Genomic DNA, 60,948 nt, shown 5'->3' on the forward strand with positions numbered 1-60,948 from the left:
AGTGCAGAGCATTTAACATATACTTCATAAACTTTCCCTTATAAGTTCCCCAATACTTTGTCCTGTGACAGAACCAAATTCCAAAATATTTTTTCTGCTCAGTATAAAGAATTCATGTAATGGACCTAATAATGGGACACTGTTACTTTCTCGCTTGTTTTCTGAAGCTTGCTTGATGGTCAGTCTTCGGTGCATGCTCAGTAGGAGTAGATTCCCCTGTTTTCATGTCTGTAAATGGATTGCGGTAATTGCAGAAACAAGCTGGTATGGACGTTTGTTGGCGTGGGAGTTTTAGAACACATCTGGCTTGTAGACAAATTCTCAATAGGAGCTAAGCTACTCTGCAGGGGAAATTTTAAAAAGGCTTCTATTTGTGCAAATATCCTCTGAAAGTATACGTAACAGCTGGAGAAGATTATCTTGATTCTAGAAGAAAGTGAAGCAAAAAATTGTTCACTACTTCAAGCTAGAACATGGATTTTTTTTCTGTCCGCTCTGAACCAGACTCAGTTAAGCAGGTGCTGTATTTTTTTAATATTACCATCCCTTAACCCGACAGCCACTATAGGCTTACCCATTTACTGTTTATTTGCATATTCTAAAATTAATGTTACCACTATTATTATTTTATCAGGACTATCTATAAATACGTCGGTTTATTTTACGTGACTACGTTCAACCTACGTGACTGAGCCCCAGAATTGTCAATACAAATTTTTAAAGTTGTCAGATTTGGTTAAAGTAGATTTAGTTCCGATAAGTAACATTTCTGTTTTATCTTTGTTTAATTTGAGAAAGTTGCATGTCAGCCAGGATTTTATATCAAGGAGGCAGTCAGCGAGAGAGGAGATAGAATGAATGAAATTAGGTTTGGTGGAGATGTAGAGCTGGGTGTAATCCACGTAACAGTGAAAGTGAATATAATATGTACGAAAAATGTGACCAAGAGGGAGCATGTAAATGATAAAAAATAGGGGACCCAGGACAAAACGTTGGGGCACACCTGTGGTGAATGGGAGTGGGTGTGATGTGAATGATTTTAACTGATTGCGGGATTAGAGATATTTGAGTGATGCCAATAGCAAGAAGTCTCAGAAAATGGAATGTGAAATGATATCAAATGCTGCACTCAGGTCAAGCAGAATGAGGATGGACAAAAGACAAGACCAGAATCAGCGGCCAGAAGGAGATAATTAGTAATTTTAAGTAAAGCTGTTTCAGTAGAATTCAGAGGGCGGAAACCAAACTGGAATTGTTCATTAAGAATATTACGTGTTAAATGGGCATGGAGCTGAGAAGCAATGTTTTTTTTTTTTTTTTTTACAAATTCTTAGAAAGAAAAGGAAGATTGTAGATACTGACATTATTGAGGTCATTGGGATCTGCACCAGGCTTTTTGAATATGGGAGAAATGGCAGCTGTTTTGAGAGGAGAGGGAACAATTCCACTGATGAGAGAGGAGTGAATTATGTGTGTCATGAGAGGGGCAAAGAAGGAAACAGTTGCTTTAACAAGAACAGTTGGAAGGGGGTCTAATTGGCAAGTTGACGATTTGGATTTTTTGTTTAACTTAGAATTTCAGCAACGGAAGCATAGCGTGAATAAAGAGAGGAAGTGAGAAGGGACAAGTGCGGGAACAGAGAAAGATGAATTTTGATGATTAGGACTAAGCTCTTGATGGATATTCTTGATTTTATCAGAAAAAACGTATAGGAGTGTATGACAGAAATCATTGGAATACATGTGTGAAGGAGTTAAATCAGGTGGTTTTGTGATATTTCTGAACAGAGAGAACAAAGCCTTTGAATGATCTTTCTACATTCTAATTAATGAATCCAGTATAGTATGCACAGTGAGAGCTGTCTTTCTGTAGAGTCGATTAAGTTGGTGGCCTTTAGCTTTAAGCACTCTTAGAGTGGGGGTAACCCAAGGCAAACCATCAGAAAGTGTCTCCATATTCATTTCCTTGATGTTATGGTACAATATAGTACGTGGTGAATTGCTTTTAAAGAATTACAGGTTAACATTGAAAGCTATCATCATATGGTCCAAAAAAGGAACAATATCAGCCCTGCAATCAGCAGGAGCAGTATCTGATTAAATTAAATTAAAGTGTGTCCTTTTGAATGAATTGGAAAGTTGACATATTGCTGTAGTCCCAAACTGTCCAGGCAGGATATTAAATCCTTGGTAAGGATGTTGCTGGCATTGTCAATATGAACAAAAAAATAGAAGTGGAGCCAAAGGAGCTCAGCAGCTGAGTACTTGATGATTCCAGCCACAGCTTAATGGTGAGTTGGAATGATAGCCCAGAAGAGCACAGACCATGGCTAGGTCTTACTAGACAACATGATTAGGCTAAGCCCTTGCTTCAGTAACATTAAAGTTCTGCTATATTCTTTTACCTTGTGCCTAAATAGAAGTGGTCTCCTTGCATCCTGTTCCTGAGGTCAGTCTTCACCTGCTGGAAGTGAAGACTTGTCTTTTTTAGTAAATTCTTTAAAACATTGTTTGAAACCCATGAGGGTAACAATTTGGAACTTAGGCTACCATGGGCAGTGTGATACAACCGCAGGCTAAATGTAAGGTTCTTTAACAAGTCTGGCTCACGCTCAGATTGTCTGTATCTGCTCCTGTCTGGTTCACCTGCAGCTGGCGTTTTACCTATAGCCTGTATACATGTGACACTGATGCTTACCATAACTTGGAAAAGCCTGGGTGAAGAATCAGTGACAATAACGCGGTCTTTCCATAAACTGCGGGTTATGTTTGAATTAAAAGCGGTATTCTCAGGTCAATCTCATTATTTTTTTCACATATTCCTGTTTGTGTATTTGTTTTAGCAGAGCTGTCAGAAGCAATTTTAGGTTTAAGTAGAACAGACATAGGAAGAGGCACCTTACAGACTCCCAAAAACTACACTTTGAATACAAACCTTTTGACTGACATAAAGTAAAAGGTTTAGTTTGACTTCAGTTTAAACATAATAACAGTTTATTTGTTACAATGTTACAGCATTTAGTGGATTTTTGATCACTTGTACTCACAATAACCGTATGTTTATCAGATGTAGCACTAAGGTAGAGCAGATAAGCAGTTTTGTGGTTTTTCTGCTATAAGAGAAATAACTCCCTTATAACTGTAACCTGTTTTTGTACCTTGGCTTGTAGAGCTGAAGCTATAGTAAAGAAGATAGTGCATAATAACAACCTTAATGTTTATACGACCTAGCTGGAAATGATTAAAGAGCTGGCTATTGCATGATAATAGTGTTTCTGTTATTTCATTCTTTATCAGTGAGCATAGACTAAATAACAGAATCTGCTGTCTATATAAACTAGGACAAACTACAGCTTCCAAAACGAAATCAAAACCACTTTGAACAATAACCGAACATTACAGTATTATCCTGATGAAGGATTTACTGCAGGACTGCTGGCTTTGACTGACCTAGGCTCAACTTGGTGTAATTAATAAACTGAGATGTATCATCATTCATTCCTGTCAGTAACAGTGAATCTGCTTTATAGACTCAATAATATCTCAATTTGGTTAAATTTAAAACCACAACAATATGATTCTACTGGCATTAATCCCTGATTTGAATTTTGAAAAGCATGAACATGAAATGAGTCACTATCACTCACTGCTACCTGTATTCCTCTCTTTGCTGCTAATTGGGAATTAAACTGCCAGGCACAGCAGGGTCCTCCCTCATTTGTGGTGGCAGCAGCTGCTATGTAGTCTCAGTGAAATCATCAGAACTTTCTTAGTCCCCTAGTTTTAAGATCTCTGGCACATTAGGTTGCATGTTGCATAAAGTGCTGCACATACAGCTTTGCATAACTTACAACTTTAGCTTTAAGTATGTGAATATGTTCAAATTCTAGCAATTTTGTTTGATTAATACATAGTTGTGGATTGGAGACTATGGGTAGAAATCATTTTTTTTTCTAATCAAATGTAACTAACACTAACAAGCACTATGATTGTTCACTCAAGTGCTGCTAAGTTTGAATGTACCGCAGCTCTTGGCTCCCTCTTCCTCTGCCAACATAAAGCCTCTTTTACACACACACTAAAATCCTGATCTTCTCCAGTGTATGTGAGAACGAAAATACCTGAACGAGATGGTCCAGAGATTGCTTAGTCTTTTTTCTGCAAGCCCCCTAGTACAAAGTCTGGCTGTGCATGAGTAGAGAATGCTGCTCTGTCCCAAATTGTCAGGAGGGTTTAAAGTGAGTGAATGGGCGTGCTGATTATTTTTCTATCAGGTGGCTGCCACAGCATCTTTCTTTTTATTTTTGATGATGCAACAGATGCTGTTTGTGTGTGTGATCAAAAGGTGCCAGCATTCCTACACACATACATATGCAGATAAACCACAACATTAGATAAATCTATACAATCAGAAAGCTGACAGTTTGCCATGTGTTTATTGAGGTCATAATGAGTGGTGGAGTCAAGTGGTCTAATGTTTTGTCCCCCTGATCCCCTTTAAATAGGGTGACCAAAACATTACAACACAACCTTATTATAATGCACTCCAGTATATAAAAAATAAAATACCTTGTCAATGAGTGTTTTTCTAACCACCTATTTGTGTTGAATACATAACATAAAAAAATCTGGAGATATCCGAACATTTTTCCCTTCTATCTTAAATAAAGCCCAGAATTGAATCTATTTCCCAGACATAAATAGAAGGGTGCAGTTAAGGAATTGTCTCTTATTTCCATAGATTGCAGGCCAGAAAAGACAACAAAAAGCAGACTAATTTTAGATCAGCTTGTCTGTGTGGGTGTCTTCTGTGTCTCTCATGAAGGTTGATGAAGGTGTAATTTATTATCATCCAGCTGTCTGTGGTCTGAGAGCTCTTAACTCTCTCAGCTAGTCTAATTTATGTCTGCTAATACAGTTGGTCTCATTTAGTCTCTAAATGGATGCAAAGCCTAATATAATTATATTCAGATTTGGGCAGTTCGTGTTTCATTGCGTTCATATTTTAATAAGAATATTGAGGTTCAATTAGGAGATTTTGTTTTTGCTTTTTTAGTTGCGGTAAATGGAGCAAATACTGACGAACTATAGGCCTATTGATAGATATACTCGGAAATGTTGGAATGTTTTAAAATTAGCAAGCAATCCTGGTCCAATCTCTCAGCTGTGTGTTTTCTGTTTTGGACTGTTTGTCAAACTAAACAAGGTATCTTAGATTACTTTGAGACAGTAGTATTATTCTAATGTATTTTATGCTTTATGTTGTTGTGACTTATGTCCTTCAGATAAGGACATAAGCAGAACATAAGATGTTGCCAGAGTTTAAAAAACAGTTCCAATTCTATCATATCAACTCTCCATTTCTATCTCTTCCTCTCTTCTTCCCACTGTCCCTCTTTCCTTCACAAAAGCAGGTGTATTAAAAAACTGAAAATGCCAATGAAGAACAATATGCAGATGTGTCTCCAAGGTTCCAGCTGGCTAGTGTAGCCCCTCTCTCATTCTGACAGCAGACTAATGTTCTGCAAAACATAGTTAGCTTTGACAATAAACTGCATTAAAATATGTCAGTATTTTTGATCTAACTTCATTTGAAGAGATGCTCTCACACACTTCAGCCACTGATTTGAGCATTTATAGCATTACCTTGTATGTGTCTTCCGCACAACACCTGTTCATGCTTTGCATCATGTGACCAATGTGATTTTACTGCTTTGCTTTGACACTAGTGTGATGTGTTGCTCGTTGACATCTGGGTTTGCCTCTGCCAAAGCAATTTATACTAAGTTTAGCAGTACTCCAGCTAAACGTGTGTCTTTTTTCATCCACTCTCACTCACTTCCTCTGCAGGTGGGGGGTGCTGATCTTTCTATATAAAGGCTGCAGGAAGGCTTCTATAATTGTAGTGTTTAAAAAACATTTTGATTGAAGCTTTGGTGATTTGAATGCTGCGTTCTATTAAATTACGATATTTATTTGAAGACGGTTGATAGTTCTACCCTAAGTCAAACTATTACTCTACTGCAGAAAAGAAAAGAAAAGAAAAGAAGAATTTCGATTAGTGGATGAATGGATCAACAGGAAATTATTTTAAACTATTTTCATACTCAGTCAACAACATCTCTTCTAGTATAAACTGCTGATACCAAACCTTGTTTCAGCTGCTGAATTGGGATGATTAGCTGCATTTGTTGCGTTCCTGAAAATGCATCTTTGGGTTTTAAGGCTGTTTGTCACACATTGGAAGTTTTCATCTTGACTTTGCGATATAATACAGGTTTTTTTATTATATCATAGCAAAGTTTTAATTGAGAGAATCTTTGTGATACATCAGGTGGAGCCATCCTTATTGTGTGCACATCTATGCACTTGTTTAACACACCGTATAAGTTTTAAATACATATTTAATCAAGTTGTTACCATAAACAACCTATTTTAGGAAAAAAGAAAAAGTAAATAAATTAGTAAATAAAAAGTAAATAAAGAATCACATCCACATATCTTTCTGGAATTTTTTTGTCCACAGCATGACACAGTGGTGTGGGGTTTTGCATGAAAGACCACGTAGCTCTCCAGTGCTGTTCATCTTTAAAACATCTGACACAACTCGCCTCTTGGGCACAACTTTTTCTGGTCCATATCTGATGTTAATTAAAAGACTTTATCAGTGTAACAAATTTTCACAAATTATTCTGTGCCATGGTGCTGTAAAAGAGCCCTGTAACGAGGAAGCTGTGGGTCATATTTGCATTATAAACTTAGACCCATGAGTAAGAAGCATAGACCAGTCAACAGAATATGCTTCTTCACACTTGTTAAACAGCGCTCGATACACTTGTGTTAATGGATGGTGGTTGTGTAATAGCTGTATATAAAATGAAAATCAAATGAACTCTTGCACCTCCCAGCACTAGTTTACGTCAATCAACACATGCACAGAACAGAACAAGACAAGTTAGAAAATGACACGAAAGCTATTAAATTCAAATTTGTAGATAATAAAACTTCTAATAATGTAGATGTCTGAATCTAGTGGTTGACTAGGTATCAGTGACTCAGTTTTACCTCGTTTTCCCCCCTTCATTAATAAACATTAGGTACATGGTGATATTTATTGATTGAAATTCCACATTGTCCTCTGAAGGTTGTACTTTGAGTTTCAGCTTTATTTGTATAACTCCGATTCCCAACAAAGTAATCTCAAGGCACTTTACATAGTAAAGCCAGGATAATACAGATATTCAGAGAAAACCTAACAAATCCCCTTTGAGCAAGCCCTAGGTGACTGTGAGAGGAAAAACCTGACAGTCACTTGGCAGAAATTTCCAGCAGAACCAAACTCAGGGTAGGCTGCTCTCTCCCTTGAATGGTTGGGCTGAGTGGAAAGTGGAGACAGAAAATAAAAAGAGAAACAAGAAGCAACAACAAAACCAGCAACAGTATATTGGAAATACACAGAAAGGTACAAAGAAAGGGAGAAGCACAGCTACAGACGAAGAAAAGACGCAAAGTTAATATCACGCAGTTCTGGCATATAAATAGAGGGGGAGGAGAGAGAAGTGGAGGAGCTCAGTGCATCAGGAGGGTCCCACACCAGTCTTAGTCTATAGCAGCATAACTATAAGTTTTAAACCTACACCTAAAAGTAGAGAAGGTGTCGGCTAATGTGATACAGCACTATGAGACAAGTTGTTTTCACATCTTGTGGTATACTATCACAAATATTGCAAATTTCCATCTGAATGGTTTTCCCATCTCTGTTGAAGTACGGCACACATCCACTTCCATAAGTCTTTCTGTAGAATTCACCTGTGCTGGATATAGGAATGTTTTACACAGAAACATATGAGATCATGATGACTCAGCCTGGATCAACATTAATACATCCGAGATTTCCTCATTTCCATTTATAGAGAATGATGACAGAATAATGTCTGAACGAAGGTGTGAGATTGTGCACACGCATCAGTGAGTGTAGTATAACTGTGGTCACTAACAACATATAGGTGGGCTTTCCATGCTAATAAAAAAATGTACCGAAGTAAATAAACCTTTTCACTATCATTGTTGTGATTTGAAGCTGCTCCTGAGCTGGATACTGTCCCACCGGCAACACACTGGAATGCATCTCACACATGTGTGGCATTAATTTTTGATGACGTGCACAACCAATGCGGCGAATCATAGTTAAAATCCTGTATATCTGTGCCCTTAGCCTGCCTTTACTAGACTCTGTTTACTGTACTGATTCACTAGGATCTGACGCATAACACACTTATGTAAGATTTCTTAATGTCAGAAATTGGTAAAGAAAACTAATAAGGTAGCAGATAGAAGCTAAAAGATGGAGACATAGGAAGAAGTACACTTGATGATTGTAGCTTGATTTACATTCCATGTAAATAGAATGTAACATCACCTATGAAATGTAACTGAATGTTGTGGCATGTTGTATGTTGTGGCAATGCAGACCTCATCAACTGTGATGAGTCCATTTGGCGATTTTGTCTCAAGTGGTTCGGATGGTTTCTCTGCTTTGGAGAAATTTCAGCAAACGTAACTGCTGTTCATAAGCCATTAGGCTGAAACCTTTTGACCACTGTCTGCCCACTCAACCACTGTGAAGTAATAAAATTATAGCTAGTTGTTTTTTTTTTAAGCTGCTGGGCTAAGACTTGCTTTAGAGCTTCGCTTTCAAGAGTGTGTGAGGTAAATGGATGAGATGAGTGTTTGGAAGGGAATAGGGAAACACACGGCAGTGTTTCCCCGAGATCTATAAAGCAGGGGAGTACTGCTACTGAAACTTATTTCATGGTTCATCAATATTCACAATTAAATGTACAGTAACCAAAACTAATTTTCTACACAATTAATCATTTCACATAGCACTGTTACTGTTTAGTTTGTCACACTGGTGTTGCTGTATAATTTTAAGTTTGCTTCACAGTAAGCTCGCAGCTCCTAATCTGTACCCACATTGCACATTTGAGTGCTGTTTGATGCACTTGGATTTTGAAATCTGAGGCATTTTTATATTTCAGACAGTGACTCAAGGGAGGAGGAGACAGAAAAGGGGGACAAAGTCATGCTGCTACAACAGGGGTTTTCAACTAGTGGTCCGGAGTCCTCTGGTGGTCTGTGATGGCATTGCAGATGGGTCCAGGCCATGTTTTCAATAATGCAGTTTCACTGCAGGAAACACTTTTACCTGTATAGTGGCCAACAATGAAACTGTTTTACACCAGATTAACTTTTTTATTAAAATGATTTGAAAAATTGAAAAAATAAACAGTGCCTTCCCTGTTTGGGTGGTGAAATAGCCTAATTCTGTGTGAGAGATATGTGCTGTCACTTCTTCATCACTCACCAAGGTGCTTAAGTAGTCTAAATCTCAACTCAACACTAATATATAAAGATTCTTCCATTAGTCAACCAGCTCTGCCAAGTTCTTTTTATATCTTTGGGGCGACTGTGGTGCAGGAAGGTAGAGCGGTTGTCCACCAATCTCACAATTTTTGGTTCGATACCCGGCTCCTCCGGTCACATGTCGAAGTGTCCTTGAGCAAGACACTGAACCCCAACTTAGTTGCTCCCGGTGAGTGTTGGCCGGCTGCATAGCAGCTTCCCCATCGATGTGTGATTGTGTGTGTTAATGGGTAAATAAGAAGCAGTGTAAAGCGCTTTGACTGCCAATAGGTAGAAAAGCGCTATATAAGTGCAGAACATTTACATTTACCATATCTGCTCTTCTTACAAAAAAAAAAGCAAATTCTGTGTTTAGTTCAGTGGAAGTTTGGTAACTGCTTTCATTGCTAACTCTTAATTTTTTTACTTTAGGACATTTCAAGGTGTTAAAATACCATACCCCCCCCCGTCTCTCTCTCTCTCCCACAGACCAGCTGAAGTCAGTCATGGAGCAGGTTCTAGACTTTGCAGTGCGTGAGCTGACAAAGATTGTGGAGGCTTCGTTTGACGACCTCCTCCTGGAGATCACCAAGATGGAGCGAGAGCATCAGCTCCTGCAGGACAGACTGGGCAAGAGCTCTGAAAGAACAGGGGGAGTTGTAGAAGAAAAGGGCAGAGGAGGAGCTGGGGTTAGGCGGAGAGGATCAGAGAATGACTCTGTGTCTCCCAGTGGTTCTGAGGATGCCCGGGAGGACCACACTGAGGTCACAGTGCCCAAAACGAAAACCGAAGCAGATGGTGAGTGAAAGGGAACGGGTCATGTTTGTATCACTTGGTGTAGCTTACTGTGGACACCTTAAATACTTAAAAGTTTTTATGGAGTAATTGTTGGCACCTTGTTTGTTTTCAGAGGAGAAGCTAAATTGTTAGAAAAAGTTTATACATTGAGATTGCCTAAGCTAATATCTAACTGCTTTTTCAATACCTCCCTTCTTTTATTTCCAATCCCTTTTAACTTCCTGCCTGCCAACTACCTACCCAGAATCAGAGCGCCCCCCGGTCCTCTCAGTCTCTCAGGACTGGGTTCCGATCTTGGACAAAGTCTTTGGTCAGAAGTGGTGCAGTGATGTCTGGCAGATCAAAGAGCTTGCTGGGGGAGAAAAAGATGGAGGAGGAGGGAATAGGGGTGGGCGTCCTCTGGGTGTGGAAATGGTGGAGCCTTCTTCTGTGACCCTGGGGCCCTCCCCATCTTCCCTCCAACAAGATCCCCGCTGGACTCCTTTGGAAGACATGGAGGTGTTTTCACCTGATGATGAAAACGTAGCAGAGAGTCAGAGGAACACTGAGACAGGTACCAACACTCCTCCATATTGTACCCTAGCTCTATAGCGTAGGAACTACAAAGCTGTTGACCCTACACACTCCCCCATAGCCTGACATTCACCTCTCCAGAATGGTAACTACTAGTTGCAATCGTTTCAGTGTTCATACAGACCATCTCCTCTGATATATTCTCTCTTTTCTTCGATGGTGGCATAGAAAACCCACTGCCAACTAGAAGTTTGGTGGTGTAATTGCAGCAGGATGCAGACACACTAGTGCACAAGTATAAAAGAGCTTTCACCCAACATGAGGAATCAGTGCACTTTGCTTCATGGCACAGTGGTTTGTTTATGCTGACATAAACAATTATGAATAACCACTGGGCTAGTAGAGAAATGGGCAGCAAGGCACAGAGGTAAAAATTGAGGAACCCTGAAATGACCTTAAGTGACCTCAGCAGGAGAGCTGTATAATGGAAACAGATCCTACTCAAGCAATATGTGTCAACATCATATGTTTTCCCCCCTCAGTAGTTTTACAGACCTATGACTTTAATTAGCACAGCATGTTTTTTCCTTTGAGCCTGTAAGTTTAAATATAAACATCATCAGCTCGTCATTAAAACCTGCATTCGGTTTTACGGTGCTAAGACAGCATTGTCTTTATTTATTCAATAAACTGATATTTACATGTACTTAACTTTATTGGTATTTTATGATAATATTTATTTGTTGAAATGCATCAAATTGCAACCATATACTTATTCTCATAACTCGTGGATTATCGGTCTCATGGAAATTTTAGGGAACTGAAATAGATTGTTATAGTAGGACATAACAGTTCTTAAAGAAGAAAATGTTTCAGTAGGAATTAGCATGCACGTTCTGCACTGTTATGAAGGGAAAAGTAGAAGATTTGGAACCAAGTACAAACCTATTTCACACTGCACTTACTTACTGCAGTAGCCTTATAACTAACTTATTAATACCGTAGTCTCTTCTGTTGCGCCGACTCGTTAAGATAATTTGTCAATCTGAGTTGCCCCTTTCGCTGACGGACCAAGGCTGACTGACGCCGATTTATCTGAAGTGGGTGGAATGCTGCCAACAGGGGTAAAAAGTACCGATGACTGTGTGGGACTAGGCTGATGGAAGCTTACCGACTGCTCCATGTTGGCCAACAACATGGCTTGGATTGTTGGCCTATTGTGACATGGCACTTAAACTGTGCAGTTCACCTGGCCACAATGATTATGATAATAATTATTAATATTATTATTAATATCATTTTAAATTTTTTATTAAAGCTCATAGATGTCCATGCAGAGTCCCCCCCAACCCTCATGGATTCGGGAAGTAACAAAATTAACATTATAGACCGTTGGATGAGAGAGCAAACACATGGGCTCCATCCAGCGTTGTGACTCTTGTCTCCCCATTTTACTTCCTGTTCTCTCTCTCTATCTAGATAATTCAGGCCATCGTTCCTCAGCCTCAATGCTTCACCGTCTCCTGACTCTGCCATCTCAGCTGCTGGAAGAAGATGACGAGGATGCTGCCGCCAAGGAAACGCTGGCCGCTCTGGCAATCGACGGTATCAATAACTCCCAAGACAGCATTGAACAACCTGGACAGACCTGCCCATCGCCCCTGACAACAAGGGAGGAGGAGGAAGATGAGGAAGAAGAAGAGGAGGAAGAGGATAAAGGAAGGAAGGTGAGGAAGTACAAATGGTTTCATAAACAAATTATGTGAATGCACCATACAGCACATTTTCAGTACAAGATATAACAGTTAAGATGAAATCGTTCAACTTTGGTAAGTGGCAGGATTGGTCGGCTTTAGCTCAGATTTATTCTTAGCCTTTTACTTGTTTCTGCAGAAGAAAAGGCGAAGGGTTTGGTCTGAGTGTGAGGAGTGTGGCCGGAGGTTCAGTCGGATGTCTCTGTTGAAGGCACACCGTCAGACTCACATTGCTGAAAACATCATTACTGACACATCATCCCCCTCATCTCCATCTGGCAGCACTGGCTCAGCACTGCGCTGCTCAGAGTGTGGCAAGAGGTTCTCTTCGGCGACCCGTCTGCACAGCCACATCCGGACCCAGCACCATGGGAACTGGGACTTAACCCAGCGGGATACATAGAGAAAAAACTGGAAACAAAAATTGGATCATCACAGGACAACAACAGAATCAAAATACAAAACATACCAGGGTCATAGATAGCACCTCAGCAAGACCAGCATCCACACTCCAAATCAGAAACAGAAGGGTATTTCAAGAAGCAGGTTTAACATACTGAGGTTAAACTTTAACTTTAGGTTGGGTTGACAAACCCTGAGAGGGGAAAATCAGAGTTTTCAGTTCGTGAAAAGATGATCAGAGTCAGTTCATTCTCATCAGCACATGCTGTAAAGAGTAAAAAGCAGAGCCACTATTTTAATCCAGTATAACAAGACATATTAATAAAAAAAACATTATTGTGGATTTATCTTTTAAAAAGTAACAGTAGTACAAGGTTTCTCAATCCTTGTCTTAATTTATGACTGCCGTGCTTGTTTACAACTATCTGTGCACTACCCTCTGCTGATTGGCTAAGCACATCTGATTCAGGTAATCAGCAGTGGGTAGTGCAGGGCTAGTTGAAAAACAAGCAGGGCAAAGATCTTTGAGGACCAGTATTGAAGACCCCTGCAGTAATGAAAGCTAAGGAATTTACAAATTAACATCATTACATTTATTCAGTTTCATTGACTTTATAATAGGATTTATTCATTTGATAAACTGCTTAAATCAAAGGTGGTGGTTGCATACTGCCTGTAGCAGCAGACGATAAAATTAAGCATAAAACACAACTATATAGCCTGTGTGGTCTACACATTGTAGTTTCTGTCTAGCTCAATGAAGGTCATTGCAAAGCTGCAACCCTGGATGCATTTTTTATTTATTTTTTTTAATAAAACTGCATTTAGGTTAAAGGTAACTTTAAAATATAAATTTAAACATATTGCTCTAACAACATTTTATGACTATGCTTCAGTGTGTAGGCCCATTAAATTCAAACTGAAATGCTATCAAAATATTATTATTAATATTATAATTAATTAATTATCATTAATATTGTAATGATAATTAATATTAATTAGGTAAACAAGACATTTCCTTAACTTTTATGATCAATCAATCAAACACTGATCTTTCCTCACATAGAGGCTACAATATTACCCAGTGTGAATTCATCTTCAGCTCAGAATAAAAATCTTTCCACCTGCTAAATAGAACAAAATGTGAAGCTTTAGGAGCATGTCAGGAAACATACTGCTATTGAACAGGTTTGTTTCACAGCGCAATATACTGCAGTGACTTACTTAGAGCCTTGGTGATCTCCATTTTTGAAACTGAAAACCCAGAGTTTCCTTCAACTCAAGGTGAACAAACTGAGTTGTCACTAAACTTGCTTCCTGAAATACCACATAGAGGTGACAAACTAAAAATATGCAAATGAAATACCCCGACTCCTATTCTAATGTGACCTTCAACACTCAGATAAACAAACGGTACACAGAACATCAACTGTCTTTACGTGCAAGAAAATATTCTTGCTACTCATTGCTGAACTGCTTCTCTCTCTGAGTTTACTGAGGTATATTTCTCTTGCATAAATATCTATTATTATTATTATTATTATTATTATTATTATTGTTATTCACACAAGAGGTAGCTGAGACTTCTTCTCAGACTTGCTGTGTACAGGATGTACAAGGACGTCTTTATCTTGTAAATAATAATTAGTTAAGACAAATATCTCATGATTATGAAATTTTGTTTTTTAATTGTAACTTATATTGTAAATTTTTCTAAATTAGAATATTTCATAATGTACACAAGCTCAGTACAAGTCATTGTGGACAAGTCTCTCTCCCCCTCTCTCCTTATACCTTAACATTTATATTTGACAAAACCAAACATAGCTTCTCTGAAAGAAGGTCACATTGTGGATTATTAAATATGACCAGATGGAGTTGGGGTCTAATAGTTTCTGTTTTGGATTTGTTTCCAAGTCTGCACATGTGCAGATTCATTCATTCAATTTCAGACCCTGTCTCCTTTTAAACATTGAATTTACATTTTCTTCATAGTATCATAACATTCACGTAGCATCTTAGGTGTTATTTTCAGCAGCAATGTCCTACATGAACACCACAACATTCTGTAGAAGTTTCAACAGTTAATAATAAATTAAAACAAAATACTTGTTGACCCTGAAACAATTTGGAAGAGTAGATCTGGAGCATAACCAAAACAAATGTTGCGTTTGGGTGAAATATATGTCTCAATCTGATCCAGTATAACAAATGGGGTACAGACTGCGTCCAGAGACAAGAAGAATTTGACGGTTGCCTCAGATTAGAGGCAATGAATGGGGGGAAAAAAACACATAAAAAATTGACAGAATCTCTTCCTGCTGTACATCGTCCTGTAAAATATCCACAAACCTCCCTGTGGACAGAAAAGCTGCAGGTGAGTTTTGTTCCCAGCAGGTGGTGACCTTTTTGTTCTCTTGAAGAAACTTGTTGCCTCAGAAGTCAAGACAGTCGGGGCATTGTCCACTCCCTCATTGGTGGTGGTGACGATGATGATGGTGTTTTTTTTGTGTCATTTTGGATCTGTACAGCGTGGATGGTCACTCCCACAGGAAGAAATAACTCTTGATTTTTCTACCTGTTTGTTTTCAAAGTGCCCTTTATTGTTTCCCTCAGACTAAACTTTCTCTTTTTTAACAGTTTGGATGGCGCATTTTTGTCATAATGTTTTACATTTTTTTGAGGATATTTGAGAATTTACAGTGTCACTACTTGTACAGGGAGATACACTTCATATGTGCATCAGTGGCACCACTTGTTTGAACTTGAATGTGAATCTCAACAGTTTGTATTGTTTTTACATTAGTTGTACAGTTTTTACTTTTAAGACAGAACTGGTGATGAAACAAGAGAAGAAAGCATAAGGAAGTTTTTTTTAAATCTGTTTACTTCTCTCCTTCTTCCCTTTCTTCCTTCCTTTATGCCACCATTGTCCCTTAATCCACTTTGGTTTATTAACCTCTTATGAATACACAAATACCTCCTGACAAACACCACGACACAGGTTTTCATCTGGAAAATTTTATGGTAACGTTTTCTACAACAGTCTCACTGGCTTTAATTACTTCTTTTGTTTACTTCAACGAATGTGATCTGTATGGAAGCTAACTTCTGCCATAAAGGAAAAAAGGTCCAGAAAAAAAATGTTGTCTATCAAAATTATTAGTAATAGTAAATTCAAGAACGTGTTAGAAATAGATACGTATACATTTACTAAAGCAGGACTATAAATAAATTAAATGTTTAATATCATTATTTAATGATGCAAAAAAATCTCATTTTTATTTACTATCTGTAAATGACTAATTATTTGTATGATGATTATTAATAATACTGATTGTGATTTACTGCAGTAGGATTTCAGAATTTTAAATCAGGATTATGAGATATAAAGTCAAAGAAAATCTGTGGACTAATTTATGGGTCTGAGGTCTCTTAATCTGATCCATAAACATGAAATCTGGACATTTGCTCTTTGATAGGGAACTTTATAGTTGATGTTTTGCAAATCATTTTAAACCATGTTTTAAATGTAAGTGCTAAAAACAGCACATATCAGATCTTGAAATTGAGAATTTTCAGAAATAAGTGCTCACTTTTAATTTGACGCCAGCAAAACATTTCAAAAAAGTGGAGCACGTTCACCACTGTGTTGCATCACCTCTTTGTGTTTCGGAACTAAAGCGACCAGTTAATTCTGATTGATCTAGAATTTCATCTGCTCAACAGTTCAGGGTCTCCTTTGTCATATTTTTCATTTTATAATGCTCTAAATGTTTTTAACCGGTGACTGGTCTTATTTGTACAATGTGTATTGTTCAGCATCAATGGTGCCTTCACAGATGTGCAAGTCAAATGGTTCCTCTTAAGCTTGGAGGACACAGCGTCCACGATTTTCAAGTTTAATTTCAAATTTTTGACTTTATAGATCTGAAGACAGTTTTTAACTTTTGCACCAGTCCATTTTGAATGAGCTCTCATTTTACACACAGTTCCACTTTAGTGCTTTTTAGTCTAAATCGCCATTAAAAGATCTTTGGGGCTGTCAAAAATAAAATACATCAACTACCCACATATGTCAGTCCACATTTATATAAAATAGTCTTCAATGTGAATATGGAGGAGACAAAATGAAAAACAATGGCTGGGTCCTAAATCTGCCCCGTCTCACTATATAGTGCATTGTATAGTGTTTTTACCATTTTGTAGTAGTGTCCAAATATTGAGTGTGTAAATCTGTTCACTATTACGCTCAAAACGCTGATATTGAAACAAAAATGCAAAGTGCATGGCATTCACAATAATTTTACTTTACAGTCCCAAAATGCAATGATAAAATTACCATCGCACTGTTCAACAGATGTCAGTGATGATGTAGTGTGATGCTGGTTAGTGTCCAAAATCTTTATTGACTGCTCACTATTGAATGAACTATTTAGTGTCTAATATGTCGATGGTAGATTTACAGCCAAGTCAATCAAAAACTTTCTGCAAACCTTCCACACTTGACCATTTACTATTACAGGATTTTAGTCATTCCTACCTTTCCCTCTCTAGTTGTGCTCTTAAAGGGCACTTTAGTACACTGTACAACTGTCTTTATATTTTGTAGCATTCATGTGACAAGAAGTGGAGAAATGATGGCTTGAGAACATAGTAAGAGTAGTAAGAAATCCAGATTAATGTCATATCTAAATATTGTTTTCTGCTGTGCTATACTTCAGCAGAATCAGAACTATTTCCATCATTTTCATGTTTGTTTTCCAGCCATTCACAGCAATTCTGTTTTTACTCATTTGAACAAATATTGATAAGCAATATGAAGCATAAACTGAGTTTGTTTTTATGTAGGAGAAAATCAGAAGAGAGCTTGTTCCTAACTGCTTGGTAAATGTTAAAAAATAAATCAAGATGAAGTGTAACAAAAATCAGGAATCAAAAACTTGAGGTGGGTTTGATTTCAGTTGATCATGAACCTAGTTATTCTACTTTTATTTGCTAATACAATAATTTCATGCTTAGTTTACTGTTTTTGCTTGAACAACTAAAGCGTCTGAATTACCCAACCATTTTTCTACAAATGTCAAGCTTTTTAATTTTTTCTTTACATTCACATACCTCATTTGTCTTGTACAACTTATAAAGTCTTATATTTTTGTTTCCTCCTTCTACACAGACCTTAGTACCTCAGATGAATGGCTTTAATATAGAAAAGTAAAGTGGATGCGTCTCAGTTTTTTAAAACCCTCTAATAAAAACAATGACAGCAAACACAGGCAATCTTCTCAAGTGTGAAGGAAAAATAATTTTTAAAGTTTTGACTCGAGAAATAGAAGCCTATTCAGTGCAGGACAGTGAAAGCAGAAGGAAGAATTATAAATATTCAAAATAAAAGCATCTATTGGAGTTTCAACAATGGGATACTGAGTAAACATTTCTAAACTTCTAACTGCTATAATTGTTTTGACTTATTATGAATATATATATATATATATATATATATATATATATATATATATTTTTTTTTTTTTTTATTTATTTTTTTTTTTTCTTTGTAAATCATGATTTTCCCTGTCAGAGAAGGGCTTAATTACTGACCTGAAACTATGTTTTAGGGAAACATTTGTTTGGCTTTTCTTGATTTATTGATTCTGTCTTAAATCTTGTTTTTAAAGTCAGTATTAAAGTAAAAAATCATTTGTTTCAGTTTGGTCACTTTGTCATTTATGATTCAGTGATTTTTGGGGTAGCTTTTTATGATTGGCAGTTTTGCCAAAAACAAACAAACATATAAATGCCCAATACGTAACTAATAAATTGTTTTTGTCACACCTGAAGGTTAAGTATTTAAGTGCCTAATTTGAAAAATCACAATTAAAAAGCTCTAATCAAACATGCATAACACTGATAAAAAATATAAAATGTAAACCACAAGTAATGTAAAATATATGTCCAAAAGCATATTTCATTTTTACCACTGAGACGCATTTAGATCATTGAGGTGTAGAAACAACAAAGCTCATCACATTTCTTGTTTAATTTTTTTATTTTTTTTTGCCAGGCTCTGTGTGGTTTCCATGTTGAGTGATTACATTATTTCAGTTCAACCTCTTTGTTAAAATTGTATGCTCTGAAGGGGGGAAGATTGTGAAATGGGAATCAACTCTTCAGTCAAAGAAAAAAGTAGCAAGAGAGTTTCACTGGGAGACCAGAAGTAACTTTATCTTGAAATAAAAAAAACATTAAGTCCCTTAATGAAACCTATTGTGATCAGTTTGTAGACGTACAGCTGGAGTTTATAAGACTTTGTGCCAGGGTTCCTCGGGGAGTTGCTCTTATTGTGTGAAGTTCCTTAAGGTCCTCTTATTGTGTGATGCAAATGTGGGAATAAGGGTATGAAAGGGATGTTTCTGGTGTGTAAAAAGTTTTCTCAATTTAAATTGTATAACTTTAAAACAGACTATGTTTGTAATGATGCAGGGAACGTAACTAATGTTAAAATGCTGTTTTTGTTGTTGCTTTTTTAAGTTGAAAACCTATTTTTAATTCTTGTGTAATCTTGATGAACTTACTTGTTCTTGTTTGTTAAAGAACATTCATCTTAGCGTTTGGATTTGATGCAATACTTTGGATCAGTGTGACCTTTTTGTCTTTTAGCACTCGAATAAAACCAAACATAAAAGGGTTACCTATTTAATAATAAAATGTTAAAAGTGCTGGAGTTTAATAGTGAAGGCAGGTCAACATTCAATGTGAAATTAACTCCAATTTGTTGTGACTTACGACCTTTTCGTGACCAATGTCAGCTTGAGTGAGATATTGCCAATCTGTAACCAGCAAAATAGTGAATATTCACCGATGTGTTTGGCTGTTACTTTGTACCAGTGTTGGTCACAGCTGCACTGTCTGAATGTCATTTAAGCCAAGTTACAACTGTCTACCATGATGATATGATAATACAATACAGAGTACTTTTTAATGTTAAAATCGAAACAAAACCAATAAATGTCGAGAACTACCCAGGCAGGCCTGATGAGTTTTATTTCCTCTCTGCTAACGGAACATAGAAATTAGATCTTCTTTGTGTCACCAATAATTAATTCAAAAGGTGACACTTCTACGTTGAGAAGTACTTTTGTAATATATCTAATTTGGATTTCGTACATCTATCAATTTTCCGTCACCTATCCAAAGTTGGGTTGTGGTGGCAACAGGTTCAGCAAGGTAGTCCACACGCCCCTCTCTCAGCCGCTTTCTATAGCTCCTTCTGGTGGATCCCAAGATGTTTCAAAACAATACGTATAATCTCTCCAGCATGTTCAATTCAATTCAACTTTATTTACATAGCACAGATTCACAGCATGGGCATCTTAAGGCACTTAACATAGACATATGTAGAGGACACTAAACAAATTGCCCCGTGAGCAAGCACTAGGCAACAGTGGAGAGGAAAAACTCTGTTTAATGGAAGAAACCTCCAGCCTTGAAAACCTAGTATGGGAGGCAGTGGCTCAACTCTGAACTCCTTTCTGATATCTGAACTTCCTACTAGCTGGGTCCAGCCACCCTACTAAGATCATACTTGTGCCCTACCACGCTACTTGTGAACTGAAATGATAAGGCAGCTGTGGATCAGTGGATAGAGGAGTCCTCCAGTGGGTATTGGGCTACAGCAATGTATCTGAAGACCTCCGAACTTAAAATAGTCACCTGGGCCAATAAATCACTTGCAACCCAAAGACAGCATTCCACTGTTTTCTGGCAGAGAACCATGGCCACAGATTCCGATGTGCTAACTGTCATTACACCTGCGTCACACTTGGCTGCAAACTGCCCCAGTGCGTGCTGAAGGTTATATTTTGAGGAAGCCAACAGAATAACATCATCGGCAAAAAGCAGAGAAGCAATTTGAGGTATCCACATGTTTTGCAGATTGGGTGAAAGCATATGACGGTGTCCCTCTGTGTGTCTTGCGATGGGGGGACTGCAGGAGTGTGTGGTCCCACTGCTGTTACTACAGTTATTACAGTCAGACTTTGTATAACTGGAGTGAGAGGTGACGGCTGATGAAGTTGAAAGTGATAAAGTCAAAAATGTTTGTAGTTGTTGTTCAGAAACTTTTTCAAAACATTAAATGTGTATCTCCATTTATTTCTTATGAGACGCCCTGGCTAGAACATCCCGTGATATGGAACATCACCACACTGACAGTTGTTCCTGTTTAGACAAAGAAAAATCTACCTTTGTGCTCTTCTTAATTGAGCTTTTCAACTTAATATGTAAGTCTTACAGATGGGCAATGACAAAATTGTTGCTCTTTTTGTGGTAAGCGTGGGCCATTTATCTGAAAGAATGGTCAGTTTGGTATTAAAGAAACTCAATTTTCAGAAAATAATAATAATAATAACTGTTTGAACAATACTACACACACTAGGGGTGTCCTTTGTTTCTAGTGCTAGTTCCCCAGGTTCTACCTGTTGTTGCCCACTGCTTTTGGTTTTACTTTATTAGTCTAATTTTGGGTCAACAGACCAGAAAATAATTTTCATCATTTTTACACGTCATTTGCCAAACTCCCCCAAAAAATTCTCAAAGAATGGGACAACGTAACGCAGTCAGTGAGTTGTTCTCTGTGTTTTGTCTTTTTGCCCTGGTTTTAAATAAATAGCTTTTTAGAGAAGTGCCACCCTAAGTGTGACTCTCAGTTTAGTGGCAAAACTTTAGGTAAAGTTAATATTTAAGGACACATCATATTCTGCCAGCACTAATGTTTACCATTCATTAAATTATATAAAAAAATAAGTTTTAATTTAGGATTGTATTGTATTCATCAAGAGCACAATTACCTCAAAAGGTGCATCATTTAGAATTGTTTTGTGTGTGTTCGTTTCCTATTGAGGAGGGTGAGTGGCACATTTTCTCATAATTTGTGAGGTTTAGAAAGAAAAAAAACTTTTAAATAAAACATTTAAGCTATTTTATTACCTTCTATAGGTTCTTTGTTGATTTTTTTAAAATTCTTTTTACTTTGTAGATCTGCACATACCCAGCAATTATCCTGGACTGACGTCAGTGAATTGCCACCGCACTGACCCGGCTAGTTAAACTACACCGTGCGCGTGTAGCATCAATATAAGAAAGGGTCGACTAAAAACATGATCAGGCAAACGATGATACTGTACAATACAGTAAGCGCGTACCCGCTCTGCGCGCTACGCTGAAACACTGTACCCACCTACTACTACCGTTACCGTAGTTACCTACATACCCGCCTGAACGGGTATGTGCACGAGCGAGCAGTGAGCAAGCAGGCAGGAAGGAAAGGAAGGAAGGAAGGTAGGAAGGAGGAATACTGAATTGGGAAAGAAACGAGAGAGGAAATCTAGGTAAGAGGGAGGGAGAGAGGGAAGGAGGGAAGGTGAGAGAGAGGGTGAGAGGGAAGGAGGGAAGGTAAGAGGGAGATAGAGAGGTAAGGAGGGTAAGAGAGAGGGAGGGAGGGAGAAAGAGGGAGCGAGAGAGAGAGAGAGAGGGTGGGAAGGAGAGAGGGAGAGAAGGAGAAAGGGAGAGAGAGAGGGGAGGGAAGGAAGGTGAGCAAGAGGGAGGGTGGGAAGGAGAGAGAGAGAGAGGGAGGAGGGAGGGAAGGATAAAGAGAAGGAGAGAGAGAGAGAGAGAGAGAGAGAGAGAGAGAGAGGGAGGGAAGGAAGGAGAGAGCGGAATTAGTCAGTGATAGAGGGAGGAGAGGCGGCGGGTTGTTCTGCCGAGGTGGACGTGGCGGGTCCGCCGGAGTTAGCTACAAGTGACGGGCTGCGGTACCGAACCGAGACGGACAGCCGGCCATGAACTGGACCGCACGCAGGTAACGCATCGTTATCCCCACCGTTATGAGCCGCCTGCACGAATCCGGTGTATCCATTTTTCCCCTTGCAGCGCGATGCCGCTTCGTTTCTGTCGGTTTCCTGTCTTTTTAACGGGCTGCTCCGCTTTCTGACAGATAATGACCGCGAGTGTCGCCGTCGGCCGCTGCACAGATTTCATAATTGGACACAGTTGGTTCCTTTTGTGTTTGAGCTGACAGCCGCTCCCCGCTGCGCCCAGTCAGCGTGCTAAATGCAGAAAGTGCACAAGACCGCGGAGGAGGTTAACCTACCGCTGCTCCCCCCTCTGCTGCCTCTCCTCCCCGCTACACTTTCTCCCGTGCTAACATCAGCTAGCCCTGCTAGTTAGCTTAGCAGGCTGCAAGCGACGTTAGTGTGATAAACAAGATGGCCACTGGCTAGCTCTGCTAGCTAGCTAGACATGGCACCCTGCCCTGTCTTTGTATACCAGAAAAGCGTTTTTAAATGCATTTCCTCTCCTGTCATTATGGGGTTTCACCCTGAGCGCAAGAATCCTTTAGCAAAAGGTTCTTGCAGACAAAGCGGAGGATGTGAGGTTATTGTGAAGGGACAGAGACATCCTCAGAAGAAAAACACCTCTAGATTCTTTCAGTATGTGCAGAGGCTGCGTGGCGAGTTGAAAAGCCACCTGAGTGTTTGAAAGGACAGGTAATCTCACCAAGATAAACTTTATACTTGACTCCGAGCAGCATAGTTTGAGCGGAGTGGTCAGACATCTGGGTGCGTGTTTTACTGTTCAAAAACTTTTGGCCTGTCTTTGTGAAAGTACACACTTTGACGTTAACCGCTGCCAGGGCTGATACCAGCCAGACTGCCTCCAAACTTTTCGGTGTGTGAGGGAGGCCGCTGAACACTTCAGCAAGACCGCAGCACACTTACAAGAGTTGCAGTACCTACATGTGCAAGTGTTCGTGCAGCATCAACAGTTATTATCCCTAATCCCTAGTTGGTTGGTAAAAGCTAATGCCTAATTTGTCTAATCAGATAGGATTTATTTTTCTTGCACAAAAACTTTTCATTTCAAACAAAGAATGTTGTCCACCCTCCTCTGCCGGTGTAAAGCCTTAGCTTTGCAGTTAGAAGTTGAGTTTGCTATTTATCAACATTACATGCCAGGCTTAAACACTTGCCGTCTGATAAACTGGCAGTGAAAGGTTTATCGTATAATTTGATAAAAAACCTTGTTCTTTTTAGTAGACCATGATGGGCAAAAGCCACGTATTATTATTTCAGCCGCTCAAATGTTAGGATGCTCTTTTCTTGGAAATCATGTTAAACTAAAAATCTATGGATTTTGGACTGGTCAGATAAAACATGACACTTGGAGATGTCTCCTTGTTCTCGGAGAATCACATTAATTTTTATCTCTGCACATTTGAGCATTTGAATGTATAGTTGATAGAAGAGGAGACTTTGTTTTACAGGATGTCTTTTTTTCCATCTCATTCCATTTCACATTGATTATCTGCTGACATGGTCTCTATGGTATCAAACAATAACAGGTATAGACTACTTACTTTAGCTGCGTGATTAAAATTCTGCACGGTTTGATATGAATGACAGTTGTAATTTTTCCTCATGAAACTGATTAATTAGCGTTGTATTTATGCAACTCTTGTTTATTTTCCCATCCTCATTGTCTGAATCCCAAATGAATTGGTGTTAATGTCAATTTACATATTCACTCTGAATGCTGCAAAGTAAAGCCATCTCTAGTAATGCAGAGCACGGTGGTGTGGACAGAGCACAAATAAAGAAACTTCAGAATAGGAAACAGAAATGTGCAGTTTGAGGCCACATCAATAGTGATCTGGCTGTTGAATGATAGTTTCTGGTTGATCTAAAAGTGTCTGAATTTTGAGCAACTACACATTGTGATGTGTATGGACATTGTTAAAAGATCTGTTAATAAACTGTAATAAGCTTGTTTTATTTTTACTGTGTTTACATGTTGTGGTTAAACTGAAATCTGACCCAAATTCACTGCTGTTCTTAGTTACCCTATATACTATAAATTGACATTTGAACACCCTCCTTTGTGTCTTTGGGACAACATTGTTAAGGACATTTTTCTTGTTTAAAGGACTGTTCTTTGAATTTTCCCTGGACAAACTGACCAGGGGTTTCACGTTACATTAAATGTGATTGTGTGCGAACATAAAGATGAAGGTTGTGCAGACAAGAAGATTAAAACCTGCTGTGTCAGTTGACAAAATATAATTATAAAATGCAATGTTTAAACCTTATTGTTATTCAACCTGTCTATCTGCAGGGTGGTCCCAGTCAGATGCGGGTGGTAAAGCTGTTCGTCTCGCTGATCTCCACAACCAGTTGCTGGATTCTCAGGAAGCAGTGAGGGATACGTTCCCTACCTCCAAGCCTGTCCTTTTAGGATAGGTAGATACCTCATTGGCAGAGGGAGGAGTGGAGTAAGAAGTGAGGGAGGAGGAGGCAGCGGCGAAGAAGGAAGATCTAATAACCTCCTCAATACATCAGGTGGTTGAACAGAGTGAGGTGAGGAGGATTAGATCCACCCCCTCACCATGACAGACTTAGAAGCTGAGTGTTTGAGCCTTGGCTTGCCCCCTGAGTGTGGCTCCCCTCCCCTCCCTTTGGACACATCCCTACAGGTGGACTGTTGTACGAGTCCCGCCACATCGGCTCCAACACCCACTCTGGCCCTCCTCTCTTCCGATTGCCCAACACCCACACTCAGCTCGCTGGCGGCAGAGATTGTTGAGCCGTTAGTAATGCTGCCATGTGTGAAGAGTGAGCCAGAAGATGGAGATCTAGAGCCTATCCGGACCGTTGACTTGTCAGAGATTCAGCCACTGTCTACAGCTGAGCTGGGCCATGACCAGATTAAGATGGAGATCAGTGGCCTCGATTACATCAAGTCTGAGCATCATGGTCACCACGATGACCACCACTTGGGCCCATTTCACCATGCTGATGTGACAGAGTTGGACTACAAGTCCCACTATGAGCCCAGCTCTGTGTTTGACTACATCTCCCAGGTAAATGAAAACTTCATCACCTGCCCACTTCAGGTACATTCTGTCAAGATGATAAATTGAGTTTCTTTGCAGTGCTGATCACTAAGAGCTTCTCCTCAAGTTTATCATAATGAAAAAGTGCAAATGCAAAACTCTTCAATATACTACAAATACAGAGCTGAAGTAAAGCAAGAACTTTTCCAGCAAAACTTTAATTTCTAAATGCATTAGTTTCAATTTCCGTGCTTGGACCGACACTGCACAGCTAGGGAGGGGAATGGGTTGGAACAGAGTGATGTTTCCCATTGTGTAGCATCATGTCTTCATGTCTAATACAGGATTCTAGCTGCTCAACAGTCCTGCACCTCTGTTGCTGGATTTTTTTTGTTTTCGTATGCACCAAATGTAGTCGTGTAGTAATGTCCAGTAAAGAATCAGGCCTGTTTTTAATGCAGTGCTGCTCGAAGGACCGTAGATCACACACATCCAGTTTTGATATATACTGTAGATTGTGGGATCGATACATTTTATGTTAAACATTTTTCTGAAATTGTTCCACAATTTGTAGAAGGACTTTTTTCACAGATTGGTGAACCTCTGCCCATCTTTTACATTTGAGAGTTTCTGCCTCTCTGAAATGCTCCTTATACCCAGTCATGTTACTGACCTGTTGCCAATTAACCTAATTAGTTATCACATGCTCCTCCATTTGTTTTTGAGTTGAAGCAATTTTCCAGCCTTTTGTTGCCCCTGTTCCAACTTTTTTAGATACATTGCTGCCATCAAATTCACAATTGGCTAATATTTTCCATATTATGGTAAATATATCAGTTTCAATGTCTGATATGTTGTTTATGTTCTATTGTGAATAAAATATGGGTTGATGACATTTACATTTAGTCATTTAGCAGATGCTTTTATCCAGAGCGACTTACAAGTAAGGTACAACATCAACATCCAAGCGAAGACCTATCAGAGAGAATTAGACTTGCAAATCATTGTATTCTATTTTTATTACATTTTACTCATCATCCCAATGTTTTTTGAATTGGGGTGAGGAAGAACAACTTCTGGGAGGCAACCAAGGAGGCAGAAATCCTTGATGGAATTAAATGAGTTTTGGGGCAGGTCAGTAATTAGCCTCTCTGAGTGAGATAAATGTAGGTAAATTGCAAGGGTTAGATGTAGGGCTCTGCCCTGTCATGTTTAAAAAATGCTGCATTGTGCTAGCGGGCCTCCTTGATAGTGATTGGCTCATTGGTTGGAGGAACTCCCAGTCCAACCACTTACTTCTCCACATTAATTCAACAAGCAGCGATAACAATATGCTTCTAAATACCATAAAAACCGAAACCTCCCGCAGTACATGCATGTTGTTTAAAATAACTTATTTGTTTGCATGCTACTTTTATAGTAGCCTCCTTTTGTGGTGCTGTAGACTTGTCCAGTGTCCGAGAGCAACTACATGCTGCTCACATAAGTATGAACACATTGATTGTTGCAGAGGATGCGCAACCCTCTGCATATAGCATTATCTCATCCTTAGATGTCTGGATCAAATGTTCTTTGTGGTCTATTCTATGGCTGTTCTTTAAAAGTTGCTTTCATTGTACACAGAGAAACATAACAACAGTGTGGTCAGATTGTAAACTTTGGATCTTTTCTTAAAATGACCAAAACACACACACACACACACACACACACACACACACAGTGGGGCAAAAAAGTATTTAGTCAGCCACTGATTGTGCAAGTTCTCCCGCTTAAAATGATGACAGGTCTGTATTTTCATCATCAGGTACACTTCAACTGTGAGAGACAGAATGTGGGAAAAAAATCCAGGAAATCACATTGTAGGATTTTTAAGATTAAGATAGATTTTAAGATGAAAATTTGTGGCTCTCACGAACCTGTAACCTCTTCTTAAAGAAGCTCGTCTGTCCTCCACTCGTTAGCTGTATTAATGGCAGCTGTTTGAACTTGTTGTCTGTATAAAACACAACTGACCACAGCCTCAAACAGTCAGACTCTAAACTCCCCTATGGCCAAGACCAAAAAGCTGTCGAAGGACACCAGCAGCAAAATTGTAGACCTGCACACGGCTGGGAAGAGTGAATCTACAATAAGGAGCTCGGTGTGAATAAATCAACTATGGGAGCAATTATTAGAAAATGGAAGACATACAAGGTCATTGATAATCTCCCTTGATCAGGGGCTTCACGCAAGATCTCATCCCCTGGGGTCAAACTGATCATGAGAACGGTGAGGAAAAATCCCAGAACTACACGGGGGGACCTGGTGAATGACCTGCAGAGAGCTGGGACCAAAGTAACAAAGGTTACATCAGTAACACACTACGCCGTCAGGGAATCAAATCCTGCAGTGCCAGACGTGTCCAGGTCCGTCTAAAGTTTGCCCGTGACCATGTGGATGATCCAGAGGAGGATTGGGAGAATGTCATGTGGTCAGATGAGACCTAAATAGACATTTTTGGTAACAACTCAACTCGTCGTGTTTGGAGGAAGAAGAATGCTGAGTTGCATCCCAAGAACACCATACCCACTTTGAAGCATGGGGTTGGAAATATGCTTTGGGGCTGTTTTTCTGCAAAGGGACAGGACGACTGATCCGTGTTAAGGAAAGAATGTATGGGGCCATGTATCGTGAGATTTCGAGCAAAAATCTCCTTCAATCAGCGAGAGCATGGAAGCTGAGATGTGGCTGGGTCTTCCAGTATGACAATGATCCCAAACCCACCGCCCGGGCAACGAAGGAGTGGCTCCGGACTGGCCTAGCCAGTCTCCAGACCTCAACCCTATAGGAAATCTGTAGAGGGAGTTGAAGGCCCGTGTTGCCCAGCGACAGCCCCAAAACATCACTGCTGTAGAGGAGATCTGCATGGAAGAATGGGCCAAAATACCAGCTACAGTGTGTAACAACCTGACCTACAGGAAACATTTGACCTTGTCAACAAAGGTTATATTACAAAGTCTTGAGCTGAACTTTTGTTATCGACCAAATACTTATTTTACACAGGAATTTATTAATAAATTCTTTAAAAATCTTACAATGTGATTTCCTGGATGTTTTTACCACATATTGTATCTCACAGTTGAAGTGGACCTATGATGAAAATTACAGACGTTCGTCATAATTTTAAGCAGGAGAACTTGCACAATCGGTGGCTGACTTAAAAAAATAAAAATAAAAAATAAACTGTGTGTGTATGTATATGCGTGTATATATAATAAAAATCTGTTTATCAATAACAGTGGCACTGCCATAAATTCTACTTTTTAAATTCTATTTTCTCATTTTCAAGGTTGAAAGGTTATAATTCTAACATGCATAGAACTCCCACTCTTAGCTCCAGTGCTAACTGTTCTCAGCAGCACTGTAGGTCTATTAGGGGAAATACTCGGAGGGGCTCTAGGAATTTGTTATTGAAATCTGACCAGAATGAACACTTATAACTTCTGAGCCTTTGTGTTAAGTCATTTCTTGGCCAAGATGTGTCCTGGTATAGAAATTCATTGTGAATCTGATCCTGATGGATGATCTACCCCTGCTGAGTTTAGTGTGTTTCCAGATCTTAAGATCATTAACTGACTGTTGCAAATCCTTTTAAACAAATAAGTACTTAACACCTGAACACTCAGAGCTTTCTGCTCACAACACTAAAACAATACATAATGTCTGCACTACTTTTTCAATGGCACATTTGCAGACTAAAGAAGGATTACATTTCATTTTAAAGGAGCAGGTCATGAGATGGGGGTCCATGTTAAATTATTGGCTTTTAAGCCGAAAGGACAAAAAAATAGATTTTTTTTTTTTTTTTTTTTTTTTTTTTTTCCCCCCCATTGAATTTCCTTTTTATTGTCATCCCTTTATATTTTTTAATGTGTTTATATCTAATTTGACATCGTCTTTGGTAAAATTGTGGACAAGCTGTTTCTTGGATGCATATAGAATCAGAAATATCCTGAGAACCAAGGAAAAAAGTGTGTTTTGCTGCGGTCTCTTTTTTTGGTCTGAAGTTCCCCTCATTCTACCCAAACACATGAGATATCATTGGAAAGGCCATGATGTCCCCTATTGAGTACAGTAGCTCACACAAGTCAGAAGATGTAGATCAAAAACAAATGTTCACTACAGAGGACACAAATGAAGGGTCTGGGTCTCAAAAGGATAATTGAGATAATGAGGAAAAAAAAAAAAGAATTAGCTCCACATTATTAGCTGTACATGCAGTTTTTTCAAATTTTTGTCTTGAAATCCAGTTGGGTAAAATGGACACATATTAATTGTTCAGGCATGTTTAAGTAATTAAAGCTAATTCGCCTTAGGGAGTGATATGCAACTTAGCAGAAGAGGTGCAGTGATGTTTTTTTAGCTGTAGCATCCTTTTCAGGCACCGTAATCTTATATTGGTTGAGTAGCTACTGACTGTATTTGCACAAGAAAAAGAAGAAAACCTGTTTACAGCATTCTTAATTTTCTTATTATTTATTCTTTCTGTTTAATTTGTTATGTACAACAGAGCATCTTCTCTGATTAAGTTACACATTTCCTTGCTGCAGGTGACGGACACTCTGGAGTACATTAAGTCTGACCACCATGTGGACCTACAGTGTTACTACACAGAGCTAAGCTCCCTAAAGTGTGAGTATCCAGAATCCAACACCATGTCCACCCACCTGCAGCACAACGGCTTGGAGTCCATCCACATGGCTGAGCTCCGCACCGAACTCAACAAACTTCGACCTGATACCCTGCTAATGGACGGCATGGGAAAACTGGACCCCGAGTTTGGAGGGGGCAGCCTGTATGAGCTGCAGCCGGCTGAGGACGGGAAGACGTCTTCAGAGGTGACGGGCACAGTGAACCGGCAACTGGTCATTACAGCCAAAACCCAGAGCCCAACAGTAAGGAAACCTCGTAACATGCAGGGGGAGAAACCTTTCTCCTGCACACAGTGTGGAAAGAACTTCAGCACACTTGGAAACCTGAAAACTCATCAACGCATTCACACCGGGGAGCGTCCATACACATGCTCGCAGTGTGGCAAGAGCTTCGGCCAGGCAGGAAATCTCAAACGACATCAGCTAATCCACACAGGTCAAAAACCATATGTGTGCGCTCACTGCCCCAAAGGCTTCACTAAGGCTGACGATCTGCGATCACACCAGCGGCTGCACACTGGTGAGCGGCCCTTTATCTGCGTGACCTGCGGGAAGAGCTTCAGCCAGTCGAAGGAGCTAAAGGCTCACCAGCTAAGCCACACAGGTGAAAGGCCATACTGCTGTCAGCACTGTGGAAAGAGCTTCACCAAGGAAACGAGCTATCGCAACCACGTGCAGATTCACACCGGTGAAAAACCATTCACCTGTTCACAGTGCGGAAAGACTTTCAGTAACTCTGGCGTGTTAAAAACCCACGAGAAGATCCACACGGGCGAGCGGCCGTTTGGCTGCACGCAGTGCGGAAAGAGCTTTGGTCGCCTCGGACACCTGAAGGCTCATCAGCAGATCCACACAGGAGAGCGGCCATATGCCTGCCCTCAGTGTGGGAAGTCTTTTAGTCAGTCAGGTCACCTCAAAGCACACGAGCAGATCCACAAGCGAGAGCGAGTGGACACTGCCAGCACCAGCAGCAGCAGCAGCAGCACCATGGGCAGTGACAGTAGCTAAAAGAAACCCCATACCCTTTAACCTCTTGGAAAAACAAAGTATTATTCCTCTTTTTATAAATACTATATATAATTTTTTTCCTTATGAATTTTTTCTTACATTTTCATATCTCTTGTGCTCTTTTGCATTATATATGTGGGCAGGGTGGACTCTGACTGATTTGCTCTTATGCAAGTGTCTGTGTGTGTGTGTGTGTGTGTGTGTGTGTGTGTGTGTGTGTGTGTGTGTGTGTGGGTACATGTTATGTACTGTGTGTGTGGGTGGATGTGATACTGAGGGGCTTGTAGATAATCTTTAAACTGGTCTGTCTGAACTGTAGTGAGTGTAGAATCTCTCTTCGGAGGACCAAGTACCAGTACTTATTTTTGGAGTATTTACTGATACACAAGCACAAATACTTCAGTGACCAAGTATAATTACTTCATGTGTTGTTTAGTTTTTTTGTATTGTTTTTATTTTTTACTAAAACAGACCAGCAGCTCCTGACTGATCAGGACCCCGTTTACTGGTAACTGTATGAAAAGTCGAGTGTTTTTCAAATCCGCTACAATTTTTACACATGTTCTCAAGGCATTACCTCAGAGCGTACATGCTGCTTAGAGTATCCTAACATCAGCTAAATACACTTTAAAGTAATGTGGGGTATTTAAATATGTATCTTTAGGATGCATTAGGTATTACCATTACACAAATCATAAAGCTTAGAAGTTGTCATACTTAGATTAACTCATTATGAAAATGAAACCTAAGTTAAGTCAGCAGTTTAATTTTTACTTTCTGCCTTATTTGATTTTTTTGGTTGGAGTTTAAGTCAGTTTACCAACATCTGTTATTATTGTTGAGGCCCTTTTAGTTTCTTTCTTCTGTACCCAGACTACAGTATTGTCCATTGTTGTTGCAACCTGAAGAGAGAGAAGTGAGTGAATTATTAGTGGCTTTTATTGTTTGAAATTTTGTTTCCAATCAGTGGTTTAGTCTCTAAAGTGTAGAGCTGCAACTCATATTTGATAGATATTCATTAGCATATTCTCTTTAATTATTATCTTTTATTTGATTGTTTTGATTTTAATTATTTCAGTCCTTTTTCTTTCCAACTTCCAATATATTCAGTTAAGGATCACGTAGAACAAACACATCAAGAAACTGAAAGATGTCCAATTTTAATTAATTCTCATTTTTAAAAACAATTTGCAGCTCTATAGCAAATTAGAAGCTTTTTGCAAGTCATTTGTTACATCATCAGACAACTATTGACATTTACAGATAATGGAGACTGAGGCCACAAAAGAACGTTACATTCAGGTAGCAGCTCCTGTTGGTATCTAACGAGCTGCAAACATTTATTTAAGCTTGTAAAACATAAAAAAATGTCAGCAGAACACCTTTGAACTACAGTACATGCTTTAATGGTTTACACACAGCCACGACTGAACTGCCTGATCCACTGTACATTCAGTGTAAGGCACAAATGAAACCTCGATATAAGCTCTAGTGGGTTTGTGAAAACACACTAGAGATGTGATTATTACGTACAAAAACTACACTGTAAAGAATTATGTGGCTTCCACCTTTTGTCCTTTGACTTAAAATATGTAAAATTAGTTTAGAAATGACCTATTTTAAATCAAACAACAGATAACACCAGTGTTTATGATGAAATTATAGACCTAAAAGTGAGCAAAAACTATACAAAGTTCAGTGAAACATGAAGTTTAAAAAAAAAAAAATGAACCTGTACCTCCTTCAATCATTTCTGAGATTGTCAGAAGCTGCTATGCTTTTCAGTAAATCCTGTTGATGCTCAAGCACTGACTTTAATTTTTATTGTTTTTGTGGTAAACGGGGCCCTGGTTCAGATTCCTCAGTATATGTTGAAAGCATTACTGTGTTTTAACTCCAAGTTCATTTCAATCTTTTGCCAATAGTGTAAGAGTACTTATTTTTGAGTACTGTATTGTTAAACATCTGATTTATATAGTTTTTTTGTAATTTTACTTTTTTTATTTTATTGCCCAGTATTGATTAATCAAGACACAACACAGTGATCTTTTTATTGTCGAGGATAATCAGCTGATTTGACATTCCCTTTGTTTTGTAGCAGAATTATAAATCATTCCAATATTGTTACATCAGTAACTCAGTTTTCAGTCTGAATGGGCTCCAATAGGACCAAACACATCAGCACAAAGGAACCCAACAACTCCCATATCCCCCCCTCCTGTCCAGATCGCTCACTGTGTACAAATTAATGTCATTCTTTTTAAAAAATATGATGACATTATTTTAAAAAAAATCAAAGCAAAAAAGACAAAAGTGATGCAACTTCTTGTACTGGAAAAGACTTATTAAAGAAACTAATGGTATACTTTGCTCTGTTCTGGGTCTCTTCGTATTTTGTGTTATTTTCTAATGTTTATTTATACAATGATTGGCATCTTTATTAGGTACAATCTAACACAAACCAATGCAGCAGCTCTGCCATGAATTCTACTTTTACAATGTTGTAATTTTTAAGTTGTTATCGTGAAATTGTCAGAATTGTGTTTACTCTGCTCCTTGTTTATAATTGCTGCCATAGTGGGAAGTGGAGTTCCACTGGAATGCATCACAAGAAGATGTGGTTCTAAAACTTTGCCCACCTTTTAAAATGAATGTAGGGGTCAAACAGGGGTCATTTATAATGTGACGTTAATGCTACAATAGTACTAATAATACACTTGAGACTAGTTTATCTTTGCCACGTGTTGATACAATGGTGCTGGTACAACTTTATATCTATTATTCAGGTGGTTTTATTGTTTGACTGGACTGCATTATAGTTTAAGATGGTTTTAATGTTTTATCATCCCATTAACATGAACACTGCCAGGCCCCCAAAAAGGGGAAGTGTTTTGGTACTTAACCTATAATATGCAACTCAAGCTACCACTAGCATGAGTCATGAAATCAGAGCTCCCAGCTGCATAGTGTAGCTATGGAAATACATATTTCTCATTGGTTTCAAATTCATTCATTAATAATATTATTCTTTCATTTAAAATGATCATCAAAACATGTCTGTATGTAATGAAATTTCAAATTGACTCTTTTTCAGTAAACACCTGGGGCCCTGAACATGACCATAGTCAATAAATTAAAGCAAAAAAAAAAATCTACTTTTAACGATCATGTTAGCTGAAGCATGATGCTCAATAGGTACTGAATCAAATACTGATGCGTGGTTGCTCCTTTACCTTTTTTTTTTTTGTATCAGTTATCTGTGCTCCATACTTTGGCTTAGTTTTGTATTTTCTGCATTTTCTACACTGCGGTTTGTCATTTTAAACTCTTTTTCTCAGGAATATTCAGACACTTGTTGTGTTTAGTTGAGTTTTATTCCTTGAAGCACCAGACAGAAGTTGTGGTGTTAGTAAATGTAAATCTTCCTCTCTTCTTTTACAGCAGGACATAGTTACAGCAGAAAATAAATGTGAAGTGACTGATCTGCAGAGACGTTTCCTAATTTAACATGCAGGTAGGCAGTAGATTGAGATTTGACTCCATCCAGGGTAAGACAGACATGTGTTTGGTCTCATTTCTTCTCCTCGATGACCTTTGTGATGACTGTGGTGGTGGTAGTTGAGGAGGAGGAGGAGGATGAGACTGAAGATCTGAGGGACAGACACGAGACGACATGAGAGACTAGTAGTTTTCTTGGTATAACTTTCTCTGAGGTATTTAGTTTTAGGTCCAGTCTAAGTGTTTGACAAAGACAAGCTAAGATATTTGCCATATTTGACTGAATCACTAATCACTTCTTACCCGCCTCCATCTAGCAGCCTCCTGTACTCTCCAATCTCCTTCTCCAGTCTGGTTTTGATGTCCAGCAGCACCTGGTACTCTTGTCCCTGTCTCTCCAGGTCAGCCCTCAGCTGCAACAGCTGTGCTTCCAGGCTGCTCACCTGCACAGTCACACAGGCAAAGTCAACGTCAGCGCCAACGCATTAATTAAGCTACAAACGAAGACGTCCTGTGAGTGTCCTGCTCACCTGAAGCTGGAATCCATTCATCTGTGCTGCATAACGGCCCTGGGTGTCCGCCAGAGTGACTTCAAGAGATGCTTTCTATGGAGAGAGAAACGTGTCACTGGCCAGAAACTGGACGTCCTCATGTAAGCTTCTACTTCACTACATTTTAGAGGCAGGTACTGTACTTTTTACTGACAGAACATGTATCTAATTCTGGAGTCTAATGAACATGTCTTTCAGTCCTGTTAATTTCACCATGATTTCCACTTGCTACAACAAATTATCCACTAGTCTGAAGAGCAGATATTACAAATTATTGAAAGAAATACTGTAGTTGCACGCATGTCATCTTGACGCTGTTCTCACCATGCTGAGCTGTGACTGGAGCTCGATCTCCAGACTTTGAAGCTGGCTCTTCACCTCCTTCACCTCAGTTGTTGTTGATTTCAACGTGAGCTCTGTGGTTTCCACCTCCTTACTGAGGACCTCTGTCTGAAAGGAGAAGGAGAGAAGGATGTCACTACAGCACACACAAAAAACTGGAGGTTTCTGTTATGTAGAGTACTTAATTAACATTTTGTGTTCTACCTTGGCCTGGAACCAGGTCTCCAGGTCTCTGCGACTCTTGGAGGCAGCAGCTTCATAGTGTTCTCTGATCTCCTCCATGACCTTGGTGAGGTCCTCCTGAGGAGCAGCATCCACCTCCACATTTACTTGACCAGTCACCTGAGTACGTACGGACACTAGGTCCTGCAAGAGGAGACAGGCTGAGGTCAGTCAGGACGTGACATGATGGAACGACAGCTTAGTGATAACTGTAGGCCTCAGAGATAAGGAAACTTGGCAAGGTGCTCTGGATTTCATAAAGACCTCCTCGTGGTTCTTTTTTATGGATGCCAATTCGTCCTTCAGGCTGTCGATCTGCATGATCAAGTCAGCCTTGCCCACACCCAGCTCTCCCAGCAGCAGCTTCAGTCCGGCAATGTCAGCCTCCACCGACTGACGCATTGTCAGCTCGTTCTCAAACCTGCACAAAGAGGATTTATTATTAGATCAAACCAGGGTCAGAAAGATTTTCAACTTTTTAATTCATCTAAATTTCAAAGAATGTACTTTTACCCAAGCTTTAGTTTCTGTTATTTGCCATGTCACATTTCAATTTATTGAGGAGAGAAACGCCTGTCAATAAATATACAATACACCTGAACAACAACCAAAACCTACATAATGTAAAAATATGTGAATCACTAATCACTTATCATTTGGATGAAGGGAGGCATTGACATTTGCATAAAGAAAACCAAAACAGGATAAAAGCAGTTAAATGTAAGAACAGGTTTTGTTAGTAGTTTCCGAATCGCAAAGATTTTTGGTCCTAAATTGAACCTATGTTTTATGTTCCAACAACAATTTCCAGTTTTCTTCTTCTTATTATTATTATTACTTTGTCATCACAGTAAACCAACTTGATGCATTTCCCACAGCAGCCAGCAGAGAGAGTGAGGCTGCTGAAAATAATAACATTTGCTGGTGTAAGAGCAGGCTGTGGAAAACCCTGCAGCTGCTCCTGCATAAATTGTGGTTTGACATGTGAAAAGAACTATGAAAGAAAGAACTAAATAAAGAAAAGAGTTGAGGTGAAACAGAAAGAACAGCGAGACAGGACAACAAAGAACATTTTTAAAAAGTGAGGTAAAAAAGGAGTGACTGACTTGACTCTGAAGTCATCCTGAGCCAGTGTCGCGTTGTCGATGCTCAGCAAGACGGTGCCTTTGGCGATGATGGCATCCAGGATCTGAAGTCATACATACACAACAAACACATCATTACAGGTCAGAAAAGAAACACCAGTCCTGCTTTTGATAGAGAAACCAATAGGACACATGGTGAACAGCAGATTACAAATCAGAAACAGCAAATTACAGAATGTTGTTTGTGTTTCTATTATACAAGTTCCAAGCATGGAAATGCAAATTATGAATGTAACTCTAATAATAGTAAACAATAAAAATTGGTGTGGGTGACACTTTCATACTATCACGCATAGCTGTACTTTACTTCTCACTTCCTCAAATTATTGAATTCCCTCTTGATTTTTATCAAATGTCAGGGAAATGATGATTTGTTTTTGTTGTCTTTCATTTCTTTAGTTTCATTCCCACATGAGAAAAAAGCTGCCATGGCTGCATAACTTTTCCTTCTACAGCAGAATAAATAGAAAAATAAACTGGCCTGGCACTTTGGGGATTTTGCATTATTCAGTTTGTCAATGCTGTGTTTGCTTTGTGGAAAAGTGGGAATAAATATCTGAGCTTTGTCTTGATAAAATAAAAAGGGGATTTTAGTGGCAGATGTCTTTTTTTTTTTACTTTGTTCTGGCATCTAATTGTGGCTATTTATAGAAACCAACAGTGCCAGATTTATCTTATTTAATCTTTTATCTTATTAAACTTGTAACTCAGGGTCTTATTGTCACGAATAAAACAATTTTTATGATAATTATTAAAAATACTCGTATAAAGCTTTTTATCCAATTGATTACCCAAATAATGGGAAATATACATTTTTTTACTTCCTCGTGAGGGAGTCTCTTATTCAGGTTTTTTTTTACATGCGTTTAATTAGAGATTAGATTTTGAAAACTATTTAAACAAATATGATTAAAAAAAGACCAGAAGCTAGTTTCCATGCTGCCCCACTTCATTACCTTGCCCTGAAGCTCTGCAATGGTGGTGAAAAAGCCGCTGTAGTCTCTGGTAGCAGGTCCGACCTTGTTCTCAACAAACTGTCTGATCTTTAGCTCCAGCTCATTGTTGGCCTTCTCCAGTGCTGCCACCTTACCCAGGTAGGAGGCCAGGCGGTCGTTCAGGTTCTGCATGGTGAACTTCTCATTGCCAATGAAGCTGTCATCACCTGCTCCTCCACCGAATCCTGCCCCTGCTCCGAATCCTGACCCTGCTCCACCACCAAAACCTCCACCAGCACTGAAACCTGACCCTGCTCCACCACCAAAGCCAAAACCACTGCCGCCAATGGCAGAGAAGCTCCTGCTGCCCTGGGAAACCCTAATATTACCACCTCCTCCTGCCACGCTGAATGAACTCATGCCTTTGCTGAAGAATGATCTCCCAGTCAGGGAGTTCCGTGAGGACAGTACTGCAGCCATGATGATGGAGTGAAGGTGTATTTCAGCCTGTCTTCTCCAGTGGAGGGAGTAGGAGAGGAGAGAAGTGAAGGGATACAGATCAGTGTGCTTCTTATAAATATGCTCAGGCGGGCTGAGCTCCTGCAGGTGAGGGGTTGGGTTGCTGTCCACACCCCTAGCAACATAATCCGTTACATTTTCTCCGGTGATGTACTCCGGTATAATTATGTTAACACTCCTTTATGCCTTTGTCTTGTTATACTTTATACAGCTTCCCTATTATCAAAGCAGTCACTTGTAAGGTTTGGCTGTCACTTTGCAAAACTGCTACGATCCCGTTTTCTGCAACTTACAAAATCTGCAAGAAATTAGACCCATTCTTCCACCTCAAGACAAAGTCATTCATTCCTTCACAAGCTCCTGGTGAGACCAGTGAATTGCGATTAGTATTTGGATTATCTTGAGTCAATCCATACTTTTTAAGATTTTGGTTTTTATTTTACTTTCGACTTTAATTATAGGAACATTTTAAAGCCACTTAACAGCTTTTTTTAAAGCACGGCCATTATAAAAGTATAGTGTAGCACAAAATAGAAAGGGCTTAAATACAAAAACCTCGTAAGTGTAAACTCAGTGAGTTGCTTTCTAACACTCCCTCTGAGTTATGTTATATATGTGTTATATAACCTGCAGTATATTCTATTTTTGCTGAGGGGGGTTCTGCCTCAGTACAAAGAGTTCACTGTGGAGCTGATGGTGGCAGCTGAAATGAAATGCCCCCTGGGACCAAGCTCTCATCTATCACCTGACAGCATCAAACTTCAAGTGAGGTGTATGTTGTGGGAATACACCCCTGGCTGAGTGAGAAAGAGAGCTTCAGTTTGTTGTATTGCCATGGTGACCTGCAGCTCAACAGGTTTCTCTTCTGTTGTATGAACTCTCAGCTGTGTTTTGTGTGTGTGTGGATACAGGATTACAACATGGTGCCCCGTATCTAGGAAAAAGAAAATTCTTCTTTCATTAGGATCCATTGAGCGTTCGCGCTATAGAGTCCTTTTCCAGTCCAAAATCTTGCCCCCCTAAACATGAAATATTCATAGAGAAGTTTCAGATTTCTCAAATGATCTTTGAATAGTATCACATTGTTATTGTAAAAACGCTCAATTTGGCGGGTTTGTGATGCTCATAAAAACCTATTTGAGTTTCACTGCATGTCTTTGCACAACAGGGAAAGTGCCTTTTGGGCCTGTGTGTGTCGTGGAAAATCTCGAAGTTGCCCTATTAAATGGACCAATATCAGTTCTTATCAACCCTTAACTGGCTTTGACTAGCTACTGCATTCTAGTAGGTTCAGCGTGTTCTTATCATACTATGTAACTGTAGGTTCGTATTGTGCACTATGGTGCACCCAACCATTGCTGTCATGGTTATAAAATGACCAAAACAAACTAATGTTTAAGTGTTTGGATGCCAACCCATCTTCACTGGCCACTTCCCTAATACTTTTATAGAAAAAGATTTTCTTTATCTATAATTGATGACATCCTATTTAATGGTTTCATTGCAGTAGTGTGGACTGGTCACTGCACCAAAACCAGTTTATGGCACAGTGCAATTCCAAATCCACCTGTGTAGAAAACGGAATTGTTAAAAAATGAAGCCTGTCACAGTCTTCGTTTAGCATATTTGCATGCTCACATTAGATGATTAGCATCGAACACAAAGTGCAGCTGTGCCTGATGAGAATGCCAGTAATTTTGCAAGATTTGGTCACATACCGTCCGGGACATAACAAGCATTTAGAGTGTTAACCTTATGTCTTGTCTTTGCATGTCCAGGCCCCACTTTAGCTTCAACTGTCTAAAGTTTGTATGTTTGTTATGAAACTATGTGTTATGCAGGGTTGCAATTACAATTATTGTCATGCTTTCATTTATTATAGATTGTACTGTTGTTGTTGTTATTATTATTATTATTATTATTATTATTATTATTATTATTATTATTATTATTATTATTATTATTATTTTATTATTATTATTATTCACTTTTCTGAGTAGTTGATTTTTGTTCAGTGCGTGTCAACTACTTGTTTCAGCTCTGTTGTTTTCTTTAGGTGGCTTATAAGAGAATATTAGAAAATGTCTTTTTTATTTTAAAAAAATGCATAGCAGATTTATGGACAACTGATTTTTTAGTTTTGCACTTAATCACTCAGACGTTAAGAGTAAAATCTGTTTAGCTGGCAGCAGAATTTTTATCTGAGGAATGAAAAGATATGGCTCTGATTGATGGGCAGGGATCTGCTGCCACATGCATCAGCTTCACCCCTGCAGCAAATAAAGGACTTATACCTGAGTGACAGGATTGATTTGCAGCCAGATTTACCTTTGCATGCAATGTGCAGGTAAGCTTATAAATAGCTTCCATATGGACTGTTGCATACAGTATACCTCCAGGTAAAAGCTACAAGTCATACTCTGTATGTATGCGTGAAGGAATACAGTATTACAGTATGTGTATCAGTAGCTTCCACACACACTACTACAGGATACCTGCATGTTTTAACTAAATGCCAACTATTCTCTCTGTTCTCAAGTAAAAGGACCTGCTTTCATGCATGCAACACACTTTTATAAAAGATTTCTATTAAAGCTGTTCGGCATTACATCTACAATCTAAGTTTAGTGTCTTGCTTAAAGAAACTTTGATACTGAGTAGATTCCTACAGTATTTTAGGCCTGCTGCCTTCAGGCCCTGCTCTGGTGGCTTTCTAACCTCCCAACTGTGACCACACCTCTGACCCAAATGAAGCTTAAGCTCTGTAAACCATCTGTCAATCAGCTACAACAATGAGATTTGTCTTTTCATTTTCTCTCAACAGAAACCAAGGAGCAGCTGATAGAGAATCTGAACTAACAAGAACCCCACATGAAATGGGATACATTCATATTACCTGCTGAAGTTGCCGAAGACAGTTTTTTAAATTTTAATATACATATATTTTTTTTTTGTAGTTGCACTTGAGGTACTTATCATCAACAGGAGAGAGTGTCCTACAGATACAAGAGCTGCGACAAACAAGGGGCCAAACACAATAGTGGGTCATTTTAAGTCCATGTAAATCCATCTATATATGTGAGCTACTGAGAAAAGTGTTGAGATTCTCGTTAAACATTTGAGACTTTGCAACTATACAGAGTGTGATAATTTTGTGAAGCTGCAGACTAAAGTGGCTGAGGTGAGGAAAGGTGCCGTTCGAGAAAATAAGTCCTTTGGCATTTGCAGCATTATCCAGGTATCCAGTGTGGGTCTATGGCAACGTTTATCGCTGGCCCAAAGTGATTCAAGTCTGTTTAGACTTTACTTTGTGTTTTCATGTTGAACCAAAAGGAGCCAACCAAAAATACCTTATTTAAATTTGTGTAAATTAATAGTAAAATAAATAATGATGCTAATATAAAGAAAGTAATGCTACCATCAATATCTACATAAAGATCAGGGCTGCCAGCATTTGAGATTTTCTAATATAATGCAGCCTGGGTGGCACCATTTGTGGTTAATAAAAGCAGCAATACAAGTCTTTAAAGATAAGCCTTATCTCCTCTTTTCCATCAGTCTCTGTTTTCTGGACCCATCTCTTTTCCCTGTATTTATGGGGGGAGGGGGATACAAATGATCAGTACTGGTATCAGGGATTCCTGGCTGAATTTCAGTTAGTATCGAATTGGCAACGAAACAAGTGGTTTTGCACGTCACTATTTGTAATGGCCCCTTCAACCTAAGCCCAAATACTGCACTGTTAAAAACACAGAAGCCACTTGCACCTACTCAGCCTGTGTCATGTATCACAGTGTATGTCACAATAAAAAGGATATAACTAAAGGTTTGCTCTGTATTTAAAATACAAACCCTCATTTTCAACATCAGAAAATACATTTATCAAAAGAAAGATGCAGTAAACAGTATGAAATAAAGAGGAAATACACAGAAATATATGTAAGGGCACTGATGAGTCATGCTGGACAGGAGGTGGCAGAGCTAACTGTCTGCTAGTACTCCACTACTTTCACAGAGGAATTAGCCTCCTGCACACAATCCCATCATTAAAATGATCGTATATACATTAAGTATGTAGGTTGAGAGTAGGGTTACAGCAGGTTGACAAGTGGCCTGAGGCAGAGGAGAAGCTGGCCATAAATAAAAGGGTAAATATCAGGCTGCGCTCAGATTGAACTTTTTATGAATTCCCATCATCAGACAGATAAAATTCTAAATCAAAAATATAGACAGTAGTTTAGAGAACCAGAAGGAACATTAAACACTGTGTGGGAGGTTCAAGTAGTAAAGCCTGCGGCTGCTGCTCCTGTTTACTGCGTTCAATGATTCATACTTTTAAGATGGTTCTCTGGTTCTCCTGCTGCTGAAGCATGTGTTTATGTGTTTTTATGCTTGGGATAGACAGTGAGAACATTTTGTCAAGTGGGGGGGATTTCTAGTATACTGTATGGAGTTGTGCCGTTGAAGTGTTGGAGAAGAGGAAAAACTGCATTATGGTGAATAGTCAGTAGGAATTTCTGTACATAACTGCCATAACGTGTGTCACTAGAAACATATATTGAAAGTCATTGTTGGGGGTTGTCCCATTTAACATTTACAGGCGTAGGACTGAGAACAACAAACTTGTAAAGATGATAAAGAATAAGTTATTATTTTTACAAATGACTGTCTGAATCTATTTGTTGCAGTGAGAGAACCTACAGAGGCTGCTGTGGACTCATGGTATTTACAGAGACATTGCTTTGCCTTGATATCCCCGGCTCACCGCTGGAACACATTCTGTAAAGACTTCTTAGTGGAATCTGGTAAATATAGAACCTAAATCTAAATCTCCATCCAATGTCTCAAAATCAGGAGGACACATATAATAGATAAGTATAAGGGAAAATAGCTGAACGAAGGGACAAAGCCACAATAAAGAACTTTAGCTGATGTTCTCTGCACATCTTCTATAGCCTGTTTATATCAGCCCCTACATATGACTACAGACAGTTGTTTTAATTAGCCAGATTTTCATTATTATGGCTACAAAAACAAATGCAGAACCGCAACATTTCTAAATTTGGGACCAAAAGGTACAAACATTTGTAAAAACATGGTTTGAGTTCAAATAAAATGAAAGCATTGCCTAAAGTTAACATTGGTCCTGTTGTTAGATGGCAGTTAGCACATTGTTCGTCCATTTGTGTGTTAAAATACTTCACACTTCTGCTTGCAGTTCATCCATCTGCACATGCACAAAAACACAGTATCAAAAATCTTTTTAAGGCAAAAAAAAACTTTTAAAAACAATGACATTTTACATATACTGTAAAATGTTGCTATAATAACATTAGCAATAATAAACAATAGCATTTTTCTTTTTTCGTTTCATGTGCGTGAGAAAACATGTCAAATTACACATTCTGACATTCGGAGAAGACTGAAAAAAAGGAGGGTATTGAGTTCTAATCCATTTTTCAGGCGTTTTTTTGATAGGAGGAAATCGAATCTCTCGGGATCTTGGGCATGAAAGAGCATGCAGAGATGCCGATGTAGCCAAGACGCTGACAGGTTTTTAAGAATGAAAGCTCTGGAAGACATGTCAAATGTTACAGAGTGAGATGTTAAATGATACAAGAACAATATAAATGAAAAGGAATTAGAATGTTTGAAGAGTATGACATGACAGCAGAGGGGTGTTCATGTGCCCAGAAGGACCAGAAGAGGGCAGCGCTGTTGCTTCTCTGGGTTTGAATCTCCAACCGGGAGGTTTTAATGTCAGGCTCATTTTTTATAATATATCAATTTATGAATTTATAAAGTAACAAAGTTTTAAGTAAAGACACTTTAACTAATATTAAATTATTATTCATCTACGCTTCTGAGTTACATTTATTGCAAACATGGCAGCTCATGACCTCAATCTTCAGTCTCTTTTTTCGTTAGACTGACTAAACTGCATTTTGTTGTCTTTGTGTTGCGTGTGCAGTGACAGTAAAGTTGAATCTAATTTGAAGCTGGTGCTCCCAATGGGACGTGGTGGAATTTGGTTTTCTGAAAATAAGGAAAATCAATAAAACATCTGGAGTTATTGCATACAACAGGGGATTTCAGTCCTTGTCCTGCAGGCACAGAGTCCAACACGCTGTCCGTCCCTCCTTGTCCCAGTACACCTGGCTCACATCAGCCCGATCAACTCTGGATGCTGTCTACACGTAGGAATTATCAGAGCTGAAGGTCACTCGCCTGTGTAGTAGAGTGGGAGGAGATGGACTGTGTTGCCTCAAGGAGCAAGACTGAAAAACACTGACATACAGAGCTGCACTAGTCCTTTTACCTTGCATGTTTTCACCCTCATCGAGACATTTGCACTGGCTCGAAAGGATTTTTCCCAGCCCTCATAACACTTTCACGACAGGATACATTTTGAAAGCTTTTGAACATGCCTGGCCACAGGTCTGACTTCCACTGTCATTGCAAATAGCTGTTAGGCTTCACTGTACAAGTTAGGCTCAAGATTAGTCCAGCAATAAATCATGTCTGCAACATTTACAATATTTAATAAGGGCACTTTGTTTTCCTACTGGTTTGTCTACAAAATGGATACTTCTACACTGAGGAGTCCAGTCCATGGAAAGTCTCATAGGACACAGATACCTCACAGTTTTTCTCCAAGTGCACCCTCATTACTACGGTAACTGATACTGTACTGTCTTTTTATTTAGTTGCAGTCCGTTACAAGGCACTGAAGAGACTCTCATGAGGACTGTTTATTTCAGTGTATCGCATATAGAGACACACTTTAAAGAACTTTACCCTGATTACAGGTCTGTGGTGTGTTTTCTCCTTTACCGACCTACATTTGCTGCACTGTGGGGGCACATGCATTGAATTCAATATAGTGTCAGGTCAAGTTGTGGCCCTGATTTTATCTTGTTCCTGGAGACACAATATGGGACAATATGTTTCAGTGAAACTATTTGAAATAAAAACATAAAAATAACACACACACACACACACCAAACAGTATTTTTTAGACTCTCGTTTTATTGTTCAGAGGTCATCAAATTCTCATTTCAACATGATCCCTGACTACAATGAATATGACTGTCGTCATCAGCCGCTGCTCAATGGCTCTGGAAGCTGGAAGATGAGGTGGAGGACTTCGAGGAGACCACATGGCCGTCAACCACCTCCTCCACCACTGTCACCACCCTCTTGGTCGTAGTGGACTTGGTGGATGAGGTGCTGATACTGTCGACCAATCAGAAAACAAAGGGTAAGAGATTTTAATTTCTGTGTTTTTCTACATGTCTAGATGTTTTTTCTGTTGCTTAGTTACTTGTTATTGATATTGTTATTAATAAGTACTCGTTCATATTTGGTTAATATTAAATGCTTACTACTAATAAACTAATAATTAATTTTTGTTACTTTGCAAAGAAACTTACCAATAACTTTTTATTTCCTACTTGACCCCTTCATCTTGCTGCTTATAGTAAGTACTTCTTATAGTACTTGCAGTATACACACTACTTAAAAACGAATAACTATATATTCACATATGTATTTCATACTTACTGGTTCAATTCACATTTATTTATTTTACTTAACGCTTAATTATTAAACACTTACTTATCAATTGCGTGGTACAACTAGTTTTACTATTTTCTACTTATTCCTTCTAACTAAGAATTTACAACCTAATTACTTTCTGCTTATCGATTATTTACTTAATCATATCTATCTATTTATTTACACATTTCTTCTTCCTTTCATTTTTTCTTTCTTAAAGTAGGCTAAATCTAATAAAGACCAAAAATTTAAAACATTAAATACTAGTTTACTAGCTCTCCAGAACATTCAAATACCACAGACAAATTAATAAGGTGTTGACCCTCCAGCTGAGCCTCACCTGCTGGTGGCCTCTCCATCCAGCAGCCTCCTGTACTCGGCAATCTCCAGCTCCAGTCTGGTCTTGATGTCCAGCAGCATCTTGTACTCGTGTCCCTGACGCTCCAGGTCGGCTCTCAGCTGCACCAGCTGCTCCTCTAGGGATGACACCTGCAGGTTGAGAAAGAGAAGATTCACAGGTTTAATCAAACTGTAGTGGAAAAAGCATAGATTATCTGAGTGGAATTCTCAAACCATAATGATCAAATAAATGTCCTTCGACAATTTCTTTCACCTGCATCTGGTATCTGGAGAGCTGTGAAGAGTAGCGGTTTTGTATATCAGCAAGAGATGCTTCCAATGTCGCTTTCTACAGAGAAAAACACAGAAAATTGTAGTCAAAGTAGTCAAAGACACATCATTTACCACAGTTTGATGCACCAATATGATGTTTATAATTTGATTTTATCTGCATTAACAACACATGAAGGAAAAACAGGGAGGTCAGACCGATTCAGAAATCCATGAATTATGGTTACATTTCAAATTAGTGTTATGAACTGGGTCATTATTTGTATTGTTATTGTTAGGGATTGTTTTTGCTGTATCTCTCTCTCTCCTCCTCCTTGTGTGTTTTGTGTGGGTGTGTTTGAGTGTGTATGTGGGTGTGTGTTGGTTTGTCTGGGGGGATGGGCCAAAGCTGGGGCCCATGGATTGGGTCGTTTGAATTAATTGCCGCCACCTGATTTAGACAAGATGATACCACAAACTTCATATACCCTAGATGACAGCAGCTCTCGCTCTCTCCACCTCTGCCACTTCCAACCAACTCAGCCTTCTGTTTTTTATTTAGTGTTGGGTTAGGTAAGGTGGGGTTTTTGTTAGAGTCTTTTGTTTGTTGTTTTAGGAACTGCTCACTTCTGAAGCAAATAAATTGGTCTTATTGTTTTTTTGGAAAACTTGGTTGTACTGGTTTTGCTTGGGAATTGAAAGAGGGGGAAACACATCGTGTTTTGCCTAGTTTCCCCTAGACCAGGGACATAACATTAGTCAAAGTAACATTTTTCCCACCAGCGGCGGCATTTCTGTGTTTCTTTTTTTACGACATCCTGATTGGAATATCATGTTTCACTCACCAAGCTCAATGCAGACTGCAGCTCAATCTCCAGAGACTGCAATGTACGTTTGACCTCTGTGACCTCTGACCTGGACGTCTGCAGGGAGGCCGTGTGACTGATCACCTCTTTGTTCAGAGCCTCCGTCTGCACCGGACAAACGGACAAGTTAAACCACTGCGTACACGTAAATTCATCCATCTGCAAAAATCGATGTCATAGTGTTACCTTGGCATGGAACCAGCTCTCCACAGCTTTCTGGTTCTTGGCCGCAACGGCCTCGTAGTGCTCCCTGATCTCAGCCATGATCTTAGCGAGGTCCTGTCCTGGAGCGGCATCCACCTCGACATGGACCTGACCGCTCATCTGAGCTCTCATTGCCACCAGCTCCTACAGTTGAAGAGACATAAACAAATGCAAGGATAATGTGTTTCTGCATTATTATTATCACCTCAGAAAACCACTAGTTCCCCTCCAGTCCCACATATTCATTTCTAATTGTTCTTCATAAGGACTTGAATTGACATTTCTACTGATTGTAGTTTTATGCTTTGATAAGATGGAAAAATTGTTTTAAAAAACTGAAAAATAAAAACTTTGCAATGTCAGACTAAACTGGACTGTAGATATTGTGCACAATGAGAAACAAAGCCACTAGAGGCCGCCAGAGGGACATTGTTGAATCACCTATGATTTCTGTAGCTTCTTCCATTATGTGGAATTTTAAATAAAAGGATTTGAATTTGAAGTCTGACCTGTTTTGTGGTGTAATTCATTATGAATATGAGGTTTTCAATTTCTATCTTTAAACCCACGCTGAATTACGATTTATAACACCAAATTGTAACTTCATTTTAAATGTAAAAAACAAATTGGATTTAATTGTATTTCTCTGTTAAGCAGGCCTGTAAGTGAACTCAGCTAAACAAAATTTGGTTACAGTGTTTGCCGTGCTCATTCACCTCCTCGTGGTTCTTCTTAAGGTAGAGCAGCTCCTCCTTCAGAGCGTCGATCTGCATGCTCAGGTCGGTCTTGGCCAGTTTCAGGTTTTCTAGGACGCTCTTCAACGCCGCAATGTCGAATTCAACCGACTGACGCATGGCCATCTCATTCTCATACCTGCGCAGGAAGAAGGTGTGTGGCTCTGCTGATTGTATGAACAATGTAAACTCTGGTATAAGTCTGTTAGAGCCTTTCAGCCTATTTTATTTTACAGCTATGCATAATCTACATAATACATCAGCACAGCCAATCAGCTGTTTGATTAACACCACAATTTATTTCTTAAACATCAAACATTTGAATTGGTCTTAGTGAGGAGTTTTTATAACTTTAGGATCACAAGTGCACACAACATGCTGTGGCCCAGTACTTCCTCAAACATACCTTTAACATTACTTTGCATAATTATACATTTGAAAAACATGCACCTGAAACTTGACTGTCTTATTAAACCTTTAAATCTCACCTACAGCAGTAAACACCTGTCACTTCACTACTGTTAACTTTTCCTTTATCACTGTAAATCTGTGTTCTCATGCTGTCAAGTTTTCACTGATTTAACTTTCTCAGCCAACAGTAGCAGTAGGGGGTTTTCCCCTCACTGTTACTGTGGGGGGTAGCTGCTGTGTTCCTTCCTCGGACTTCATGACTTGGTTTTGTCGTGACAGGCAGAGAAAATTGTGAAACATTATACTTCTTAGCTACACTGTGTCCAATCAATTCTGTTTTCTCATCTAGAGGTAAATGAAAGCAAACATTGGGTCTGAATGGTTTTGTGAATGAGAGATAATTTTTAATTGTTAATACGTTTGCAGAAAATGTATAACACATGTTGCAATATTGGTATCATGGGTAATCAAAAAAGTTATTTTTTTTTAATCTGTGACGTCATGTTGTCATTTATTAATTCTTAATTATTTATATATATTTTTAGTAGACATTTGTTCAAAGCTTCTAAAACTTGCCTAAGGCTTCAGTGACATAAACTCACACAACAGCTCTGGCTGTGCTTCAGCTAGAAAAAAGGACTTTCTGCTTATCTGATGAGTTGTCTAGCTTCCTCATTGTTGTTTAATCATTTTAATTTGACGGGTTGGGCAGAGGAGGGTTTGAGTGTATTTTGCTTGATTTCATTTTGTGGCTTTAATGTTCTCATTAAGAGCTAATATTTACTTGGTGGAGGGGGGAGGTGGGGGGAGACATGTGGACTCACTTGATCCTGAAGTCATCTGCAGCCAGACTGGCATTGTCGATGCTGAGGTGGATGGCTCCGTTCACCCTGATGGCTTCCTGGATCTGGAGACAAACAGGGTTCACGACCAGTGCTGTTTCTTAATCACTTACTTGTACAGTTTGGTGCTAGAGTTTGCATCCTCTTATTTTGAAATGCTGAAAAGACTAAAACAATGATTTTTTAAATCAAAATAATATTTAATGCACATTGAACTATTACAATGGTCCTTCACCAGAAAACAGTTAAAGTTAGATTCAATTAATTTATCAAGGGAGATGCAAACATTTTGAGCTACAATAAATGCTTGAAAAAAAATTCAGAGATCTCATGAAACAACCTCTGTGCAAATGTAGCCTCTTCTATTCAAGAAAAAACTTAAGAATGAGGATGAGTGTTACCTTGTGACTGATGTCAGCGATGGTGGCAAAGAAGGCGCTGTAGTCCCTGTTGGCAGGTCCAACCCTGCTCTCAATAAACTGCTTGATCTTCAGCTCCAGCTCGGCATTGGCCTTCTCCAGGGAGTGCACCTTGGCCAGATAGGTGGCCAGGCGGTCGTTGAGGTTCTGCATGGCGAACTTCTCATTGCCAATGAGGCTGTCGTCCATGTTGTATGTGACGGAGGATGAGTAGCCACCACGGAGGCCACCACCCGTGGAAGCAGATGAGATGCGGACACCATGGCCTCCTGCTCCACCATACACACTGCCAGCCCTCATGGGTGTCACCAGTCCACCACCACTCATGCCAATCATGGAGCCACTGGAGCTCCCAATGGTCCTCGTTGACTTGGAGGAAGAGCGAGAGTAAAAGCTGGAGCTCATGGTGGATGTTTTTGTGTTTCAGCTGGAGACAACGCAGAGAGGAGATTGAGGAGCCAAACGACTCTCGGCTTTTATTTAAACCACCTGCAGTCAAAGATAACTATCAATCACTCAGCAGGTGAGGCTGGGATCCAGGTATGTGCAGAGGACGCCTGTCCGGGGTGTGGTTAGGTATGGTCAGAAAAGATAACGCAACTTTCAAACATGCTCATGTGCGTAACGATGGCTTCTGTTGATATAGATGTCTAGAAGCCAGCGGCGACGTGCGACCTTTATACTACTATTACCCAGCAGGGACACGCGAGAGAGCCAAGCTGTCAGAGCAGGCAGGAAAAGTTGAGTCTGTCAAAAGCAGCTTGTTTGCTAGGAAAGCTTTTGTAAATGTCAGTTACCTTCACAGTGTGACATCTGAGATAATTAAACAGTTGGCACCAAGAACAGGTGCAAGTTAATTATAGCTTTCAAAATTACAATTCTTCTGAATTACAATAGAGAAGAGGCGTTTGCTTAATTACCAGAAAAGTACAAGCAGGTACCATAAAATGTTTTTGCAACACAAGACGCTGAGGAAGGATTAGGCCAGAACCAAATGAAGACAACAATGAAATCTGGAATGTGCTTTAAATATACAAATTAAATATATGAATATCTGCTGTATAAGTGTCAGAAGCTAATGACTTAATGTATGTTTGAAATGTACCGAAGTTACGAGACAGAGTGAGGCAATATCATAAGTTTGTTATTGCTTCTTTACCCGTCTCATCCACGTCTTATTTAGTCACTGAGTAATCACCATAGTCTCGTGTCTCTTGGCCTCCATGTCCAAACTGTGGAGAATCAATAGAATTTTCCCAACTCAAAGGACTTAATAAATAAACCGAGCTACCACAGGAAAAGACCAGAGGACATAATTTTACATGTTTTAAAAACGTTGATATTTGTGCTCTGATGTTAAATTTAATTTCCTTTTGTTAAAGAACACACAATGTGTTCTTACAGGTTTTTTCTTTAATATACAGTAATTACAGGGCAGCATGATGGTGCAGTGCTCAGTGCTGCAGCCTCGCAGATAGAAGGTTACAGGTTTGTGTCGGCCACTGACTGTGAAATGTGTGGAGTCTGCATGTTCTCCCTGTTCTTGTGTGGGATTCCTCATGGTTCTCCAGTTTCCTCCCAGTTAAGGGGCGGCTGTAGCTTAGTTGGTAAAGGCAGTCGTCCAAAAACCACAGGTTCAGTGGTTGGATCTATATGTCGAAGTGTCTCTGGGCAAGACACTGATCCCCTAACAGCCCATTCCCCTCCCCGGCTGTGCAGTGCCGGTCCAAGCCCGGTAGAAATTGGGGAGGGTTGCGTCAGGAAGGGCATCTGGAGTAAAAACTGTGCCAAATCGACATGCGGACGATGATCTGCTGTGGCGACTCTGAACTCAGTCTACAGTCCAGACTACAGTCCAAAGACATGTGTGTGAGCTTAACTGTTAAAAATTGCCCATAGGTGTGAATGTGACTGTGGATGTTTGTCTATCTATGTTTGTCTCTCTGCGTTGGCCCTGAGACAGAATATAGACCTGTCCAGGGTGTACCCCACGTCTCTCCCAACGACAGCTCCAGCCCCCCTACAACACGTCACTGGTTAGTCGGCCCATATGTGAGGTGCATGATTAAGGCACATTGACGTGTTGTAGCAGCATGTTTTACACCTCATCACTTGTGTTTTTTTATTGGCTTTCAGACATTGGGTCCTAAGAACTACAGAGTCCTCAAGGTCTCCACATTATTCTTTTGTAATTCATGACTGTCAAAATTTGACAAACATTTATTTAAAGTTTTTTTATGTTTGAAAGTTTAAAAACCTTTTTCAACCACAATCCACTGCAGGAGAAGAGATAATAATATAATACCTTTAAACTTGTGATAAGGAGAGTTTGACTAAGATTAGAGTACAGACACCATGTTGAGCACTGAGGTCACAAATGGGACTAATGTGAGAAGTTCGGTACAAAATGTCACATGAATCAATCAGTATTAATCTAAAATAACATCTCAGTGATCCTTACATTCACTTCTGTTCTGAGAAGAAAAACTGACACAACTTCACAACTGGCCCATGAGTGGTTTAACCTGCTCACATGTTTTTAATGGTTATGTAACTGGTTTTGTCTAAAAAGAGTCCAAATCTTTGACCCTAACCTGAACTCTGCACATCAAAAGCAATGAGTGGTACTTGTCAGCTGTATTCCATGCATTTTACTCAATAAACAGCCTCTGTTTGAACGGTTTCACTGTTTAAATCCTCCCCCTTGTCACCTGTTTATTGTACTTGCCTCTGAGTGTATTTATGACCACCTCTCCCCATTCCAACTTTTGTCAAAGCACACACCCAACTCACAGCGTCCCATCTTTCATCACCTGCATTTAAGAGAGTTGATCACACCCTAAACACTGCACACAATCTGTACTTGGGAAATGGTAAAAAAAAAAAAAACAGTGAAACTGAAACGCTTGGTTCGAAGTGATCAGTGAATCTTAATACTTGCATGTTAAGAAACCTGTTTCTACACCTGGCTTCATGCCGCTCATTGTTTCCTGCCAGTTTGATGTGTGTTTTTCTCTGCTTGATGACAATGTCAACAATATTGCACTAAGCCAAGCCATTGCTCACCTTTCATCCAAAAATGTGCTGCTTTTACAGAGGCACCTTCAAATACGTTGCAGTAGAGGGTGGAACTGTAGCTTAGTTGGTAGAACAATTTGTTCGTGAAGCACGGGATCAGTGCTTTTGACTCTCTGCTCCTCCTGGCTACATGTCAGCGTGTCCCTGGTCAAGATGCTGACCCTTAAAAAGTCCTTAGTGTCTACTGCATGCTTCTTAGTCGCTTTGGATAAAACTGTCTGTGAAAGAGTAACTCTAATAGATTGGGACAGAAATTTAGACGTCAGGTGGGGTCACACAGATCAGAGTAAACAGGTGAGAGAGTCAGAGCACATTAATCTATGTTTCTTCTTTGATCTAATTTAAAGGGCTATAAATACTAAAATGATGAGCCTGTAGTAGCATAAAAACTGGACATGTAGAGCCAACCAGACTATTTACCAGAATTTCACTGTATGATCTGAACAAAACTGTCACCATATAGGGAGGCAGACACCCAAATAAATAATACCGCATCCTATAATGGTTGGAGTTTAACACTGTTCTCTTTTATTAAAACAGTCAAAAATGCTGGATTACAATTGTACAAAAATTGCGGCATTGATTCAGTTCACTGATTTGTCACATGATGTTTTTTCATTTTGTACTCAAACTCCAGTTTCCACATTAATACGTGCACAATTGGAAAAAAGAGTAAAAATCTAAAATAAAACTAAATAATAAAACTTAATTCTTTATATGTGCACTACAGAGATGTACGGAGACAGTAAGGTGTCGGTTATTGGACACATTTTCTCAAAGTCACTCACAGTGCACATCCCCTTTAAAATAAGGTGAAATGATTTGGTCACATTTTATTTATTAATGTATTAAAATGCAAATGTTTTTTAATGCTGTATTATGGGCCAAAGTGAACAAGATGGATCACAAGCCCACAAGGAAAGAAATGAATCAGACAGTACTTCTGAAGAGCTTCTGCTTCCATTGTGAAGTCAGTTTTGATTTTCTTTTCTTCTTCACTTATTTCAAAATCCTGTCAGCCAGCAGTTCTCCAGAGTGTTGTCTTGCGTGGCTTGTTTCCCTGAGGCATGATAGTAAAATTCCAGGGATGTGCCCATCCAGTACACGCTTGGTGCATGAGTTTTTCTGGCTTCTGGTTTTGCTTTTGGAATGTGTGGCCCTCCTTTGATAGATAGAGCTCCTTATTCATAGAAATTCATCACGTTGAGAATTAGTTTAAATATTTATAGGAAAAGGAATAAAAAAAAAACACTTGTCGACAGTTTTACAGATGTCTCTTAGGCTGCAGTGGGATTTTTCATAATCATGTCACCAGAGTGACTCCTGACCTGTGAAGGAGCTTTCATACCTGCTGTGAACCATGTGAGCCGTTTACCACTGCTGCACAGTCACATCTGACACAGTGATGTTTCCACTATCACCCTTCCTACTTTAAAACAGTTTGCTTCATCTGCTGGACTAAGAATACTGTGCTGAACACAATAAATATTTACCAATATTTATTTAAAAGAATGTTATCAATACCATATGTTAAAATGTTTAACACTGTCATTCCTCTGTAGGATGTTCTCCTCCACTGACTCATCTGTAAACATACAGTACATAACAATATTAATACTTTTATCAGCTGCATCAGGCCCATTCAAAGTAATGTAAAAGTAAAATTATTTATACTGTGGCCAATTGCTCTACATCTTGCAATAGTCCAAAGCTGCAAATAAGAAGATAATAAACTAGATAATCTTCATCTTGGTATTTGAAATGATGTGCACCTACAGTTTGAGGAGAGGCTGCTGCTGAAAAGAACATTTTCATCGCTGCAAGAGTGAGAAGTGTCCAGCTCTCTAAATCTCTTTGTACTCACTGGTTAAAATGACACTAGGGCAACAGGTTATTGTATCTTGTAAGTCTTAAGGTAATAAGTTAGTTAAAATGGTCTCTGTAGCCAGTGTCTACATGTACTGTGGCCAGAGGCTCCATACTCTGTGACACTGCTGTAAGTGAACTGTTTCTGTAGTTTTAGTGTTTTCTGTACCACCTTAACCTGAACCCCTTAAAGTAAAAAACGCACTATGTGACGTGATGTCAACACACCACTGAGAAATCTGAGTGATACGTCTTCACTCTGTATCTTGTTGTGTTAGTGTCAAAACTTGCATTCTCACAGTTATTCCTTCATTCCTGTGTCAATAAGTAACATCCAGGGCCTCTTGTGTTTGGATAAATTAGTTAAATTAATGTATCAGATACATTAGCAGCTGGAGCTTATTGGTCTACAGTCATGTACAGAGTTTTCTGAGTATTTTAGTAGTTGTCATGAAAACCCAGTTTTTACTAGTTGTGCAAAATTGTTTGAATATATACTTCTGCATTCATGCAGAATCACGTGTATTATATTGTTGGATAACATAATAGTGGACACTGATGCACTGGAGGGTGGTTTGTGAATTTCCCTTATGCATCTTGACCTAAAGAATAATACACTTGGATTTGTTGATTATGTTTAATCTGCAATTAAACTTAATTAACTAAATGAAATAAATACTGTGCATTGAAATTACATTTACAAATCTTTGTAAAGGTTCTTTGAAGTGTAAAGTAGCAGAAAATCAAAATAATCAACCACAGTGCAAGTTTGGCTTATTACCATATTAAACTACCTTATTACTTCTTACCTTTAAGAACCTTAACAATTTTTTTAAAAATGTGCGTGTACAAATGTAAAAATATATTTTACAAATCTTACTTTTATCTAAAACTAAAATTCTAAAATACATTATTCTATATTTAATGTGAAAAAATATTCTGCCAAATAAAGTCAGAGTCAAATAAGAGCATGTGGACCAACTGAAGCATCACACTTCACTTTTATTTCAGACCCTCACACAGAGTTGAACAGCACACACTTAGTTTGCAGCAACTGATTGGTCAGAGATGTGTTTGCTTTAATATTAGGTCTCATTATTAGGAGGTGATGGTTGTCACTTTTCCAGAGGAGTCAACTTCCTCCACGACGGTCACCACCCGGGTGGTTTTGGTGGTAGTGGTGGTTGTGAAGGAGCTGCAGGACAACAAAGGAGAAATTCAGTGACTTTTGTTTGACCTTTTTGTGTGTTTTACCTTTAATTCCTAAATGAGAAAACAACCAATAAAGAGAGTTTTTAAGTTATTATCCAACTCAATGAGCACTTATAGTACACACTGTGGAATTTTATGGTTTGTATTATTATATGTGCAAAAATGAAGCTGTGTGGTTTTGTTTTTCTCTAAAGTTGATTCTCTTTATGTTTTAGTGTCCAACAGCACCTCCAAGAGGACAGTAATCTGTAAATATCTCTGTACTAAAATAAATACACACAGTACAGTCAGACACATACAGTTTTAGACCTTGTAGTATAAAGACATTTACATGTATTGTATGTGTTGTGTTACATGTGTTGTATATTTTTTGCCTTATGAAGGAATTAGCTCTTAGTAATTGGAGTTTTAAGTTAACTTTTTAACATAGTTTGTAGTTACTCTTTTATAAGTTGATGTCCTGAAAATATGCAGTAAATAAAATAAAACTAAATAAGACTGGTAGCATAGAACGTGTAGGAGGAGAAAATTGTAACTTAGATCAAAGTGATCAAAGCACAAACCTCTCGGATTCTCCGTCCATCAGCCTCCTGTATTCAGCAATCTCCAGCTCCAGTCTGGTCTTAATGTCCAGCAGTTCGGCGTACTGAACCTTCTGGTTCTGCAGGTCAGCCCTCAGCTGTGTCAGCGACTCCTCCAGAGCCCCCACCTGCCTCTGGTAACCTGCCAGCATGTTGGAGTAACGGCTGTTGGTCTCAGCCAGAGTCACCTCAAGGGCTCCTTTCTGTTTGAGAAACAGGGTGAACAGCCTGACAGTTTTACTCTGAAATAAAATGAGCATTTACATTCTCCTCATTTCGACTTTATTCTGGAAACTCTTTTTTCACAGAAAAGAAACAAGTCCATGGGAATTTGAGACGAAACGTAAACTTTTGTACTTAACGCAAAGATTGTTTAAACAGCAGGTGTGCAATTACTAAGGTGACCTGCACGTGAATATTTTGGAAAATTCTATCTATCAACAAATCAATAAATTCAATCAGCAGTGACAGATCAATGGGTGAAAAAAGAATCTGCCTATTTCTACTGTAAAGTTAATATATTCTTACATATAATAATATAATAATATTGCATGTTGACCCGCTGAATCTAAAATTCCCTGTAGGTGTTTGTATATGTCACTCTGTCCAGGGTGTACCCCTGCCTCTCGCTGGATGACAGCTGAGATAGGCTCCAGCCCCCCCACGGCCCACATAGGATAAGCGGTGACAGATAAGGGATGGATGGAAGTTGACCTGATCAGTTTTGTCAAGTTATTCAGATTTGGTGGGTTGACTGTTTTCTTACCTTGCTAATCTGAGCCTGCAGTTTGATCTCCAGACTCTGAAGAGTTCGTCTGACCTCGTTGATCTCAGACTTGGATATCTGCAGACACTCAGTGCTCTCTGCCACCTGTTTGCTCAGCTCCACTGACTGTGGATCACATGTATTATTATTATTATTACCAAACAATTAAACCAAACTATATATTAATTTATTAGGTGATCATGGAAATAAAACATAATGTTTTAAAAACCAAAAGTTACAAAACACAAATCTAAAACTAAAAGAAACCCTAGGAGCTATTTGATGGTTTGTTCTTTCTAAACAGAATTTTTTGTTTTAGCTGTTTGATGACTCTCTGTATTTGTTTAAAGAGTATTTACTTAGTCTTTCACTTTATATTTACTTAATATTATGCATTTCATCTCCACCATCCACTTTTACCTCAATAATAAACAAATAGTTGTTATATCTGAGCATTTTAACCTTAAAACCGAGAAATGATAAACTTGTTAATATAGAATTCATTGCTGTGCCGTTGTAATACATTATATTAGATTGTACAGGAAAACTTAATAAAGTGGCCAGTGAGTGTGAGTTTGGATTTGATTTGAGTATGTTTTGAATTTTTAACGTTTTGAAACTTAAAATCGGTCTGTAAACAACAAGTGTTAAACAACTAAACTAACATTTTAAAAAAATCCAAATATTGAGTTTTGGGTTTGTCCAGGGTAATAGTGACCACATTGAGATGAAGAAAATAATATTTGTGGTCTCACCTTGGCCTGGAACCAGGCCTCCAGTTCCTTGCGGTTCTTGGCGGCAACATTCTCGTAGTGCTGTCTGATTCCGGCCAAGACAGTGGTCAGATCCTCCTGTGGAGCTGCATCCACCTCCACATTAACTTGACCTCCCACCTGTGACTTCAGAGTCAGCAGGTCCTGCAGAAAACCATGATTATACCTGAGTGTCTTTAACTGTTTAAGTGTTATGTTTTGTTGTCTTGTATTCCTGGTCTTACCTCTTCATAGTTCTTCTTTATGTGGATCAGCTCGTCCTTCATACCCTCCACCTGCATCTCCAGGTCAGACCTGGTCAGAGTCAGCTGGTCCAGGACTTTCTTCAGCCCGGCGATGTCAGCCTCCACAGACTGACGTAAGCTCAGCTCATTCTCATACCTGAAACATCACAAACATTTTATTATGTAAGACCCAAATATTCAACTCATCAGAGAACATGCTCACAAAAACACAAATACAATCTGTATTTTGTACGGTTTCTGTACTTGACTTAACATTAAAGGGGATTCTGATTCAGACTTACTTGATTTTGAAGTCGTCTGTTGCCAGTTTGGCATTGTCGATGGCGATGGCAAGGCTTGCGTTTCCTTGACAAGCGACAGTAATCTGAGCAAAGGAAAGAAGAAAAAATAGTGAATAATTTAATTGTATTTTAATTTCAGCTTGTGTTTCATTTGCAGTAAAACGAAATGGGGGCTTAAGGGGTCAGCTAAGGGTCCAAAAAAGGCTCAGGCTGCCCCTGAAAACAGCTTGAGCTTGTGAGTGTTTCATAGAGATATAATATACTACAATAGACATACAACTACACAAGACATAAAAATCAGATGGAACATGAGTAGTTTTTAACATGTTTATGCTGAAACTCCTACACACCTAAAAAGTCTAAAGTAAAAATCTAACAACCAAGTACATTGAAAATAAGGTATAAAGTAAAACATCAGTGAAAAAAGTAAAACTGTACAAATGTGACTTTACATTGAGACGGGTGTTTCCCTGGTAACCTGTTACCTGTCCACACCCTCCCACCTCCACTTCATTGAAAAACTGGTTTCTCTACTTTAAATTCTATTTCTATGTTCATCCTCTGGTGTTGAAACTCTGGTGTTGAAAAAATTCAACCATAGATTTAAACACAGAAAAGTCTTTGTAAGCAGTTACATTATTTTTGTCTTTGTTTCTTTGTTTTATATAATAATTTTTCTATCATTCTGTGTAAATAAACTCAGGTTTTATAGAGTTACCACATCTTTAACATTGGTGACCTTTCTGCACAGGATAAATTCAGACTAAAGAAGTCACATGATGTCTAACTAAACTCAGTAAGCTTTAATTTGCCTGTTCTCACCTGGTCCTGAAGCTCATGAACGCGGACATTGAAGGCAGTGTAGTCATGTCCCTCTAGCTTGGTCTTGCTCTCCAGAAAGAGCCTGATCTTTAGCTCCAGGTCTGCGTTGGCCTTCTCCAGGGAGCGCACCTTCTCCAGGTAGCTGGCCAGGCGGTCGTTGAGGTTCTGCATGGTGGCCTTATCGTTGGTGGAGATGTCAACGGCCTCGGCCAGGTTGAACCCACTGCCGGCAGAGGAGGAGAAGGAGGCCTTGGAGACGCGGACTCCAGATCCTCCGGCTCCTCCGTACATGCTGCCAGCAGTCATGTTGCCCAAGCGGCGGGAAGAGGTGATGATGGAACTGCTGCGGCTGGAGAAGGAGGACATGGCTGCTGGTCGGCTGGTCGTCAGCTCTGAGACGAGAGTAACGGGCTGCTGGGATGTCAGCTCCTTTTATGCCTCTGCCTGAGTGTTGGATGTGGGGGGTGGTCATCGGTCCGGTTAACATGCCAAACATGCTGGGGCTTCACAGCATTGCCCAAGGGCAAGTTCCAGCAGGTCTGGTGGCTTTAATACAACAGAGAAAGTTTCAACATTTTGCCTGATGTCTTCAGCTCCAGGGCTTGTGGCTCCAGGCAGCATGTCAGAGAGGCCCGACACCTTTGAAACTTCTTACTGGATGAACCAGCCCTGTTTTTTTTTTTATTGTGCAAACTTTGTGTTTAATTCAGTTTATCTTTTCAGTCAAAATTTTACTGGGCCACATAAAAAAACATCCTTTAGTATGTTTCTGACATGTAACTCTTTACAGTGCAGCGAAGTAACTCGACAAACAAATAGTAGCTCAAGCTTGGAGCAACTAAAGTGAAGAGTGATTCATGTGCTGACATAAACCTGCGGAAAAACACTGTTGATATGTTGATGGACAGCAAGAAGACAATCGAAACATTGTCACATTCCCTACATGACAGGCAGGCTGATAAAATGAAAGTTGATTTAGTGAGCGGACACACTGGTTCTCAGTGCTTCAGGCT

General features: G+C 39.2%; 5 protein-coding genes across 5 annotated transcripts in view; 2 read left to right on the forward strand and 3 right to left on the reverse strand.

The window, feature by feature from the left end:
- Positions 1–19,895, forward strand: part of si:dkeyp-113d7.10 (uncharacterized) — a 22,701-nt gene extending 2,806 nt beyond the window's left edge. The window contains exons 2-5 of the mRNA XM_067476102.1: positions 9,895–10,203; positions 10,448–10,756; positions 12,196–12,443; positions 12,610–19,895. Coding sequence (XP_067332203.1) covers positions 9,895–10,203; positions 10,448–10,756; positions 12,196–12,443; positions 12,610–12,873 — 1,130 coding nt within the window. The 3' untranslated portion in view covers positions 12,874–19,895. The remainder of the gene's footprint in view (positions 1–9,894; positions 10,204–10,447; positions 10,757–12,195; positions 12,444–12,609) is intronic.
- A 2,649-nt stretch (positions 19,896–22,544) lies between these two features.
- si:dkeyp-113d7.1 (uncharacterized protein LOC407709 homolog) lies at positions 22,545–33,820 on the forward strand. Its single transcript, XM_067476100.1, has 3 exons — positions 22,545–22,728; positions 25,041–25,785; positions 30,348–33,820. Exons 2-3 carry the CDS (start codon positions 25,312–25,314, stop codon positions 31,455–31,457), a joined length of 1,584 nt encoding a protein of 527 aa, XP_067332201.1. The 5' UTR covers positions 22,545–22,728; positions 25,041–25,311; the 3' UTR covers positions 31,458–33,820.
- Positions 33,821–34,809: 989 nt separating this feature from the next.
- Positions 34,810–38,699, reverse strand: LOC137099360 (keratin, type I cytoskeletal 13-like). The gene is made up of 8 exons (XM_067476105.1): positions 38,172–38,699; positions 37,177–37,259; positions 36,335–36,491; positions 36,053–36,214; positions 35,831–35,956; positions 35,486–35,560; positions 35,259–35,398; positions 34,810–35,107 (listed from the first exon to the last, which is right to left on the reverse strand). The coding sequence occupies exons 1-8, from the start codon at positions 38,628–38,630 to the stop codon at positions 35,029–35,031; spliced, it is 1,281 nt and encodes a 426-aa protein (XP_067332206.1). The 5' UTR covers positions 38,631–38,699; the 3' UTR covers positions 34,810–35,028.
- Positions 38,700–45,678: 6,979 nt separating this feature from the next.
- On the reverse strand, positions 45,679–50,773 carry krt92 (keratin 92). Its single transcript, XM_067476104.1, has 8 exons — positions 50,294–50,773; positions 49,875–49,957; positions 48,622–48,778; positions 47,888–48,049; positions 47,681–47,806; positions 46,840–46,914; positions 46,567–46,715; positions 45,679–45,905 (listed from the first exon to the last, which is right to left on the reverse strand). The coding sequence occupies exons 1-8, from the start codon at positions 50,714–50,716 to the stop codon at positions 45,779–45,781; spliced, it is 1,302 nt and encodes a 433-aa protein (XP_067332205.1). The 5' UTR covers positions 50,717–50,773; the 3' UTR covers positions 45,679–45,778.
- Positions 50,774–56,237: 5,464 nt separating this feature from the next.
- LOC137099363 (keratin, type I cytoskeletal 13-like) lies at positions 56,238–60,352 on the reverse strand. The gene is made up of 7 exons (XM_067476108.1): positions 59,936–60,352; positions 59,114–59,196; positions 58,812–58,968; positions 58,570–58,731; positions 57,815–57,940; positions 57,031–57,251; positions 56,238–56,450 (listed from the first exon to the last, which is right to left on the reverse strand). The coding sequence occupies exons 1-7, from the start codon at positions 60,299–60,301 to the stop codon at positions 56,354–56,356; spliced, it is 1,212 nt and encodes a 403-aa protein (XP_067332209.1). The 5' UTR covers positions 60,302–60,352; the 3' UTR covers positions 56,238–56,353.
- Between the last annotated feature and the right edge of the window lie 596 nt (positions 60,353–60,948).

This window comes from Channa argus, chromosome 15 (genome assembly GCF_033026475.1).
Source record: "Channa argus isolate prfri chromosome 15, Channa argus male v1.0, whole genome shotgun sequence".
In the NCBI taxonomy this organism is placed as follows: Eukaryota; Metazoa; Chordata; class Actinopteri; order Anabantiformes; family Channidae; genus Channa; species Channa argus.

Coding starts and splice junctions, on each gene's coding strand:
- LOC137099363 (XM_067476108.1), bottom strand. CDS start 60,301: ATGTCCTCCTTCTCCAGCCGCAGCAGTTCCATCATCACCTCTTCCCGC. Junction 58,969..59,113: donor ACAGACGACTTCAAAATCAA/GTAAGTCTGAAT, acceptor GTGATGTTTCAG/GTATGAGAATGAGCTGAGCT. Junction 56,451..57,030: donor ATGGACGGAGAATCCGAGAG/GTTTGTGCTTTG, acceptor GTTGTCCTGCAG/CTCCTTCACAACCACCACTA.
- krt92 (XM_067476104.1), bottom strand. CDS start 50,716: ATGAGCTCCAGCTTTTACTCTCGCTCTTCCTCCAAGTCAACGAGGACC. Junction 48,050..48,621: donor TTAAGAAGAACCACGAGGAG/GTGAATGAGCAC, acceptor CTTCAACTGTAG/GAGCTGGTGGCAATGAGAGC. Junction 47,807..47,887: donor AGAGCTGGTTCCATGCCAAG/GTAACACTATGA, acceptor TGTCCGGTGCAG/ACGGAGGCTCTGAACAAAGA.
- si:dkeyp-113d7.1 (XM_067476100.1), top strand. CDS start 25,312: ATGACAGACTTAGAAGCTGAGTGTTTGAGCCTTGGCTTGCCCCCTGAG. Junction 25,786..30,347: donor TGTTTGACTACATCTCCCAG/GTAAATGAAAAC, acceptor TCCTTGCTGCAG/GTGACGGACACTCTGGAGTA.
- LOC137099360 (XM_067476105.1), bottom strand. CDS start 38,630: ATGGCTGCAGTACTGTCCTCACGGAACTCCCTGACTGGGAGATCATTC. Junction 36,492..37,176: donor CAGGATGACTTCAGAGTCAA/GTCAGTCACTCC, acceptor CTCTTTGTGCAG/GTTTGAGAACGAGCTGACAA. Junction 35,957..36,052: donor AGACCTGGTTCCAGGCCAAG/GTAGAACACAAA, acceptor TTCTCCTTTCAG/ACAGAGGTCCTCAGTAAGGA.